Raw genomic sequence first — 59,277 nt, forward strand, 5'->3', positions numbered from 1 at the left:
GGGCCCGTTTGGGAGTGCGATTTCAATAAGTGCGATTTTAAAAATTACGTTTTTAAAAATTACGTTTTTAAAATCGCTACTTTTTAAAATAGCACAGGCGTTTGGTAAAACATACTAAAAAGTACTTTTTTTTATCAATTGAGTGTTTGGATAACATTAACATATAATTGCGGTTTCATGACCAAATTACCAATAAGGATGAAGAAAAAAAAAATAGAAAAGAAGGGTTTTAATATATTTTAGGTGGGTATTCTTGGTATTTTTTTCATTCCCGTTCTGAAAAAGGTAACTATTGCGTCAAATATCTTTTTAATAGAAATCGTGATTTTGTTTTAAATTCGCACTTTTTCAAATAAGCACCCTCTAATCAGCTTATGGAAATCGCAGATTTTTTTGCGATTTTTAAATTTGCGTTTTTAAAATCTTAATCCCAAACGCCCTAAAGTTGCGATTTGGTTTAAAATCGCAGATTATTTTTTTAAAAACGCACTCCCAAACGCACCCTTACTAATTTATATACTTGTAATTCTAATTCTATGTATGAGTATGAGATGATGATCTAAACGTGAAACATTACCAATAGTAATTAATCAGAAAATTCTAACAGAGAGTTTGAATAGATTAATATTAGAGATATATTAAGTTTATCAAATAAAGACATTAATTTTAAAAATATTGGGAAACTTGTCAAAGTGGACACCAAACTAGTAAGTGGATGAATAAATTCTCTTAATTGCGGGCAGACTGCCACTGAGGCCCAGCCCAAGGTCTCTCCTGCAATAATTACGCCCCACAACAAATTCGAAAAGCATTTAATTTTCTTGAAGAGTAAACAAAATATCAAACTCTTTACATTTTTCTTTAAATATTATTTTTTCATTCGCTTTTTGTTCTTGGTAAATGAGACAAGGAAAATAAATATATAAGCTTAAAAACTTAAATATCTTTCACTTTTTTGTTTTTGATATTTGGAAAGTTTGTTTAATAAAAGTTAAATTTGAAATATAGTAGAAAGCTTATTAAATGGCTTTTCTTCATTTATTTATTTTTATAATTTTTTTTTCTTTACATATATTTTGAGATTTTGAAGAGTTCATTAAGAACGTTCTTAATAAAGTCCTTTACTCTAATACCAATTGATAGTTCTCAATCAAAAGATATAATATACAATAAAGATAAATTGGTAATCTATATGTAGGGCGAAAATAACCACAATACAAATTGCATAAAAATATTTCACCCCTTCTACTAATCTAAAGGAGAAATAATAAAAATTATTTTACATCCTATTTTTTACCTTTCTTCGAATAGTGAATGAGTGAATCTGTCATTAAATATGTGTATAATCCATATGAGTCTATGATTTTCAAAAAAAATGACTGAGATAATGATGTGTAACATCTTCTATATATATATATATATATATATATATATATAAAACTGTTATTAATAGTTACTAATAGCCTACTAACCCATTGCTAGCAGTAACCCACTTCTACCGCTAATGCATATTTTTCGACATAAATTCCCTCCATCAGAAGTTGCCAAGAAGTTGCTCACGGGTTTGACCAATTAACTTGTATTCTTTTCATATGATGCACCATGGCAATGCATCGACTTTTCTATATATTTGAGGAGCTATTGCGGTTTTGCAATTCTCTCTCAATTTTCTCTAGTAACTACTAGCCTTGCAAACTTCGTCCATGGCCCTCCGTGGAGCTTCTTCGTCTTCTTCTTCCTTTTCCTCTTACATATCTTGGAGAGCTTACAATGTATTCTTGAGTTCTAGAGGCGAAGGTACTCGCAAAAATTTTACTACCCATCTATACACAAATTTGCGTTGAAAGGGAATCAACACCTTCATGGATGACAAGCTTAGAAGTGGAGAGGAAATTTCACCAGCACTTCTCGAGGCCATTGAAGCGTCAGAGATTTCAATTATTGTATTCTCTAAAAACTACGCATCATCCCGATGGTACTTAGATGAGCTAATAAAGATCCTCGAGTGAGGGGGCATGTTCTACCGTTGTTTTACGATGGGGAATAACTTCAGTCCGGTCGTGGCAAACAAGGGGGATTTTTTGCCCACCAATAAATGAATGCCAAATCAACTTGGAGCAAGAAAATACAATGAGAACAAAACACTTGATTTTTATCCTCCTCACAGCCCTCAGCCACCGATCTCCTGGATCCATCAGCGATTCGTCCTCCTACTCATCCCACTCCCGGTTCCAACTCAAATTGGGTCCAACCGCTTGATCCTCCACGGGTCCCAGGACGGCGGTGGCGATGGGACTTCCGGTGGCCACGTTTTTACTGGTGGCCATGGCATGAAATTTCGGGATGTTGAGGTAGAGAAGATTAAGAAAAATAGAGAAACAGAGAGGGAGTAAAAGATAAAGAGAGAAAAGAGAGAGCGTGGGAGGCAGAGAAGGTTTCAGAGAAAGGGAGAAGTAAAGAGAGAGATTTGGGAGTGAATTTAAGGGGGAGGAAGAAAAATAGTGAGTAAGGAGAGAAATATGGTGCAGGTGCTGGCGCCTGAGAGATATAGGAAATGGGGTGGTCGGCGAGGGACCCTATGGCTATTGGGGTGGCCGGCGAGCTACCCCATGGCTACGGGGGTGGCCGCGCCGACCACCCCAGTAGCAATGGGGTGGCTGCTCCTCCTCCCTTGGGCCTTCCATTTTTTTATTTTAAACAATTTATTAATATTTTTAGTCAATAATCAGGTGTAATTGTGTTTATTTTGTAAACTTAAATTTGATAAGATTGGATTAGGTGGCAACTTCTTATTGGTGGCAAAAACCCCCTGATTTCTGCCACGACCGAACAACAGCACCTCTCTTTACGATGTAGATCCACTACAAAAATCAAGGATTTTTTTTGACGTGGCAAACAGTAAATCATGTTTGCCACGTCAATAATTTTTGACGTGGCGAAAGTTACATGTCAATAAACACTTTATTGACGTGGCGGATTTCGACACGTCAATAATTATTGACGTGGCGGATTTCGACACGTCAATAATTATTGACGTGTCGAAATGCCACGTCAATAATTATTGACGTGTCGAAATGCCACGTCAATAATTATTGACATGTCATAATGCCACACCAATAATTATTGACGTGTTGAAATGCCACGTCAATAATTATTGACGTGCCATTATGACACGTCAAAAATTACTGACGTATGGAAACGCCACGTCAATAATTTATTGACGTGCGAAAAGGTATGTCAATAATTATTGACGTGCTATTACTTCACACGTCAATAATTATAATTAGTTTTAATTAATTTCAATCATATTAATTATACAATATGTAGTTAAAAAAAAAAAAATTAGGTAGTAAAAATTAATTGGTATACAATATATACGTATAATTATACATGATTCAAAATATTATCATGATTTCTTGAAAAAATATATGGTGCATTTTATCTATAAATCATTCTAATAATATTAATATAATAGCCATATTAATTTTTAAAAAATAAATTACTGAATACATTTAAGACCCGTAAACCCCACATGAACCTGGCCAACACAAAATATGTGTTTCTTGTTAATTTCAAGTGCCAAAATAAACATTTCATTTCTTTAATATTTTGGCATGCAATGTATTAATATCGTACTACCATTAATACACTACATGCTAGAATATTAAAGTAATAAAAAGACAAAGAAACAACAAGCAAGCAATTATAAGGAAGGGAGTATCAGTTTCTTATCGTGAATTTTGCAGTAGAGAAGAGGATGATCTTGAAGAAGTGCGAGGGTGTCGTAACCGCCATCGAACTTGACCTCCGGTTGTGCACCACTCTAGTTCGGCGAGTCCTTGACTTATCTCAATTGTTCATTGATCCTATAGTAGAAATGCCTGGAAGCTCGATCTGATTCTCGATGAGTGGATTATTGAGCCATCACGAAAAAATAGATTTTATTATTAACAATTTAGAATATTAATTTATTTGTTCTCTAATTAGTCTTAAGTATATTGTATTTATAAAAAATATAAGACAAAAAAAAAATTATATAAATTATATAAATTAAAAATTTAAAAATTTATCTTTCAATTATTGACGTGTCTACTTATGACACGTCAATAATTCTTGATGTGTCACATGTGACACATCAAGAATTTCTTGACGTGCCACATGTAATACGTCAAGAATTTCTTGATGTGTCTTGTGTAGACACGTCAAGAAACTTCCTCGGGAATGCACGAAGCTAGCTACCACCCTTTTTTTTTTCCTCTTCTCTTTCTTTCTTCCCCGCACGCCACAACCCTCCCCTCCGACCCATTTTTTTTCACTGCCGGCCGGTTACTCGATCGTTTCTTCATCTCTGTCAATCGACTCACACGCATTCTCTCACCCGCGTTCTCTCTCTCACTAGCTAGCTAGCTCAGTACTGGCTGGCCATTCTCTCTCTCACCCGCTCTCTCTTTCACTGGTTTTCTCTATCACCAGCCATCGCCGCTGCTCCTCCCTCTGGCCATCACGAGCTCTCCTTCCGGCGATTCTTCGGCCTCTCTTGATCAGGTATATATATATAAAATTTATAGTGTATATTATTATATATTAATTGATGTAGTTATTAGCAAATTAATTTTACATGTTAGCTAATTAATTTATTTGTTTGAGATATATGTTTTGTATTAATTTATGAATTTGTCTAATTAATTTGTATGGTGGAATTGTTATATATGAACATGCATGCATGCAAAATTACCTACGTAAATTGTTCGAAATTAGGTGTTTTTTTTTTTTTTTTTTTTTTTTTTTTGTGCAGGTTTTTGCATTTAGATTTAGACCTAAATTTTGTGTAGGTTTTGCAAATGTACGTTATCAGAACAAAAAGAAAAACCAAAAAACAAAAAAACCAAAAAAATAATAATAATAACAAATAACAAATGCATATCCATTTTGGACTTTAATTTTGTTTAGGTTTTGAAAAATTAGAATAAATATATGTGTGAATGTTAAAAAAAAAAAAAAAAAAACAAAAACAAAAGAAAACAAATAACATAGCTAGCTTGATTTATTTTATCTAGGGTCCTCATATATAACAAATGCATAAATGTTATAATAAACGAAAAAAAATAAAAATAAAACAACAACAAATAACATAGGTAGTTGGATTTATTTTATCTAGGGTCCCCATATATAATAAATGCATAAATGCTACAATAAACGAAAAAAAAACAACAAAAAATAACATAGCTAGCTGGATTTATTTTATCTAGGATCTCCATATATAACAAATGCATAAATGTTATAATAAACGAAAAAAAAAAAAATAACAACAACAAATAACCTACTAGCTAGATCTATTTTATCTAGGGTTCCCATATATAAAAAATGAATATAGGTCTTACAAATTTAGATTATGTAAATGTCATAAAAAAGGGACAAAAAAAAAAAAAAAACAACAACAACAAACAAATAACTTAGCTAGCTAGCTAGATCTATTTTATCTAGGGTCCTCATATAAAGCAAATGCATTTAAACTTGGATGTTAATTTTGTTTAGGTTTTGCAAATTTAGATTATGTAAATATTATAATTAAAACCAAATGTATGCGTTTATTTGTTAAAAATAAGGGAAAAATATAAAAAAAGCCCCCCAAACTACCAGCCATTTTCGATTTAGCCCATGATGTTCCAAAAGTCATAAAGTAGCCCCCCAAACTACCAAACTGTTTTGGCCACTCCGTTAGTCAAAACCGTCAGTCTGGACGGAAACTGCAAAACAACGTCGTTTGGTTACGGGTAAGTTACTAAAATGCCCTTATATGTATGTATTTTTTTTTTTAAAGGAGCAAAACGCCGTTTTGCTCCAAAAAGGGTTCACTTACCCTAAGCAAAACGGCGCCGTTTTGCTTAGTGGTAAGGATTAATATTCTTTGCGTAGCCGGTCCCGTCTTCCTCATCCAGCCGATCGTCTCCCTCAAACATAAGAAACCTTCTTCTTGGACCTTGTGGACAGGAAGGTACTTCACACGACAGAGTGAATTGCAGGTAGGTTGGTGATGAAGTGGGAAAAGATGTGGGGTACTCCACTTGCAAATAAAATGTAAAAAAAAAACTGTACAAGCTAATACACTTAATTCTTCTCTCCCACCTTCTCTTCTTCTCTCTTTTTCACCGAAAATTTGCAGCACTTCTCTTTCTCTCCCACTTTCTCTTCTTCTTTCTTCTCTGGGTCACGCCGGCAGACCCACGGGTCTCCTTTCTCCAGCCGGCGGCCCTCTCCGGTGGATACCTTTAGGGTGATAAAATTTCCTAACGGTTAATCTTCCCCTCTAGGTTTTAATTTTGAATCCAAAAACGATTTTGAGGAATTAGAAACGAGTTTTGAGGCTGGGTTTTGCCGGATTTTGCTGGGTTTCGCTGGGTCTTGCCGGATTTCTGACTGGGTTGTTGATGTAGCTGATTGCAAAAATTTTTTTTTGTTGATTTTGTTGGGTCTCTCATGGTTCGGGTGATTGGGATTTGGAGTTTGGGAAGAAGAGGGGATTTGGAGTTTGGGATTTGTTTTTCTGGTTTGTTGATTTTTTCTGTTTTGTTTTTTCTTGTTTTTTCACTAGCCCTTTTTTTTTTTTTTTTTTTTTTTTTTGGATGATGAGAAGTGGGTTTGGGAGAAAGAAAAGAGGGTTTGGGAAAAAGAAAGCTGGTGATTTTTTGGGGCCGGAAAGCTGGTTTTCGCTGGCCGGCGATGCTGACCGGTTGTATGCTCTCCGGCGCCGATGGGGGTGGGTTCGCTAACGCAAATTTGTTTTTTTGGTTTTGTTTTGATTTTATTTTGTCAGTACTAATCCTTACCACTAAGCAAAACGACGCCGTTTTGATTAGGGTAAGTGAACCCTTTTTGGAGCAAAACGGCATCGTTTTGCTCCTTCTTTAAAAAAAAAAAAAAAAAAAATACATACAAGGGCATTTTAGTAACTTACTCGTAACCAAACGACGTCGTTTTACAGTTTCCGTCCAGACTGACGGTTTTGACTAACAGAGTGGCCAAAATGCAATACTTTGGTAGTTTGGGGGGCTGCTTTATGACTTTTGGAGCATCAGGGGGCTAAATCGAAAACGCCCGGTAGTTTGAGGAGCTTTTTTATATTTTTCCCTAAAAATAAACAAAAAATTGAAACGATGTAATTAAAGAATTACACTAAAAAAATAACAACTAACTAACTAACCTAGATTTATTTTATTCAATTAGGGTTCTAGTAACTAAAGCTATGGACAAGAGTTGGATAACAAAGTCTAGAGGTACGAGTGAATACAGAGACATGTGTAGATTATTCGTGGACTTCGCAATTATTAACTGTACAATCCTTGATGGAAAAATTCACTGCCCTTGTAAGGCGTGTCGAAATAAGCAGTGCCATCCCCCAGGTTTTGTATTTGACCACTTGATAGGGGGTAAGAATAATGACTGCATATAGAAACCGGTATTATCATGGTAAGAAGCATGTCTGTTGCAGTCTCTAATTCGACTACCATGATCACAGATGCAGGTATAAGCAAAAAACAAGATGGAAACATGCACGCAATGTTGTGTGATCTATTCAGCATGCACGATGTCAGGGAAGACAATTGTAAACCTCAAGTGGTGGTGTAGGGGAATGAAGAAACTGTGAATGAAGAAGCCGCTGAAGGTGACGTACTAAAATATTACAAGTTTCTTAAAAAGGTAGAGAAGCCACTTCATGATGTGACCAAACATAGCAAGCTTAGTGCTACTGTACAACTTAAAATGCGTTGGCGAATTTAGTAATGCGATATTCTCGTCTTTCCTTGAATTCATCAATCAATTGCTGCCTGCAAGTGATCAAACTTTGCCAGTTAATACATTTGAGGTGAAAAAGTTTATAAGGGACATGGGACTCGGGTATGAGAAGATCCCGGAGTGTAATAATGATTGTATGTTATTCTGGAAGAGCAATAAGGATTTAGATTCATGTACTGTTTGTGGAATATCTAAGTGAAATGATGAAATTCATTTAGATGAGGATGGTCAACCCATATCGTCGAGTAAGAAACGCCTGGTTAAGGTGTTGCGGTGGTTTCTACTCATACCACGACTACAGATGCTGTTTATGTTAGAGCATACTGCCCCTTATATGAAGTGGCATGTAGAAGGCCGAACTAAGGACGGTGTATTGAGGCATCCGGCCGATGGCGAAGCATGGAGGGCATTTGACAATTTACATCCAGACTTTTCAGTGGACAGCAGGAACATAAGGCTTAGACTAACATCGGATGGGTTTAATCCATTTGGGAACATGAGCACATCCCACATCACTTGGCCTGTAATGCTTGTACTGTACAACTTGCTTTCTTAGACGTGCATGAAACAAACGTCTTTTATACTATCCCTGATTATCCTGAGCCCAAAGTCACCTGGAATGGATATAGATGTCTATCTTTAACCCTTAATTAAGGAGTTACAGGAACTATGGAATGTAGGGGTACGCACATTTGACGTCTCCAAAAAAAATAACTTTATGTTGCAAGCACACTTGATGTGGACAATTAATGACTTCTTGGCGTAAGCAGATTTGTCTGGGTGGCCTAACAGGGGTGAGAAGACATGTCCTTGCTGTATGCACTCGACTGGACAATTAATGACTTCCCGACATAACCAGATTTATCCGGGTGGCCTAACAGGGGTGAGAAGACATGTCCTTGCTATATGCACTCGACAAGGTTTAGAAAGTTAAAACACGGCAAGAAATCTTGTTATATGGGGCACAAACAATACTTGCCCATGGATCATCCATTGAGGAGGAACAAAAGAACATTTGACGGCAAGTAAGAACTAGAATGTGCCCTCGATGTGCCAAGTGGAGATGCAATCCTGAAACAATTAGAAGAGATGATATTTGGGGATGAGGATTCTGGTAAGGCAAAGACAGATACTAAGAAAAAAGACAAGAAGTGGAAGAAGAGTGGGCCTATAGAACGAGGAGGAGAGACTGCTAATGTATTGTGGAAGAAGAAAAGTGTTTTCTTTAGGTTGCCGTACTGGAAAGATAATTTATTGCGGTACAACCTTGATGTCATGCACATTGAGAAAATGCAATGGACAACATACTTAGCACAATACTGGACATTTCAAGGAAAACGAAGGACATCCTTCAAGCCAGCACAAACTTGCAAGAAATGAGGTTGAGACATGCACTTCATTTGTACACGGGCGAAGATGGTCAAACCTATATACCCCCAGCTTGCAACACGATGTCTAAGGACGAGAAAACACATTTTTGGAAAGCGTTTCGAAATGTAAGGGTGCCAGATATATATGCCTCGAACATTTCCCGATGTGTACGACTTAAGGATCGTACGATATCGACAGTCACATTATTATGAAATAACTTCTCCCTATTACATTGCATGAATCACTGCCAGGTAACGTAGTTAGACCACTTGTTGGGATGTCTGCATTCTTTAGGGGCCTATGTTCATTGTCATTGACACAAGAGGATATAGACTAACTAGATAGTGACGTTTGTATTACTTTGTGCAAGATGGAACATGTCTTTTTTCCCTAGTTTTTTTACCATCATGGTTCACTTGGTCGTGCATCTTGTCCGTGAATGCCGACTCGGTGGATCGATACAGTATAGGTGGATGTATCTGGCAGGGAGGTAAAAGAACTTTACGCTTATTCATCAATTTATTTTCCCTCAATTATAATACTGTCACTAACTGTAATGAATGAATTATGTTCATATGTAGGAGCCTTGGGAGTTCAAATCTAATGTGCGCAATAAAGCGGTTCTTGAGGGTAGCATTCCGGAGGGCTACATAGCAATTGAGTTGATGGCGTTCTACTTGAGGTATTTAGATAATGCACAACATTTCACAATAGGGCTCAAAGAAACATGGATGGTTCATCGATACATTATGTTTAACTCGGACGAGTTCCTTCAATTGAGGACGTAAGTCGTGTTAATAGTCTATGCAAGTTCAATATCACCTTGCATCATTAGTTGTGAATTATAATAGAACTAATTTCGAATTGAAGGATGCACATGAATACACTTAGGCGATCATGCGATAGGGGGCGAACGACAGAGGATTAGCTGGAAACCCAACATCATGAGCTGTTCTGCGATAGGTACCGTGATGTTTAACTATTACAATCCGATTATATTTACTTCTGGTTCATAACAACTAACAAAACTAACTTTTTTATGGTAAATTGTACGTAATATACTCGCAGGTCAATTGATTGGACGATCGACCCAGAAAGAAAATAGGTGGCAAATTGCTAATGCAATGTAAAGGGCCGAAGGAGACAGCTATCAGATATAACATATATGTGGTTAACAGGAAACTGTTTCGCACTCTTGCATTCGATACCGAAAAAAGGACGTAGAACAGTAGCGTGTGCGTGCTGATTGTTGATGGCAAAACGTATTACGGGAAGTTAACGAAAGTAATTGAGGTGGAATACTTCGACAGGGCCAAGTACATTCTGTTCAAGTGTGATTGGGCGGACAACACGAGGGACAGAGGGTACAAGGTAGACGAGTATGACATGATGCTTGTCAGCTTTAAAAACCTTGTCCATCGAGGACAGCAAATTACTGATGAGCCGTATGTGCTAACGTCACAAGTTGACCAAGTCTTTTATGTCGAAGATAAAAGGGACCTTGATTGGGCTTGCATTGTAAGGACTAAACCTAGAAACGTATACGACGTTGGTTAGGGTGAAGATCCTGATGATGAATGTGCCAACTACCACGAGTATGAGCCGCTCCTATTGACCAGCAATAATGAAGTGGATCCGTAGGATGACATTAAATACGTCCGACCATACTTAAATCCAATATAATCGTATGTGGTTCAAAAAAATAAAATTATATATATAGTTCACATTAATTGACTTGTTTTCTGTTATTTCTTTCTACATTGATTGGTAATTGTGATACATATTTTATCTATTGTATACATAATTAATTGGATGTGTGATGTGATTCACAGGTTGATATGAGTACCATGGGAAAGACTAGACGACAAAGGTCCCCACTTGTAGAGTCGATGTCTAAGCGCATGGGTCGACATCATCTGACCAAGGGTATAGACCAGTACTTTCAGAGCATGTGGAAGGGCAGACCTAGCTAGGGTATCAGTCTCAGTCGTCTCCATACGACATGGATGGAGAGTATCATACACCTAGTCCGCTGCCTACGATGAGCGAGTTAAGGATATGTTCACATGGCCATGTACAGCAGGTATTCCCCCCCGACGAGAACATAGGTTTGAACTACAATGAGCCACAGCAACCGGAGGACAGCAAGACAGGCATTGGAGGAAGTGGATGATGGGACAGGTGCCATGCATGACTCGCAGCCCGATGACCTTGCTCCACAAGTGTTGCGCAACGACTAGGTTCGGACAATAAGTAAGTATATATGCTTCAAATACCAATATGAATACGTATATAAGTTATGTAGTTAGTATTGAATTCCAAATAATTAATAAATGTAATAATTAATGTGTTAGGCATCGGTCGAGATGGGCGCACCCATATTCAAGTGGTAACCATTAAAGCATCGAACAAGACATGGGATGTCCTTAGCGGGCAAAGGGTCGTGTGCCTATACAAAAGAGTGTGACAGCCTGTAGAATTTAGCGGGTTGAAATTCTGAAGGACAACCGGCAACATTATAAGGAGCGAGAATTATGTTAGATTACGGGACGACTGGACGGAGGTACTGTCCCGTACGAAGGAGGATATATGGGACGTCTTGATGGTATGGTTAAACTATATGTTATATTTTAGTATGTGTATTTCATTATGTCAAACGCCCTTGATGCATGAATTATACATTTTATTTTTTTAACTTGTGCAGGCGGACTTCTACATCCCACCTGAGTACAATCTCGATGCGATAAAAAAGAACGCGTTGTGAGATATGGGCGTGAAGCTAAAGAGTTGGAGACACTCAATGAAAGATGTGATGAAAATTCAGTTGGGCGATACTCCTGACACCGTGAAGGTGAGAATGGGTCAAAATTTCGTTTAAAAATATGACCCCTACGACTTGGATGTGTTGTTGGAAAAATGGTGCGACTCGAAGAATTAAGTAAGTTACGAGTGTAGTTTCAATAATTGTAATTGTGTTAAGGCTGACATATTAAGAATAGTATTTGTGTAGGAGTATGCTGCGTATATGAAGGGATTGCGAGCATTAAACAACACACTTCGCTATTCCGGGTCGAGGAGCTTTGCTAGGGTGACACATAAAGAGGTATGTGTCTCATTTACCACACGCACACACGCGCGCACACACACACACACACACCGTATGTTTATGTTTTTTTTTTTTTTTTTTGTTTATATATATATAACCGTACGTTTATGTTTTTTGTTTTTTTTTTTTATGCAAACCTTATCTTTGGGTACTCTTCCTACTCGAGTGCAATCTTACATCTTGACACACAAGAAAAAGGATGGTGACTATCCAAATGATGTGATCGGGGAGATATGTGTAAGTACTCACTGATATATCTTTTGATAAATTATTTATTTGTTTATGTTTTTTTTTTTTTGTTTATATATATATAACTGTACGTTTATGTTTTTTGTTTTTTTATGCAAACCTTATCTTTGGGTACTCCTCATACTCGAGTGCAATCTTACATCTCGACACACAAGAAGAAGGATGGTGACTATCCAAATGATGTGATCGGAGAGATATGTGTAAGTACTCACCGATATATCTTTTGATAAATTATTTATGATTAACCTTCTTTATATGAGACACTAACTTTTTATTTAACATACAGGAGAGGATGAAGGAACTGATACCTACTGACCCTGCATTGACGTCGAGCGTGATTGAAGAGACAGTACGGTGGGCACCCAATGACGCGTATGCTCCGACGCACGGAAATAAGCCTAAGCACGCTGGCAGGGTTCGACAGGTGGGTCTAAATGTTTTACTTGTGCGGAGCAGCATATACTCATACTATACACCATCCCAAGCACGATCACAGAACCCTGGGAACTCCTCAATCTCACAGATGACTGGTAGGATTAGAGAACTTGAAGAGGAGATGGCACAACAATGAGTAGCGATGGATGAGATGGCCAAACATATTGAAGAACAAAAGCTCAGAGGGCAGAAAAAGATCCAATGATTGAGGCCCATTTTCGCCAGCTTGAGGCCATGCTCGTGTTAACCTTTGGATCCGCGCTCGACAGAGGTAATGCTATATTTGTGTTGTTTTTGTTATTCTTCTGTTAACATGACTATAGCCTGTATCGATCACTTTAAGGGTTAGAATTATGTCTCCACAAAAGTCTCAATTAGCAATGCATTGTTCCCGTGGTTCATTTTAGAACTAACGTATATTTACATCACTGTATATCTGTGTTTTGTATTTTTTTATTGATTATCATTGGTTCACAACTCATTTGCAGGTAATGCAGATAAGGCGTTGGGGGGTGATTATGTTGACTTGGACTGAGCAAGTGGTTTTTCATCGCTATTTGTTAAGTTTTATATATATTTTGTTACTATTTGTTGATGTATATAGTTAAATCAAACTATATGTTTGTTGATACTAATTGAAACTTATTTGTGTTGTATATTTGTAGCAGATGAAGCATAGATAATTTGATTGTATATTTGTTTTTTGTTATGTTGGAACTTATTTTCGATGTAGATATTTGTAGTAGATATACAATTGTCTATATTTGTATTGTATCGAAAATATTTCGATTTAAATATTTGTATACAATTGTACGTAATAGATGTGTTGGTTTGTGTTGAAATTTCATATGTATTAGATTAATATGCAAATTGAATTGGAATTTCATATGTGTATATGTATTGGATTGAATGTATATGTATTGGCTGGATGTATATATGTATTGGATTGCATGTATTGGATATATTGGATGTAAATGTAGATATTGGATTGAATTGAATATATTAGATTCGATTGGATGTATTGGATAATATAAATGTAGATATTGGATTGAATTGAATGTATTGGATTGGATGTATTGGATATTGGATTGAATTGATTTTCATATGTATTGGATCTATCAGGTTAACACGTAAATCTGGGTATAAACCCAAATAATTCAGAAAATATATAAATGAAAAAAAAATTAAAAATTATTAATGTGGTAGGTTTCTGACATCAATAATTACTGATGTGTTAAACCATGTGCCACGTCAAATTTTTTTTGACGTGGCAGTTTCACCACGTCAAAAATGTTTTTGACGTGGTGAAACTCACCACGTCAATAAAGTTTTTTGGTGTGGTGAAACTCATCACGTCAATAAATTTATTGACGTGGCATTTTCACCACGTCAATAAATTTTGACGTGGAAAAACTGTAACGTCAAATTTTATTTTTTGACGTTTCAGTTTCTGACACGTCAGAAATTTTTGACGTTTTAAAATTGACACGTTAAAAATTTGAATTTTTTAACACCCGCATTTTTAACCGTTGACACACGTCAGAAATCAATGGTTAAAAAAAATATTGATTTTTGTAGTGATACGTTGGTAGTATGGAATCAAACTAATAGTATTGGAGAAGCATTCGCTAAGTTTGAAGAAAGATTCAAGGATGATGAAATCAAGGTGCAGAGGTGGAAGACAGTCCTAACATAAGTGGCCAATTTGTCAAGGAGGCCTTTGGGGAACAAGTACTTCTAACCACTCTTGCGCATTACTTCTAGATTACTTTTTATTATTTTCTCCTAATTATAGTACTTATACACTTGATTTCACGCATGTGAACTATTTTGCGTTAATATTTTAAATATGCCTATATTTTTAATGTGAAAGAATGTCATTAATTAGATGTTTTGTTATATTTTTTTATTGGTAGGAATGAACCTGAATTTATTCACGAAATCATTGAATGGGTGAATTCGATAATAGTAAAAAAGACATACTTCCATGTTGCCCAATATCCTGTTGGAATAAATTCCCGTGTAGAAGATGTAGAGTTGCTTTTAGATATAGAAAAGAGTGATAGCACATGCATGGTAGGGATCTTCGGAATTGGTAGAATTTGTAAGACAACTATCGCCAAAGCCATATACAACTTGATTGGTTCTAAATTTGAAAGTACTTGTTTTCTTGAAAACATTACAAATACTTCTTGCCAAAAGGGTTTGGTCAATTTGCAAAATAAACTTCTTTATAAAATCCTAGAAAGTTCAAGTCCAATGGTTGATAATGTTGATTAAGGAATTACTTTGATAGAGAAGATGTGTTGCTTGAAAAGGGTACTTATAGTTCTTAATAATGCGAATGAGTCAGACCAATTAGAAAAATTAGCTGGAAAAGGCAATTGGTTTGGTTTAGGAAGTAGAACCATCATAAAAACAAGAGATAAACATTTACTTCATACACATGAAGTTGATTTAGCATATTGAGTGAATGAGATGAATCACAATGAAGCACGTCAACTCTTTTGTTGGAATGCCTTCAAAAAGGACATACTTAACTACGATTTTGTGGAACTCATAGAAGATGTAATATGTTATACTGGGGGTCTTCCACTGGCTTTAATAGTGCTTGGTTCGGATTTATATGGTAAAAGCTTGCATGAATGGAAAATTGCATTAGATAAGTATAAAACAATTCCTAATAAAAAAATTCAAGAAATACTTAGACTAAGTTATGATGGGTTGGAGGATTTTGAGAAGGATATTTTCCTTGACATTGCATGTATTTTTGAAGGACAAAAAGTAGGTTATATCTAAAAAGTAGTAGACAAGTGTGGTTTCTATCCAAATTTTGGTATAAATGTACTTGTGGATAAGTCTCTCATATATATTGATAAGTTTGAGAGATTAATTATGCATGACTTGCTGCAAGAAATGGGTAGAGATATTGTTCGACAAGAATCACCTAAAGAACCTGGCAAGCGCAGTAAATTATGGTTTCATACTTTCATGATGATGTTTGTCATGTCCTCGATCCAAATACAGTAAGAATTATGTTAACAATACATTTTTAATCTTACATTTATTTCATTTTTAAGAGTTAAGCTACTAGAAAAATATTGAACTTTTTTTTTTTTTTTTTTTCTGTCACATAAAAAAGGCTGAAAAGTTACAGGCAAATATATGTATGTGTGTGTATACATATATGTTGCACAAAAGAAGTGAATAAGTGGAATGAATTGAATTTCAAAACCAAATTAAATTTATACCATAATTATTAATGATAATAGAGTCTAATTGTTTAATTGGCTATATCTATGTAGAACTATTTATAAGTTTGTTCTTAGATAACATGATAGTTTATTTATCATGACCTCTCTTAGGATTATAGAATACAAATTTCCTTTAAGATTTAAAAAATAACAATTTTGATTGAAGATAGATGTTTATGGGACTTCAAGGGTTGAATATTCATGACAAATTATGCTCATAATAGAAGGAGAACATGTGAGGTTAACCTCAACTCGAAGAAAAAAGAAAACAAAAATGTAAAAATTACAATGAACTTTTTAAAAATTTTAAATATAATTTTTAGAAAATAAATGGATAAATATACTTTGGCCCCTTTACTAATAGTCATTTATGATTTAGCCTTATGAACTAATAGTTGGGACGCTTAGATACATCAAACTACCATTTGGTAGTAATTAAACCCCTATGTTAGGGTTAAACGTTTGTTTGGATGGAAAAACCATATTTGGCCAAAGTCTTCCGAAACTATCATTGTTTTGACCCTTGAAAAACCAAAACTAACCTTTATAATTATTAAGGGTTAAGTATACCTTAACACCCTTAACTAACAACCATTTCTTATAAAGCTTCACGAACTGATAGTTGCGACACTAATGTTCATTAAACTACTAATTAATTACGTTTAAGCCACTTTGTTAGAGGCTGCCGTCTATTTGGATGGATGCTATTTGTTTGGAAAAGTGGTCATGTCCCATGCATGTGAACACTTTTTCTATTAATCTGCCTATAATACCCTTAGGTTTCTTAAAACCAAAATAATATAAAAAATTTTATTTTAATTTATTTTTTTAAAAACGAAAAACCTAAAATGTAAAGGGTAGCTGAACAACCCCATGAGGTGCAATTTTTTCAGGGAAAAGATTGTTTGGATGCAATTTTATTTTATTTTTTTGTTCTGTTAGGTCAAGGGGTGTTTATTATATGTATAACAATTAAAAACAGTAAAAGTTTTTTTTTTTAAATAAAAATAAAAATTGGGTGGTTTTGTGATCGCTTGATTGCAACTCGAAGATGACCATCAAACAAATCAAGGAGCATGCGGAGGCTGTTAGAAGCATTTGGTAGCTTAGTGGTGGCCGTCGAGCTGCTTGATAAATGATAAACACCATGGTGTCTACCACAACCATTGAGCAACACTTTTTTTTTTTTTTTTTTAAATAACTTTTTTTAATTTTTATTTTATATTGTAGAAATATTTCTCAATTTTTTTTTTCTAAAACATTTCTCAAAATATTACCAAACCAATTTTTATTTGGGGACCACACATGCAACACATTTTTAAAATGTGGCCCCCACCAAATAGATTCTCATTTTTTATCTTTTCAAAATTTTACCATACATGGAGTCACTCTAAATAATTTGTTATTCATTTTACACTAACTAATAAAATATTGGTAACTATTTTTTATTTCAAAGATGTGCATAGTTTTTATGAATATCTTGCATTTTATTTTATGAACAAGTAACGGTAATTTGTAAATATATATAAAAGAAAAATTAATTTTGAGAATGTTATGATGAGCCACTTTAGGATATTCCACTAATGAAAACAAATTACTCATTTTGAATATATATATATGATATTCCACTAATGAAAACAAATTACTCATTTTGAATATATATATATATATATATATATATATATATATATATTAGTTAGTGTAAAATGAGTAATTTTATTAGTTAGTGTAAAATATATATATATATATATATATATATATCACAAACAATGGCGTATAATCTTTGTAATAAATACATACATATAAACTATATTTAAATTTTATCAAGTCAAGAATTATAATTCTAGCAAGTGTTAAAACATAGAGAACTTTATGTTATGATTTTGTTGGTACACTTAACTATACATTGTCTTGCTAGGGAACCGACAAAGTTGAAGGCATATTGATTAATTTGCGTGAACCAAACCTGATACACTTGAATCCTAAAGCCTTCAAGAAGATGAAAATGCTCAGAATATTTATAAACTGTAATGCAAATTTTTCTGAAGAGCTTAATTTTATCTCTAATGAGTTAAGATTGCTTGATTGACCTGAATATCTTGGAGAATCTTTGCCATCCAATTTTCGGGGAAAGAACCTTGTTTTGCTAAGTATGCCTAATAGCCACCTCATGATGTTTCAAGAGTCTCGGATTTAGTGAGCTTGATTCTTGATGATTGTGTAGGTTTAGTTGAGGTTTATCGTTCTGTTGGATTCCTTGATAAGCTTGTTGATTTGAGTTTTTCACAGTGCTCTAATCTTAGGATTTTTCCTAGAAGCGTCAAGTTGAGATCTCTCAAAGTTCTTGTCCTTTGTTGTTGCTCAAGGCTTAAGAATTTTCCCGAAATTGAATGTCAAATAGAACATTTAGAGTACATCAACTTTGAAGAATTTGGTATAGAGGAACTACCTACATCCATTGGGTACCTCATTGGACTTAAACATCTATGTCTAGGAGGTTGCACAAACCTTACGAATCTTCTAGATAGCATTTATCACTTGCAACATTTAGAGCTTCTCAATCTTAATGGTTGTTCTATCATAAAAGGACTGCCTTCATCCATTGGTTACCTTGTTAGGGTTGACACATTAGATCTAGGCAGTTGCACAAACCTCATTAATATCCCAAATAGCATTTTTCATTTGCAACATTTAGAGTATCTTTCTCTTGAGGGTTCAAAAGTTGTTAAGTTTCTAAAGAAAGTGGAAGATGATAGACAATCCATGCCCTTTACAAATACAAGTGATTCTAATGGTTGTTCCTCGATAGCATTTCAGAAACTTCGACAGTTGGATCTTAGTAGTTGTACCCTATCAGAATCAAATTTCATAAGGACATTTGATTGTGGCTTTGCGTTGAAAAAATTAGATCTACCACTGAGTGATATTATTACCCTTCCTCCATGCATCAAAATATTAGTTGGATTGGAAATTCTTTGTTTGGAAAATTGCAAGCAACTTCGAGAAATTATAGAACTTCCACCAAATGTAGTACAAGTATTTGCTAGGGGGTGCATGTCATTGGCGATATTTCCAAAAGAACCTAAAAGATTCCAATTATTTGATACGCCGGGCCCACCAGAGCCTGTGATGGTTGAAATAATGTTTTCGGAATTGCAATCATTGAATCTTGGAAATAGTATTGTAATGGATTCACATTTATCTTCTAGTGTGGAACATCTAGATCTATCAGGTAGCGCGATTGTTAGCCTTCCTACATGGTTCAAAAGATTTGTTGGATGGATTAACTTGTCTGATTGCCTTGGACTGTGTGAGCATATAAAGAATGATATACAAATTCATTTATCGATTGAGGTATCTCTCTCTCTCATATATATATATATACACACACACATATGTTAGTATGTGCTTTGATTTGCAAGTCGCATTACTAAGAACTTGTCATATCCATGTAACAAGGACATCTTAAGGTCCATCAATTTGGCTGCATATTTCCGAGAAATAAGATTCCAAATTGCTTCAACCATCGTAAAAAGGTTTCAAATAGTAATTTGTGTGATATAGATACCAATGTGCCTATAAATTTGCATAGAAAAAATACACGATTTTATTTCTCTGCTATTATTGGAAATGAGGATGTACATGAAGATGTTTCTTGTCGAATTCTTGTTGAAGTCATCACATATCATCAACGAGTCTATTCTCATCGGTCTTTTACTATATGTAATTCAACCTGCTCAGATCATGTATGGTTGCATTACCATAGTTCACTCCATCCTTGGATGAGGATGAATAATTTTTGAGTTAGATTTAAGTGCGAGGATATACTTTATAATCCTTCAAAGTCAGTTTTCTTTAAAAGTTGTGGATTCCATCTAGATCAAAGACAAGAAGAGAAACCGACAGCTTTAATGGATGATATTCAACTTTTTAAGAGATGTTGTGATGATGGCAAATTGGAATCCATTTGGTACCAACAACAAAAGAGGCATTCCTCAACCTTAATGCTCCAAAATAATTTGACCATGGTAGAATCTTCAGATGTAGAAGATATGGCTCTTGGTGAATCACAACAACCTCAATCAAATCATCCCCATAACTTAAACTAGCTACCTTCTTTACACTCGTTCTGAGGACCCCATAATGCTTGTTAATTTTGCTTAGGGTTAATTGTTGAATGGGGTGGATTCAGAGTGCTATTAAAAGATGCTCTAGCATCTACTTCTTGATTTTCCCGCTTAATTATGGATCAAATCTTCCTGGTTTGAAGACGATTTGTCATGTTTCGGATTTTTGGTCCAATTGAAAATGGGATTCCATACTTGAATATGTGGGACATGTTCAACATTTGATCATGAGAAAGTTTGTGCAGGGCAATCACAAATTTGGGACAGAGTCACTAGCTTGGGCTATAATATGTAAGTGGTTGACTTATATAGACTCTTATTTCATAATTCAGGTTTTTTTTTTTTTTTTTTCACCATTACAATTGAATTTTGGCTCATGAGGAAAAAGGGAGGGGGAGATTCAAGCGGATTTTGTTAGCCCTTCAAATTAATATTACTTTATTTTAGTGTCTTGTTCATATTTGTATAGATTTTTTCTTACTTGTTTTTGTGGCATAAATTCATTAGCAATGATAAATAATACTAGAGGACTTGCTAGGCATATTTATGGATTGCATTGTGCTTTGGGTTTGTGCGTTATGCAGAATTTGTGTAATGTAGGAGGCAAGTGACATGCTACAAATTTCACTTGAGATGTAATGTTAATGGTGTTACTCTCAACAATGGCCAAAGTCTGCCTATACATCATATCGATTCATGTCAATTCCTTACTTCTAATTCCAAGTTTTTTCCTGCACAATATCATGCATCTCCCTTTAATTCAAAAGCATCTCATCTCTTTTAAACAGTTTACAAGAGACAATAATATATATATATATATATTGAATTTCTCCCTTATTGCTCTTTTGTTCAGGATCTCTCATTGAGGACCATCCTAGCTCCTCAAAGGATAGAGTATAGACGAAATTTATCCCATGCCACATTTTCCTTCAACTTCTCAATCTAACGGGAGGTGGGGCTAATATCAAGCTCATCATATCCAGCTCTCCTCCCACAGATAGGCTCTCATGTTTACACATTTCCCAGCAAAATGGAGTTGTTGAGAGTTGGCATAGTATTACTATTCAAACGTCCTTGTTCACACGTGAATAGCGATGTGTGAATAGTAACACTACTCATACGTCCCTATTTTTTTGAATAGGGAGTTTGAACACTAAAACACCTCATATTAGTAATGTTTTCCAATAAACGCCCATATTCCAAACGTTACTAATTGGTTTTTTTTTTTTTTTCTTGGTAGTGAGAATTACTAGCTTAAGGTTTTTGAAACGACCCCTTTTCTCATAAATCATTTCCCACTCCACTTCTTAACTACAAGTCTCCATTTGAACTTTTATTCAAACGAAAGCCCGATTATAATTTGTTAAAGGTATTTTAGGTCTTGTTTGGTTTGCGTAATGTCTAGTCCATTGGAAAATAAATAATTACTACTAGGAATAGAAGAGTGTGGAATAAAATAACTATTCATATTCCTTAGTTTGGTAATAACATACATGCAAAAATTGGAATTGAATCAAAATTAAGAAGAACCCTATATATATATATATATATATATATATATATATATATATATATATTCAAACTCATATTAAAAAAAAAAAAAAAATTGAAATGAAACGGGTGGTTCCTGCCACCCCCAACGACCTGCGGGGTAGCCGCGACCACCCATAGGAGCTTTGTGGGTGGCCGCGGCCACCCCTGGAGCAAATCTGGGGTGGCCATAGCCACCCCAAAATGCGATGGGGTTGGAATCCCAAGGCGCCTAGGGGTGGTGCGACCACCCCCCAACCTCTTCTATGGGTGGCCAACCACCCCAATGGGTGGTCAAGCCACCTACTTTTATTTTTCATATTTTTTATTTTGTTTTAAGTTTAAAATAAAATTAGAGTTTAACTTTGGTCAGGACCATCCTTAAAACCCATGTTTTACAGCCCCCAATCCCTAGTTGACACCTAAGCAAAAACTCAAAAATTGCACCAAACTAATCTAAGCCCAAATACACTAGATTTTGTAGAAAGAAAAAAAAAAAAAAAAAAAGCTAAAGAACTTGTGGAAGGGGTCTAGCCCCTTCATGAAGCTGGCCAGACCCACACCGTGGGTATGTCGTGGGTTTCACCAGACCCACGAGGTGGGTTTGGCCACCCAAGCCGTGGCTTGTGGTTCACCTCTCTCCGGTGCCGGCTTCTGGCCTTTAGGGTGATAAAATCCCTAAAGGGTTAACCTTCCACCTCTAGGTTTTAGCTTTGAATCTTAAAAACAAGTTTTGAGCATTAGAAACGGGTTTTGAGGAATTAGAAACGAGTTTTGGGGCATTAGAATTGAGTTTTAAGGCGGATTTTGGCGGGTCACTACGGATTTTGAGACGGATCACACCGGCCAGACCCGTGGGTCACGGCCAGCAAGACCCAAGCTAGTGGGTCTCGCCCTCGCCAGACCCACACCGTGAGTCTAGCTAAGAACCACGTGGTGGGTCTCGCCATCGTTAGACCCACAGAAGGCGGCCAGACCCACGCCGGTCGTGGGTCTAGTTGTGGGATTGCTGGGTCTGGTGGCCAAGGGTCTTTTTGGTATTTTTTTTTCCTTTGATTTGCTGTGTTTGTTCTCATTTTGGTTTTTTTTTTGCAATTTTCTTAAAATGATGATGTGTCACATGTGATTGGGTGCTACAAAAGTGGTGTTTTGCAGATGGTTCGGACTACAGGGGCTCTCAAAAAATTATAGGCTATTTTTGAAAAATGTATTACATACCTTAAGGATTAGCTAAGCCACTCAATTTTGAATCAGTGACTTAGCTAATCATGTGTGTATGAGATTAGTAGTCCCATGGCAATAAACTATTCTCATGAATAATATGTTACCAAACAAATGAATAGCTATACCTAGGATTAGCTAGTTCATTCCAATGGTCTATTCCGCAAATAAAACTAAGACTCCCAAAGTATTTAACTAGTAAATAGCTTTGAAGTGTCACTAGCAACATTCCAGGCTCATTTAACAAGTATATGATTTGAAGGGTCACCACAAGCTTCTCAACATCAAATAACTAAAGAAACGGAAATATATATATATATATAACCTAAACTAAATCTCAACAAATAAGAACCATAGCAGCTACTGAACTATAATATACTTAAAATGTCATAACTTTACTTAATAACGTCAGTCTAACAGCAGCACAATAAAAGATCAAGCAAATCAATTATGTTATCAATAATAATAATAATACAGACAAAGTCTGAAAATTACTCAATGACTCCCAAAGACACCTAGAAGAGGAGTTGATAAACGTTCAAAGATTATACATGAAATATACTCAAATTGAAAATATACACCGCGCAAACAATCACCAAATATCATGAAACCAATAAAATCAATCAATACAAGAATTTGGTTACGAAGTGGAAAGATTCACTTGTGTTAATAGTTGAAGATCGAGGCAAATCTTGTGCTTCTATTAAAGTGTTACCATAATCAATTAACCAAAAGGATTGAACGAGGCTGGTATAAGAGTCTCAAGATTGAGAAGGAATTTTCGTAGTCCAACTCCAAAGATGAAGACGTGTCCTGATATTAAAGGTGAAGTCAATTTTTTTTTTTTTTTGGTTTGGGCTTGTAAAGAATAAGCTAATTTTGTTTTTAATACAGGCCCATCCAATATGGATTACTCTCGGGGCTATGCCTAAAATTGAACCGGTATTGTTTTTTTTAGGATTAAATTCATTTTACCCCTTTGGAATTTCAAGAGTTTTTTCAATTCGAATTCTAATGTTTAAAAATTGGTAATGCACCTCCCTAATGTTTCAAAAATTTTAATTCAGACCCTCCGTTACTAATTTCCACATAATTAGACAGAAATCATCCCACGTAGAATTTTGATACCCTTTATTCTAATTTTGCCCTCATTAAAACTTATGAAATTACATAATTACTCTCATTTTCATAGGTTTTAATGAGGGTAATAGGTAATTACGTAATTTCATAAGTTTTAATAAGGGCAAAATTAAAATAGAGTGCATCAAAATCTCACGTGAGACGTACGTGAGATAATTTTTGTCCAATTAGATAGAAATTAGTAACGAAGGGTTTGAATTAAAATTTTTTGAAACATTAAGGGGGTATATTGCACATTTTTAAGCATTAAGGTTTGAATTGAAAAATTCCTGCAATTTCAATGAGGTATATAAAGTGAATTTTTTACTTTTTATAAAAATAAAAATTCTGGATCTAGAGTTTTTTTTTTTTTTAAAAAAAGAAATAACTTGTTGGGGCCTGGGCCCCAGCACCCCATTTGCGCCACCGGCCTGACGCCGATTGATAGAATTATAGATGGAATTATTAAGATGAGGAAAAATGAGAAAGGCATCTCTTTTTCTTTTAGTCAAAAGGTCAAAGGGAGTACCAAAGACATCAATACCACATCATGACAAATATATAATACCTTTTTTTCTACTACATGCCCAAGTTGTATCCTTCAATATTATTTATTTCTTTCATTTTAGGGTTTTACTAATTAAACCCAACAAATTCCTGGAAATTACGTACAACCTAAACGGAGAAAGAAAAAAAAAAAAAAATGGTAATAAGCTTAACATTCTAAACCGTCCTTTTCTTGGAATCTCATTTTTCATGGCATTCAATTGGATAGCGATCGATTGAAGGGTGAAGCAATGATCTTCAATTGTCGGCAATAGCTTTCCCATAAAAGTCAGAAATCTGTATAATTACTTTCCATCGAGGGCAGTTCTAGATTCGCCTCAACACAACTTTTCTTTTTTGTCTTCTTATAAATATATTCGCAATAAAAATTATCACATTTGGGTTCCTACTCATGTCTTGTCACTCTCAAATAAAGTAGTCATTTTGATTATCCCTAAGGATGGATAGATTAACCGTTTATCGCCTACCCACCACCACCAAATCGTCACCGACCAACAACCAACTTCCGACAGTCAGTAAGCGGAATAAAAATATTGTTTCGATGTCAGTTTGGTTTAGTAGGCGGTAGGGAAAAAAATTCGTCGATATTTTTCAAATAAATTTGAATTTTATTTAGTAAATTTTCTTATTGTTTCGTCCAACTGGTTTGTGGTTATCCTTTTAGTATGTGTTTCCTGGGTTTACTTTTTCTTTTTATTTTATAAAGTATATGTTGTACTGATTTTGCAGTTACAAGGAAGTTGATAAGTTTTAATATAAAAAATTATAACTGACAGTTAACCGACTAACCGATTAACGAAAAAAGTCGAACTATTCATTGTTGGTATGAAACAGGTTAATTAATCGATTTTCAGGAATCAGTTGGCAAAAATGCTCCTACCGACACCTACCGAACTGATACCCATCCCTAATTGTCCCTCCTATAAAAAGAAAAAGAAAAAGAAAATCTATCACTTCATTTTCATGAGAATGTTGATATGCACAATCAATTAGGTTTGTGAGTTATGAGGTAGTTAGCGTTAATGGTAGTTGCCAAGTCTGATGAAGGTCGTTATACAAATAACGGTGGCATGCAGCAACCATTTAAAGCAATAATTAACTGCATGCATTAGTGGCTTAATAAGGTGCAACATGCATAGAGCAGCAAGCCACATGCATACATGGTCCCAAACTGCATGAATGGAGAGAATAGGTGAAGATGATGACACCAGATATCGGTAGCCATTACTCATATTCTACCTACCTAGCTGGCCGGTGACACATTTCTCCTACCGGTCCCTCACACAATTTTTGTCTACCAAATCTATATATATAGCTTACTTAAAAAGGCAATAATTTGTGTTTACGTGTTTAGTTCGGTTATTATAAGAGTATATATAGGTTAATTCTAATTCAACCCGGCCATTTAGTTAAACGGGTAAGACCCCTCAATTTAACATATATATATCGGTCAACCATACCTCGACCCATTTAATTAAACGGGTCATACTCATCAACTCGCTAATTTTGTGTTAAGTTTGGGTCAAGTTTGCAGATCTTGTTAAAAATTGTTAATGCTAACAATAATAGCTCATGATTAACTGGGCACGCATAATTAATGTGATATTATCTTCTAATTAGCAAAAGGCCTAAAGAGAGATGATACCCAATTGACCATGTAATTAGCAACATATATATGGATCGATCTCACTGCTAATCAAACAAAAGGTAGATGTCATTATTGGGTTAGATTCGAACTTAATTAGCATAGTAATTAATACGTACGTAGGATACCACCTTTAATTCCCTCTCTCTCTCTCTCTCTTCTTGCTTTCTGCTTTCTGAGATATTATCAACAACAGTAATCAAATCAAACCCAAAGAAAGCAAATGCATGCACCTTCTCTCTCTCTCTCTCTCTCGAAAAGTAAAGATGGGTTTGGGTTTACAGTACCATTGGCGTTACGTAGCAGTTATGCCATCTTTACCCAGTTTGATAATCTGAACACTTCATTTTGTCGTCTGCTTTGGTCATGAGTCATGGTGGCTAGAAAAGAATAAGGTGATTTTCTCATTACTTATCCAACCATTTGATGTAGACCTTAAACTACTCCATTTAAAACGGGTAAGCCAAGCTATGCCCAGCAGAAACAATAACGTACGCATGAGATATTTGGCCCTTCTTTTGGAATTTACTTGGACTCCCGGCCACTATGTCTATGTGCACGTAATATACTTGTCCTTATTTTATATTTCTGTATTTCTTTATGTCTTCAGGGACACCTATTTATTAGTATTATAATTATCCTAAACTTAATTATAATATCAACGATAGGGAACGTGAAAAATTATTTCCCCAAAGTTTAAAACAAGAGTAAACAAAGTAGAGCTTGGACTCGGACAGATATCACTAATTAACATGCATGCACATGTGATCTATCAATCAATTTCTCTCACACATATGAATACTATTATTTGAAAAAATAAATTTTTAATCACATAATATTGGAACTCTTTGATGTCTGGACAATTTTCAGACAGCTGAACCGGAGATGGAGCTCCTACAAAATAGAGAAAAAAGTTACCGGTCTCTCAAGGAATCGGAGAAATTCCGATGATTAAATTAGTCTTCTACTAAGAGAAAGACAAATTGAATGGAGAGTTTATGAGAGAAAGGATTACTTGCCCTTACCTTTTGGAGAGAGTGTTTCTTTTTATGTCGGATGGTGATCCAAATCTTTTTAATTATTGTCGTATAGTAAATATGTTTTAAACTTAGATTCTATGTCGAGGGAATTTGGATTCTCGTCCTTTAAAACAAGAAGGTAAAATTGTTCAAAAAAATATAAAATAACATTTTTGTTTTTTTTTTTTTAAATTATTTTAAAGGACCAACTTTTTTTCAATTCATTTAAACTAAAAATGATCTGATTCTATAATAAGAAGATTGAATATTCGGGTTGCTCAACCCGAGCAACAAGCCCAACACAACATAAAATCCCTTTTATGGCACATATAATGGGTAATTACATTGATCAATCCCTTAAATGAAAATAATCATGAGATTAACACAAGTTTAATACTATTTACTTATATATATATATATATATATATATATATATATATATATATAAAAGGAAAGAAAGACACCACATGACACGTTCACACACAACAAGAACATGCGAGTCACAAGCTAGTTGTTGTTCAGATGGTGGAGAGCATTAGGTAACTCTCAAGAAATTCATGGATACGTGGCGTGCTGATATTATATGATCTGAAAAAGGCAGTAAAGCAAGCGAGAAAGAAAGACTACTAAAACCGAAGCCCATAAAAGCTTACGCTGGTATTGCATCATCATCACCAGCGCGAATGGTGGAGATCAGGTGCTGCACAGTGCCCAAAACGGTGCGCTCCTTTTAATGCAAAAAATACATGACCACCGCCGATCCGTGTCCAATCAGCGTAGGTACTAGCCGGGCCCCGCATGTCCCCAATCACTCCCAACATTTTCCACTCTCCCGCGGCTTTCCCTAACTAAATTTTACTTTCCATTTTCTACTCTACTTGCCATCTACGGAACACACGCATATTATATCCAACAGGAACCCTCTGATCACATCATCATGCCCACCAAACGAAAAAGGACCTCGAGCTTAACATGTTACTGCGGTGCACATATACACTGTAGTTTTTTTATTTAATTTTTTTTTAATTTCCTCATAAATATTGTTTGTGTCTAAAAGTATAATTAGATAAGGTGGCGATCATAAAGCAGATCAAATAAAACAGCTTGCCGATTTGGCTTGTTTGAAACCCCATTACTTTCTCATATTTTGTTTCGGTCAAATCATTTTATTCATTTTTCACATTAAAAATTAATAATTTATTACTCACTTTACCTTTATATCACATTTTCAACTATAACATAAAAAAATTCCTCTTAAAAATGTTTACCAAACGCTAAGGATAACAACTCTTGTTTGTGTGTCGAGTTCCGTTCGGATCTTTTTAAGATATTTATATAGAATTATATATATCAATTATAATTCGATTAATTCATTTAAATGGGTCAATTTTCTTTTTAAATTTTAATCTGTTTATGTCATATCTTAACACAACCCAAACACAAAACGTGAGCAGACCCTTCAACAACTTGGTTACTTATCTCATTGCCGACTCATTCACCACTAATGCCAAATGCTCAATGCTCGCCACGCGTTTTCCCGCAAAAGAAAAGCAATGAGAGAAAGGTGTAAAAAAATAAAGGTAGGAAAACTTGGTTAAGCAAAGCCAAATAAGTAACACGTGTCTGCATTAACTGTGCTTTTGCTTAATTGCTCCAAAAAGCAAAAAGAATAAATAAAAGAAAAAAGAAAAGTGTGCTTTACTTAATTCAGTCATTCATCAACAGTGAAAGGAAGAAAAGAAAGAAGAAGGCGATTAGCGGAAGCAAAACTTAATTAGTTAATTAAATTAATAACACCCGCCCTTTTCGTATCCACTCCCTAATCACCGTCACTGAAACCCCACCATGTGAGTCGCTCTTTTTCTCTGTTTTAGCTCCGAATCTGTGTACTATAAATCTCTCGGTGCCTTCCCATCAAAAACAAAACAGAAATGCCGATCACACTCTGATTCTTTTCAACGGATTTTGACGCACCGGATCTTGAAAATGGTCTCGGTTCGTCTTCGGAGGTGGCTACTGTGACTCTGGGTGCGATTGCCGAATGACATGAAGCCATTCTTGATTGCTGGGCTCTCTTCCTTCTTCTTTCTTTTGGTCTCTCTGAGCTCGATTTCGGCTCTGCCTCGCAATGGACACCACCCTGATTCTCTCAGGTTCATTATAGGTCCGTCCTCTCAAGTCCCTGTACTTGATTTTCTGAATGCGGTTGTTTTCTTCTTGGTTTTTGTCTGCTGAATCGGAGTAATGGGTTCGATCTTCTAAGCGTCGTTTCGTTTTCTTGTTTGGTTTCTGAGAAAACTGCGGAAAACGGAAGGAGGATGAGATTGCAAATGTTGAGTTCGCTTCAATTTTTTTTTTTTTTGCTTTTTTCTTGAAATCCGTTTGATGGGAAATCTTTATTTTTCTCATTTTTCTCAGCTGCCAAACGAGATAAAAGTTTTATCTGTTATGAAGTATTAAACTTTACCGTTTGGACATTAATTTCTGGCGGTGTACCTTGTACGCTTTAATACAAAGACGCCTTCTTTTTCTGTTTCTGAGTTCGAATAATTTAGTTTTGTGAATTTGGGTTCGTATTTGTTATTGTTATATATGCAGGAGAACAGAATTTGGGGCCGTGGAAGAATGCAATCTCGCAGGATGCACTAGCTCCAGGGCCGGCAACCGATAATGCCCCTCAGAGCACGCTCGTTTTGGCGGCTAACCGGACGAATAGAGTGGACATTCTTCGTCGGTTTCGGCGCTACCGAGGTGGTTGGGACATTGCCAATCGCCATTACTGGGCTGTAAGTCCTGTTTCAGATTATGATAGCTGCTATTAGATTGATTCGTTTAAATTCAATTTCCCAGCAAGATTGGTAACATTAATGGATTACTGTCCTGCTTGTGTGCTTGAGAAATTAAGATCTGCTTGATAATTTGGAGAAGTTTGTGGAACTATTGTCCTGGAAAGTATGTTCTTTATGTTTACTGGTTCGTGAGAGAAACCAAAAGCTCTTTTGATGAAAAATACGAGAATCTTCAGGAATTAAAGAGTGATAGAACTATTCGCACTGTGCCCAATTTTTCTAGTATTCTTCTGACATCAATCAGCACATTCTTTGAACTAAAATTTCAGAATGAATCAGTGTTCTGGAAGCTCAACTCGATTGTGGGTCATATGAAACTAACTTGGATCAATTTAAAAGAAAAGGAAAAAAAGACAAATAAGTCTTACTAAATTAATGCATCAGATAGATTTGATACGTCTATGGCCATAAGTTTATTTTTATTCTGAAGTGCTGCCATGGTGAACTGCTTGAAAGCAGGGGATGCATACAAGATATTTAAATGATCAAAATAGAGTTATAAATATGCATAATATACTTGTCCAAAAATTCTGCCACCAGTGTATAAAATATATGTTTCAGTGAAAGAGTTGAGCAGATCACAATTCACAAGTCCCATAAGAGGGGCCAATGGCCTTTGGGTCAAATAACACTTCCACTCCCTATTAAATATGGGGTGGTCGATTAGGTCTCGGGTTCAAGTCCCATATATGAGTTACTTACCAATTAAAAATGAAAAAGAGTAAAGAGGGTTTTTTTGGTATAACAATGGGAAACTATGCTCTTGGGTGTCTTGGTATTTGTACAATATTTGTATTCAATAAGTAGCTGTAGGTTCAGGATGTGAATTTTTTGGGTAATAATATGGCAAATCCTGCCTCATAGGGCTTGATTGTTGTGCAAAACTCAATGTGTAGTAGTACCTTCGAGGGTTTGCTTTAGATTACATTCTTAAACTGGTAATAAATACAAGCAGTGCATTCTATCTGTTGCTCCTCTTCCACTTTCAGTTGGCATTTTCTATATGCTTCCATACTGTTCTGAGATGAAAAATAATAATAAGAATAATAATTATCATTATCATTATTGTCGTTGTTAACATGTATTCATCATATCTGCAGTCTGTAGGATTTACTGGTGCCCCTGGTTTCATTCTTGCTATCCTGTGGTTTTTTTCTTTTGGATTGTCTCTCGTGGTTCATTATTGCTGTGGATGGAGGATAAACATAAAAGGCAAAGGATCACCCAGTTCACAAAGAATTTGTCTTATACTGCTTATTTCATTCACATGCGCTGCAGCGTAATGTTCTGAACTTCAATCATTTTGAACTATTACTAGTATCTTTGTAACTGGAGGTTTTATTTTTTTGTGTTTTATTTTATTTTGTCATTTTTCCTTCATTTTTTGCCCTTAATACTTTATTAAATTTATTCTTTAACTTGTCTATATAAGTCTGAACATTGACACCCAGTGTTGTGCTTTTATGTCTCTCATGAAAAATTATTAAGTGAACTTGATTCTATGTTTGAAGTTGAACATGATAACATTTTTTATGCGTGTTTCTGTTGGACAGAAACTGGTTTAGTTTCACTAGTACACATGCACACGTCAATATACTGTTGTCAGAGAAAGGAACTTTATCATTCTGTATTTTAACCTTTAAATTTCTGTGCCTTGTGGCAAAAGCCAAACCTTCACTTTTGTTATATAACATTAGATCTTTTGATCATGCAGAGAGTGTAAAGAAAAACTCCCATTCTTTCTCCTGGCACTATCCTGTTTATATTCCCTTCAAGTTATTAAGTAGAAGGCCTCCATTTAATTCTTCAGAAATTTCTTTTATGTTCTAGGACTTGAAGCATATCATAATTGCTGGAACACTAAAACTCACTTAGGAACCAATTATACTTGACATTGCTTCTTGTCTTGACACTGTAGCGTTTTGATTTTTAAGGAAAATAATTTTTTTTTTTGTTTAAATTTTCATGATTTTCTTGATGATGAATTATGTCTTTACTAATTCCTCAATTGGCAAATTCATATTTCTTCTGTATCTCTTGCTAATGCCTCCTGGTCCTTTTCTCACACAGTACTGGGTGTATCCTCCTCTCCGTTGGGCAAGATGAATTTCATGGTGAAGTTTTGCGAACTTTGAATTATGTTGTAAACCAGTCGGACTATACTGTAGACATCCTCAGAAATGTCACAGGATATCTATCCCTAGCAAAAACTATTAGTGTGGCCCAGGTGTTCCTCCCTTCTGATGTCATGGATGATATTGACAAGTTGAATGTGGATCTCAAGGCTGCAGCAGATACACTGACAGAGAAGACAAATGAAAATTCTGTCAAAATAAAGAAAGTCTTCAATGCTGTGTATGTATATGCTAACCTTTTTTTTTATCTATATCTAGAATTCCTTTTCAACACCATGATGTTAGTTGGTTAATTTGAGTTCGTTGTTGCAGTCGTTCTGCTTTAATAACTGTGGCAGCAGTAATGCTTCTTCTGGCTCTGATTGGTCTTAGTAAGTATTGCTGAAAAATCCAAATAAAATGATTTCTTTTATCTATTTTTTCTCATCCACTAGACTCTTGCCTCTTTGTAACCTACTGATTTATATTGTGGCAGTACTCTCTATCCTTGGGCACAAACATGCAATCCATATGTAAGTTTTTTTTTTGTGTTTGGTGGACATGACATCCAGTAATATTCCTACTTCACTATGCTAGATGCTATTCACATTTGTGTTTGATGCTAAGAACATATTGTTGCAGATTCGTAATAAGTGGATGGCTGCTTGTTGTGATTACATTTGTGCTTTGTGGAGTTTTTGTAATTCTCAACAAGTAAGAAATTGGATTTCATTTTTTTAATGATTGTTCACTTCTGCACTTTTATTGCACTTACAACTAAATGCAAAACATGCTTTAATGCAATTACTAAAAGAAGTACTTTGGAATTTCAGTACAGTTTCTGACACCTGTATGGCCATGGAGGAATGGGTAGAATATCCACATGCAGAAACCGCTCTTAGTAATATCCTTCCATGCGTGGACCAAAGAACCACAAACCAGACACTTGTGCAGAGTAAAAAAATTATCAATCAAATTGTAAACGTCGTCAACGAATTTATTTATACATATGCCAATACATATCCCTCTCAGGAAAGCTCTTATTATTACAATCAGTCTGGTCCTCTGATGCCACCACTCTGTTATCCATATGACTCTCAGCTGCAAGATCGCCAGTGTGGGCCTCAAGAGGTGTCTGTGGCAAATGCTTCTGCGGTACGTTTAATCAATTCTAATTATTTGGTATGGAAATCTGCATTTATTGAATATGTTTCTGAAACTACTTGATTATTGAGACAAAACAGCTAGAACTCTAGTTAATAGAATCCACTTAACGCCATGATGTGTCCATTTATATAATGTAATTGAAGGCCATTGATACATTCAAGAGTGCAGGAAACATCTGGAAGTTTGTACATAAATATTAATTTGTAGCTTCATGTTGAGATGAAAATTATAAGAGACAGTAAATCTAATATGCAATGCGTAATCACTGTCATTGCTTGTGGCTTCCCATCCATGGCATGTGTCATGTACATATTTAGATGAACAATTAAATGTCTTCTGTTTGGCTCACCTTTTCGGGTTTTAACTATATATATATATCTCATTATCAGCTTTGGTCTAGGTTGAAATTGAAATGAGATTATAATGTTTTTTCCTCCTTTTCTTCTTTTCAAAAGGTTTTTATAATACAAAGGTTTTTTTTATGGTAATCCATAAGTGCTAATTTAGTCCTGAACTTCAAAAGATATTAGAGTTTGTTTAGGAGGAAAGAGAATGTGATAGTTGAGGAATTAATAGAAGTGAGTTTCAAATACCCATTCTCGTAATAGTTTGTGGGTATGGATATGTCGTATGTAATTTCTGCTTGAAATGAAGTTTTCATGTTGCACATATACCCAAAAATGTAGTAAAGAAACGAAAGAGACAAAGACATTCTCTTCCTCTGGAAGATGAATACTCCCCCAATCTGCTATATTGCTTGACTGCTTCAAAGTGGTGAAGGTTTTGTATAGATTTACGCCCGCCATGTTAATGAAGACTTAATTCTCAAATTAAACCTTGCCTATGTGCTTATTGCAAGATGAACAGAAGGTCATAACAGTGTAAACCACTTAATACAAAACTGTTCCGGCTTTCCATATGAACATTAGTCTATGTAAGTAGGAATAAAAGATAACAGAGGAAGGACTGTGATGTTTGCCTCAGTATTTTTTTAGCCATTCTGAATAATTGTTCATGGAAGATTCTTTATTATCTCTTTTGTTAGTTTGTAACATGCAATCAAGATTTGATTTGGCCCTCTTATTTGGTTGTGTAAATTCAGGTATGGCAGAACTATACGTGCATCATGTCGGCATCTGGGGTGTGCACCACCGTTGGGAGGGTGACCCCAAACATCTACACACAGTTGGTGGCTGCAGTTAACGAGAGCTATGCACTTGAGCACTACACTCCGCCTTTACTTAGTCTCCAGGATTGCAATTTTGTGAGGGATACATTCAAAATGATCACCACAAGTTATTGTCCACCGTTGGGCCATTATCTGAAGATAGTGAATGCAGGATTGGTCATGATTTCAGTTGGAGTCTTGCTCTGTCTTGTTCTGTGGATTCTCTATGCAAACCGCCCCCAAAGGGAGGAAGTGTTTGTGAACTTATCCTTACCAATACAAGGCAGGAGTTTCAAGAACTGTTTTAATGGAAAAATCAACCATGGCGTACCAATATCAAATGATTCAAATCCACCAAGTGGAGTCTAGTCCGTATGGTAGAAAATTAGTATTATAGTTAGGCTCATATTTTGAGTTTTACTGTAACCCCAGCTGGGGGAAGGAACCAAAGTGGGGCGAAGCTCCATTTTGAGTTGAGGGATAATATTATAGTGTATTTTGTTACATCTATAGTGAAAAGTGAATGAATTGGTCCATTTTTCTTACTGTCTTGCCCTACATAAATGTCCTTTGTTTTAGTGATCCTTCAAAGATTGTTTTCCCAGGCAAGCCATCAATATATACATACTTTATCGTTGAAATGCAGAATACGAAATAGATTTGGCTAATAATCTTGAGTCTTTCTAATAATCTTCGCTTGTCTCAACCTGAACATGGGACAGAAGCGGTGGAATGGCTGCTATTATTCTAGAAATCTTTAGGGCCTTTAGAATCCACAAAGAAACTTTATATTTGTTACATTTGTTACAATTTTAATCATGTGTATATAAATTATTTGGCACCCTTCCTCCCCTTGTAAGTTGGTTTTTAAGGGCCAATTTTACTTAAGGTTTGTATCATTTGGTATCAAAGTTAGCCATCACGTCAAATATGGAATCTGACGTAATTCATCGAGTATGAGATCAAATGGGTTGCGGCTTTATATTCCAGTCGTGGAGAAGGCAACCCTTAGGTTGGATAAAACTGTCTATGCTACGATGTATGAGCATAGTATTAAGCCATTGAATATTGATATATGAGTATAATCACTAAAAGAGAAATACAACTATTGGATCAATGCTGATAGAGTGGGCTACCGTAGATATTAGTTGCAGAGCGTTGTGCCATGTTACAATCTTAAGTGCCTTACATAACTTAAGTCTAATTTTAACCATTTGTATATAAAACTCTTGGACGCCTTTTCCTTATAAGCCGGTTTTCAAGGATAAGTTCTACCTAAGATTTGTATTAATATCCACAAGGTGAAGAGGAAAATTCTGAAATTTTGAGGTGATTTGCAATCAAAATCATATGTATATAAACTCAATGCATGCGTTCAATGAGAAACACTTTTAGGTAATTCGGTAAGAAGATAAAATCTTCCTATGCGATTTTGTTAAAAAAAGAAGAAAAAAAAAAAAAAAAAAAAAAGATAGAAATTTCCTCCAAACTAGTTTGAAGAAAATATCTTACAATCCATTTAAAATCATGCCAAGTGTCTATAAACATTTAAAACGCACATTAAATTTAATCTAAATTAATAATCTGCTATTAATGATGTTAATAATTTAATACACTTTTTAAATATTCATAAATACTTGGCACGATTTTAAATGGGTTAGAGAATATTTGAAGGAAATTTCTCTCAAAAAAAAAATTGCCTAACTAATGTGTATAGATTTTGATAATTGATATATGTCTTCTTTCCTTTAAAGCAAATCTTGAATGTAGACTCTAATTAGGCTAGGTTCTTGAGATAAGGTGTAAAGAGTTTGATTTCTATTCCAGTTGTCTTTCCCTTTTGAAATAGATTTGAAATTTAAAAAAGAAAAATCAAAGAGAGATTTTAATAGAGGGGACGGATAGGGTTTTATTTGAAATTGTTTCCTTAAAAGATCATTTAATAAAAGCACTACAAAATTAGGAACTTTTGACCCTATGAAAATTGGAAACCATGCACAAACTGTTGTCCCATTTAAACCATTTATTTCAATTAAATATTATGTGTTAGGCCTCATTTATTAAAATGGAGTCTGAGGTAGCTCAATCGGCTAGGATCACACCTAATGAAGTGGAAGTCATTAGTTCGAATCTCATTTTCCTCTCTTGTGCGAACATGTCAAAAAAAAAAAAAATGGAGTCCGAGGTCACACATGGAAGGGAGTGTTGATTAAGGGTGCGTTTGGGAGTGTGTTTTTTAAAAAATAATCTGCGATTTTAAACCAAATCGCAACTTTAGGGTGTTTGGGATTGCGATTTTAAAAACACAAATTTTAAAATCGCAGAAAAATCTGCGATTTCCATAAGCTGATTAGAGGGTGCTTATTTGAAAAAGTGCGAATTTAAAACAAAATCACGATTTCTATTAAAAATAAATTTGGCGTAATAGTTACCTTTTTAGAACGGGAATGAAAAAAATACCAAGAATACCCACCTAAAATATATTAAAACCCTTCTTTTCTCTCTTTTTTTTTTTCTTCATCCTCCTTGTCTTGTTCATCCTTATTGGTAATTTGGTCATGAAACCGCAATTATATGCTAATGTTATCCAAACACTCAATTGATAAAAAAAATATTTTTTAGTATGTTTTACCAAACGCCTATGCGGTTTTAAAAAGTAACGATTTTAAAAACACAATTTTTAAAATCCCACTTACTGAAATCGCACTCCCAAACGGGCCCTAAATAATCCAATTTACCCATTCCTATTAACTTAAGATTTTTGGTTAGCCATGCATCTACGACAGAGACATTTTGCTGCTAAAACTCTTGTATCCATGGACGGAGGAAGGGGTGGCCATTAGGCCCCCAATTCATAAGAAAAAAAAAATGAAAATAATTATATTTTCATTTTTTTAATTATTTTTTTGTTATCTGTCCTTAGCAACACAATTTATTGGCCCTTCCATTGCCTATACTAAACTCTGCCTCCGTCACAGCCTGCATCTGATAAGGATTCTGTTCATATTTCTTTCCTACCACTAACAACAAACTATGGCTGTATATCACTGCCATATATTAGTTTGGACCAAAGAACTACAATTCCAGTGGAGGAAAAAAGAAATATGGGGATCAGATTTCTCATCAAATTATCAAGTTGCTATCCTGTATTTGTAGGTAGAACCGTGAAGAAGTTCAATTGTTGCATATCCTTCTCCAAGACAAGCATATTTGGTAACAGAGGATTCAAGGAAACAGAGACAGAAGCATGGAATGATTCCACTTCTGAATCAATAATAATGATATAGAATAATCAAAGGCTATGTATGGTATCCTATCATACATCCTATGATTTCTTAAATCACAAGTCAATATTGAAAGAAGCACTTCATACTGAAAGATATTGACTATCATCGAATTCAAAGGGTTCAAGGGGAGCTCTTGAAACAGAATTTACAAAATCAAACATCACATGCCACCCAATTGAAGAAATTCCAAATTCAACAAGTCATGGTAACAGTGATAGAAAAACCCCCCCATCAAGAAACATCAGCGCCTTAGAACTCACAGTTTTCCGGCGAATTCTCCTCGGATGTAACTCCTGCAACTTCTTTTGGCCTCTCCGGCAGCGAAAGAACCTCGCGAAGGCCGTGAACCACGAGCCAGTCACTGATATACATGTTCGGATACAAAACCGGCACGCCATTGAGCATCAATTCTTCGCCGCACCTCGTGGAATTTATCGTAAACCCCTCCAAATATGTCACCATCGCCGTCCCGTCATCGAATTTCACCAAATCATTCCACAAGAGCCTGCAGGGAACAACATGCCGGAGAAAGATCGACGAGTGCTCGCTGAAATTACCGATCCTTGTCAGCATGGCTTTATCCAACGGAGCAAAAACAGTCATCATCTTCCGCTCCTTATTCTCCGGCACCTGTACATCAAGAAAGACAGCCATCGCAGAGTACCCACTGGACCTCAAAACCCCACTTGCTTGGCGGAACGAATTAGCCCCGGAAAAAACAACCGTTCCATTTTCCGTTGAAAACCCACATCCAAGATTCGACCCGGGGATCTGAACCGGCACCGAAACCTCGAAGTTCGGATCAAAGAACTGGTCGATTCCGTGGATAATCAATAGCCCATCGTCAAATATCGGCGACCCGGTAATCATGACGTGGTTTAGCGAAATTCGGTCGTCGGACGGGGACGTGGTGACGGTGAGTGAGCGAGGCGCGAACAGGGTGGGGATCTTGGCGGCATAGGGGAGGGATTTGAGGGTTTGGAGGGTCAAAGGGAGGAGAGAGAAGTGGAATTGGAGGAGCGATCGAGAGGGTTGGCCGGAGCGAACAAAGGCACCGTCGGCTGGAGCGAAGATGGTGAGATAGGAAGAGTTTGGGAGGAGGGTGTCGGAGACGGCCTCCAGAGTTAAGGACATGGAGAGGTAGCCGGAGTCGGCCAGGATATCTGCCGCGTCGGCGATGCTCTCGGAGGGGATCGAGGATGAGAGAGAGAAGACGGAGAAGAGGATGAGAGAGAGGAGGAGAAGGACTGTGGAAGCCATTGATGATGAAATGGATCTCTGTGTGGTTTTAGCAGAGTGTAGCGCGTGGAGAGGGAAGGTTATAGTTGTGGTCTTTGGCGGGGAAAGAGTTGAAACGTGGCAGCGTCGGGTTCGTTGATCTGGGCGGGAATGGAAAGTTAGTTAATATGTGAACAGGGGGTTCGTTGGGCGGTTGCGACGGAGGACACAGTCGTTCGATAATTAGGCATGGTGTTTTTGTAATGACATATACATCAAAGTTGGCGGAAAGAATTCATTTGCATAAGATTTTTTTGGGTCAACTCAATTCAAAAGATTTTTTTTTTTTTCTTTTGGCTAAATAGCTCCTCAAAAGTCAAAACTCACTTTATCTTATTTAGTTAATGAATTTTAAAGGCCTCATACGTCCGATAAGCTATATTTTTATTTATATCATTTCAATATTTTTTTTTTTACATTTTATTGATTCTATTTTTATTTCTTTTCTAAAATTTGTATTTCACTCTTTATTTTTTCAATGGTAATCGTTTAGCACAATAATTTTTTAATGATCATTATTTTTCAAATAATCATTTTTGTAACTATAATATTTTTCAAATATCGTATTTGTTAACGTTAAGTATGAACACTATATTCTCATAGTAATGTCAATCATATTTATGAAATATATTTTTAAAATGATCATAATGATCTATTAAAAAGTGGAAAAAGTTTTGGGAAAAAAAGAAAAAAAGTGAGAGAAACAATAAAAAATAAAATGGCTTTCGTGAAAAGTGCTGCTACATGTAGTATTTTTTTTTTTTTGGCTAATCAAATCAAATATCCATTTTGCTTTTTTTTTTTTTTTGGCTAATCCAATGTGGGAGGTTTTTTTACAAATTTGATTAACCATTTTAGATAAAAGTACCCTTTGCATGGCTCCTCCATTGTGAGTACTCTAATCAGTGTCAAGTGTTATATTTCACACGTTTTTTTTTTAATATTTTTAATAGTCATTTATTCCTATTCTACTAAATTAAGAATCCAAATATTAATTTTTGAGAAACCAAAAATAATTAAATGACACTTATCACTTATTAAAATAAGTTAAATAACATTTCTTCCAAATCCCGTATGTAATGCTCAGCAAACATTGGATTCATAGCTAATAATTACATTATTATCATTATTATTATTATTATTATTCATCTCCTTTGAACCGAAAGGATGCTGACTTTTGGCCTTCCGATCGGGAATTTGAGCTTAATAATTAGGTGTTTTGAATTCCCCACAAATTCAATTAATATTGTGAATTTTAAAAGTCAAGTTATTAAATAGAAGTATAGAACTATGCCTATAAAAACAGAACTCTGACAAGTCATCATTCATAGCTTTGTTACAATGCCGGGGTTCAATATTTGGGCTTGCATGAGCTTTCTCGCCATGGCTGTGTCTTTAGTTATTAACGTTGTTGAGCTGGTTTCCTTCTTTACTAAAACGTAGAAAGTGAGCTGAAGAGGGATGGAGCAGCCACAGATCGAAGAAGCACCCACATGTTTCAAGCCTATTACTATATATTTAAGTTGTATTACTACTTAACAATAACTACTGCTCCTCTTCTCGCTCTACTACTTTCTTATATATTGATGTATGCTTCTTGTCATTGATTATATAAAAAGGAATTAGCAAAATTTGAGTGCATGGTATCTACATGCCTCAGTGTTCGTTGTTTCTTTTAAAATTTATGTCATTTGAACAATAAACGACATTAACAGCGGTGATATTATTTACTGTTCAAACGACATTATTTCAAACACTATTAACTGTTTAGGACCGTTTCTGTAGCATTAAACATCATTAAAAAAGTTGCACAAAATGCGCAGGCAAACTTCATCAACTATATATGTAGTTTTTCACAGCTTTTATCTCTATTTCATAGTTATTCTGATTAAGATTGCCCACGCCAAGTCCTGATCACCCAAGTGGCGGAGTCATTGCTTGAAAGCAGAATCTAATGCTTATTCATCAAGGACCACATCAAATATATATTCTTCGCCATTTTCCATAAAGAAGATTCGTCGATCTCTAGCTTGAAACATCATCACAGGCATGGACACAATCCACCATACACGTACACCAATTAATCTTCTTGTTTTCTTCTATAAATACTGCAATATTTCTTACACGGAGATCTAGTGCTCAAATCGATCTCCTGGTTCGGCTAGAGTCTGGTTGTTTAATTTATTTCTCATTACCAAATACATAAGAAAAACAAAGATCGATGATGTCTAGCATCTTTGGTGGTCGATATGATCCTTTCTCTCTTGATGGTTGGGAATGGGACCCATTGGGGGACTTTCATTTCAAAGGGAACGAAACGACGTCATTCGTGAGCGCTAGGATGGATTGGAAGGACACCCCTGAGGCGCACGTGGTGAAGGCGGAGCTTCCGGGGCTCAAGAAAGACCAAGTGAAGGTGGAAGTGGAGGAGGGCAAGGTCCTTTCTATTAGCGGCGAGAGGAAGATAGAGAAAGAAGAGAAGACCGACAAGTGGCACGTCGTGGAGCACAGCAGCGGCAAGTTTCTTCGGCGTTTCAGGCTGCCTGAGAATGCCAGGGCTGACAAGGTCACCGCACTTTTGGAGAATGGAGTGCTTACTGTTACAATTCCTAAGTTGGAGACAAAGAAGCATAGCGCTAGAGTCATTGATATAGAGGGCGACTAAATATATATATATATATATATATATATATATATGGTGGTCAATTAAAAAAATAATTGTGGATTAATTAGTAAATAAGCACTATTAATGTTGAATCTTTTATTTATTTATTTTTAAACTTTACTTTAAACTCGTGAACTACCTTGCGTTTAAACCCACCCAGATTTTAAAAACTCTCAATTTAACTCCCTGAACTTTTAATTTGATTCAATTGACCCACTCAGTCATATTTTAAATATTAAAAGTGACAAAATGACATTTATATCCTTGAATTTTTTATAACATTTCAAATTTACCTTTAATTTCAAATTAAAAATAATTTTTTTTAAATAAAAAAAAACGAAAATCAAAGGTCTAAAGGCTAAAACTGGTCTTTTTAGGCATTTCCGTTAAAAGTTAATGGCTAAAACTAACGGAGGTAAATTAATTGAAATCGAAAGTTCATGGGTATAAATTGAGAGTTTTTGAATTTTGGGCGGTGTTCTGAAAACACGCGTGCGGTAATTCAAGGGTGTAAAGTTGAGTTTTTTTTTTTTTTTTTTAAACTTCACTTTAGACCCCTGATCTACTACGCAATTTGACATATCCCCTCCGAACTTTGAAACCTCTCAATTTGGACCCCTGAACTTTCAATTGCAATAAATTTGAACTCTTCCGTCAATTTTTGCTGTTAAAACCCCCTAAAAAAATAAAATTACCCTTCAATTTTATTTTTATTAAAAAAATGGAAATAGAAAATTTGAAAAAAGAAAAAAAAAAAAAAAAAAAAAAAAGGGTCACCTTGTGATTTTTTTTTATATTATTTTTTTTAAAAAAAAAAATTTTTGAAATTAAGGTAAATTTGGAATTTTATAATTGGACTTATACCAATCTCTTTTAATTGCAATTAAAATTAAATTCCTTAGTGGTAGTTTACTCATTAAATGCTGAAATATGACTTATTTTATATATAAAATAAGACATATTTTATATAAAATATGGCTTAAATGAGATGAACAACTTAAATTTATGAATTTAAAAATTTCAAATTTAAAAGAAATTTTAGGAGCTCTCAATTAGCGTATAAGTAACTTGAAATGAGGAATTGACTTGTACAAATTTATAATACAGACCAAACTAATAGGAATTGAGTTATAAAAATTTGGAGAAACTTTAGTTTGCCCCGTCCAAATTTCTAGCCGATTTGACAAATACTTCTTGAACTTTCAAATTTCTTACTTTGAACCCTTGAACTTTCAATTTCTATCACTTTGGACCTCTCTGTTAGTTTTCAAACGTTAAACTCAAACGGTTTGACTTTTTATGCCCATTATATCCTCACCAAAAAACTACATTGTTTTGAGCCCCAAAACTACAACACTCACCCAGCCCAAAACGACATCGTTTGGGGCATTAAAATTATTTATTAAAAAAAAAAAAAAAAGAAGAAGAAGAAAGAAGAAAATTGGAGCCACCCGCCCCAAAACTATAACACCCACCTAGCCCAAAACGACGTTGTTTTGGGCATTAAAATTATTATTATTATTATTATTATTATTTTAAAAAAAAACCATTCATAGAATGTGTTTTAGGCTTTTGAGGGTGGCCGGACCACCCCCAAGGGCCCGGGGGTGGTTTCGGCCACCTCCTACTGCCGGAATGGGGGTGGCCGAAACCACCCCTAGGTCCTTAGGGGTGGTCCGACCACCCCCAAAAGCCCAAAACCCATTCCGTAAATGGTTTTTTTTTTTTTTTTTTTTCGGCCACCCCCCCAAGGGCCTGGGGGTGGCTGGAGCCACCTCGATTTTTATTTTTTTTTTGAATATTTTTTTTTTAAAAAAAATAAATAATAATTAATTTTTTTTAATGCCCAAAACGACGTCGTTTTGGGCTGGGTGGGTGTTGTAGTTTTGAGGCCCAAAACAGTGTAGTTTCCGGGTTATGGTATAATAGGCATAAAAAGTCAAATCATTTGAGTTTAACGTTGAAAACTAACAGAGGAGTCCAAAGTGATAGAAATTGAAAATTCAGGGATTCAAAGTAAGAGATTTGAAAGTTTAAAGGGAGTTTGTAAAATTGGTTAGAAGTTCATAAGGCTAAATCAAAGTTTCCCCTAAAAATTTACTATACAGACCAAACTAACCACAAAAGGAGTACCATAAATAACTCAAAATATAGGCATTAGTGTCGATGTGTCATTATAATGTAGCATAAAAAATATAAAATTTGGATTCTCTCCTGGATAATATTCAATTAGTTATATTGAAGGTGTATTTTTGTTCCCTCAAAAAGTGAAAAGATAAAAATACCCTTACACTATAATTAACTGAAAATTATCGAGTTCAAATAAAATGGGGAGGATATATAAGTTAATAAAGAAATTAAATATACAAATAACTAATAATAAAAATATTGGGACTCTTACATTAATTGATACTACTTGGTAGTAAGAGAAGAGGTAAGAGGAAAGGACATTGTACAAATTTAGTCCGAGATGAAATTAATTAATTACATTGAAAACTTGATTTAATGTATTACACGAAGTTTAATGGATTTTCATTCCTGAACTCCTTCATTATAACTAATTGGATATTATCTAACTCATTTAAAATGCAAAGGATCTTAATTCAAGTTCATTTGATGGAGAGGATCCTAATTCCTAAATTTGTCGATTGAACCACAATTAATTTAGACCAAAAGAATATTTAATGAGGCCTTTCGGGAATTTGAGGTTAATAATTAATTATATGCATGAAATAATAATAATAATAATAATAATAATAATAATTAATTAATTATATGCATGGGTGGCATTTTGAATTTCCCACAAATTCATTGTGAATCTCAAAAGTCGATTTACATTAAATAGAACCGTGCCTATAAAAACACGCGTAGATAGCTGAAAAATTATCCATCGTTTTGTTAGAAAGAATGTTAGGGTCAATTTGGGCTTTCATCAAGTTTCTGGCAATGGTTCTGTGTCTCCTTATTGATGGATCCACATGTTTGAAGGCTATTTACTTAGCAATTGTTGGGAATAAATTCACACTACAAGCCCACCAAATTCTGGGCCCAATGGCCAATGATAGGCCCATGAATATTAATTAAATAGTAAGGACTATTTAATTAATTGATAGTCTTATATTCCAATTAGGATAATATTGGAATAAAGACGTCCTACTTATCTCTAGAAGATGACAACTTAAGATTATCTTTACATAATATATGTTGAATGTTTATCTTTACATGATAGCTGTTGAGTTTTATCTCAACTCTGGACTCTCAAACCAATTCAAATAAGAAGATCCAGTCCAAGTCTACTTCATCTCCCCGAGCCTATAAATAGGCCCTTACACAAGGTACTAAAGGAGCTTGAATCTTATATACTGAAATATTCTCACATAAATATTTTCATATATTATTGAGTTAGAAACTTTCTGACTTTGGCATCGGAGTGTCCCCGGTTCCCCGGGGACCCCTTGACAATATTATTTTTTTGTAGTGATTTGGAGTACACGACGACGTATTGAAGACCCCGAAGAAAGCACATCCACCGTGTTGAAAACTGTTCTAACAGTTTGGCGCCGTGGGAACGATTATCCGTTTCTAATAAAATAAAAAAATTCATCACGGTGTTAACAGGCATTCCGGCGACAACCCACCGGAAGTACTTGCCGATTTGCGTTGTCCATAGCAAATTTGCACAAATCCGCATTTCAGATTTACGTTCACTGCTTCAAGTGAAATCACGTCCAGTCCAACACCAAACCAGATCGCCGGTCGCACATCTCTGCAAATTGCCGGTCACGCTACTGCCGGAGACCTATCGGCAACCTCCAAACCAGACCTGCACCACTGCTGCCGAAGACTCGCAGCACCTCCAAACCAGACCTGCACCACTGCTGCCGAAGACCCGCAGCACCTCCAAATCACGACCAGACCGCCGCTGCCGGAGCCCTGACCCGCGGAGCCCAAATCCGCACCAGCCAAGCCGGCGACCCACTGCTGCCGATCCTCCAAACCGGACTGCCGGAGCCCAACCCGCAACGCCTCGTCCGTGAACACCGACCCACTGCTACCGGAGATCCGCGGCGTCGCCGATCTCTAGACTGCAGCACTGCCGGAACCTCCACCAGCGTGACCGCCGTTCGCCAATCCACCCAAGCCGGAGCTGCTTCACGGCCCAGACTGCCGGAGATCCAAGCGCCGTCCAGATCGCACCTCCGATTCCAGGGACTCCGATTTGCCACCATCGCCAGTTTTTACTGCCTTCACGACCATTGAACCCGAGTCAATATCGGGTATATCTGCTGCACGTTGGGTGAATTTGGAAAAGAGAATTGGCATTTGGCAACAGGTTTTTCTTATTCAGTTTATATTCCTGTCCTGGTTTTGGAATAGCTTATCCTGATTTAAGTTCATATTCCTATTCTGGTTTAGGAATAGCTTATCCTGATTTAAGTTTATATTCTTATTCTGGTTTAAGAATAGATTATCTTGATTTAAGCTTATATTCCTATTCTAGCTTAGGAATAGGCTATTCTGGTTTAAATTCCAAATTTGGTTTTGATTGGTTGTGAGAATAAGGTAATTCTTATTCCAAATTATTACATTTTGGGGATACTCTATCACGGATAAGAAGAAAAGGAAGAAGCAAAAAGGAAGAAAAATTCTGCCATGGTGGCTACGCGAACGGAAATGGCCAACCATGTTGGTCCATTGGTCCAGCCTAATTCGAAACCGGTCAACCACGCCGGCCAGATCAACCCTGTTGATCCCATAGTTCAGCAGAGACCGGTTCAACACAACATACCTCCCCGTCGATCGGAAATGGGAGATCCTGAACGCTTTGCGGCAATGGCAGCACAAATCGAAGCCCTGACACGGCAAAACGCAGAACTCCGTCTACGAGTATCAGAGCAGTCTCATCGCAAGGAAACCCGTGGTAGGCGGGACGAAGAAGAGCACAATAGCCGTGTTGGCACTCATAATCAACCAAGAAGAGGACACCACGAAGAGAACTTCAAGCAGCATGCAAGTCGAAACGAGGAAAATCGGGTGAATGATAGCAAAATCAGTGGTACCCAAGATAGACATGACGAACTCAACAGGAGGATGGCAGAGTTTGACAAGAGGTTCACCAACCTGGAGATGGAGCGAAAGAATAAAGGGAAGGACACCTTCGTGGAGAAGATGTTGCAGGGAACCAGTTCACCTTTTTCCCCACGTGTGGAGGAATATAGGTTGCCTGAAAAATTCAAAGCTCCTCCTATGATGAGTTACAATGGGGTCGGAGATCCAGTTGAACACTTGGAAGATTTTCGGTCACATGTGTGCCTCCTTGGCATCCCAGACGAGGTGGCTTGCAGGGTCTTCCCTCTCACTTTATCAGGAAGTGCCCGAAACTGGTTCAGGAAGCTGCCCCCGAGCTCAGTCGACAAATTTGAAGATCTAGGTCGGGTATTCTTAACTCAGTTTATGACTTCACGGATCCGGAAGAAACCACCATCCTATTTGCTGACTCTGAAGCAGCGCAATGATGAAACCTTGAAGCAATTCATAACTCGATTCAACCTAGAGAAGACAGAAATTGAAGAACCCTCAGATGACCTGATATACTCGGCAATTTATCATGGGCTCTTGACCAAAGAACCGGTGATGAGGAAAATGGCACGAAAACCACCGAGCAATCTACAAGAATTGATGAGCAAGGTACAAGAGTTCATCAATGAGGCTGATGTTCTAGAGGCAATAGATAGCACGAGACATCCGGGGCAAAAAGAAGATAAAAACAAGGAAGACTACTTCCGGGATTGGGTGTAGCAGTGACAGGAAATAGCAAGGAACGCGGAGCATTTGAAGAAGTACTATCAGTAGTACGCCCAGAGTTTGGTTTATTTGTGCTTTTATGCTTTTATTATTTGATTGTCTTTCAATAATAAATTTGATTTGAATAAAGAGTAATGCTAATTTAAGCATCGGAGTGTCCTCGGTCCTCCGAGGACCTCCTTTGACAATTACTCTTTGGTAGACAGGACAAGGAGAAAACCTTGGACAAAAACAATGAGCTACTTCGAGGTGAAAGGTGAGCAAAGGTTAATCTATTGAAAGATTCATATATCATGGTTGTAAATTATTCTGCAGGTTAAAGCTTAGTTTGTCAAGCGGGATTCAATGAAGAACCGGGTATATCACCCCCGGATATTTGAAAGAAGAAATGGGTATATCACCCCCATATATTTCAAAGAAGAACTGGATATGTCACAACCGAAGACAAGGAGAAAACCTTGGACAAAAACAAGAATAGGGAGACAACCCTCTAAAACAAGGACAAGGAGAAAACCTTGGGCAAAAACGGGGACAAGGAGAAAAGCTTGGGCAAAAACAAGAATAGGGAGACAACCCTCTAAAACAAGGACAAGGAGAAAACCTTGGGCAAAAACGAGGACAAGGAGAAAAGCTTGGGCAAAAACAAGAATAGGGAGACAACCCTCTAAAACAAGGACAAGGAGAAAACCTTGGGCAAAAACGAGGACAAGGAGAAAACCTTGGGCAAAAACAAGAATAGGGAGACAACCCTCTAAAATAAGGACAAGGAGACGACCTTGGGTAAAAACAATTAACGGGAGACAACCCGGTAAAAAACAAGGAGCTACGCCGAGGCGAACGGGGAATAAAGGCATTTGTGAGAGAATCGGGCATGATCCTCGGGTGTCTCAAGGATATAATAGGCTTAACCCCCGGGCAAAGGAAAGAGTTGAGGGGTACTCGTGGCAACAAGGAGAAAACCTTGGACAAAAACAAGAAATCACCCCAAGGCGAACGGGGAACAAAGGTATCTCGGAACTAGGATGGGTTTAACCCCGGGCAAAGGATAGAGCTGGGGGGTGCTCCCAAAAACTCAGGCGATGCCAAAAACAGAGCTGAAGAGCTCTAACTAACGAGCTCAAAGTACACTCACTAGGGAGACACGAGTCTCGGACAAGGTTAAACAACAAGCCACCAGAAGGCTTTGACTAAATTCCCATTACCCAAGTACCTTGGCTAAGGGAATTGGGGGGTAACTGTTGGGAATAAATTCACCCTACAAGCCCACCAAATTCTGGGCCCAATGGCCAAGGATAGGCCCATGAATATTAATTAAATAGTAAGGACTATTTAATTAATTGATAGTCTTATATTCCAATTAGGATAATATTGGAATAAAGACGTCCTACTTATCTCTAGAAGATGACAACTTAAGATTATCTTTACATAATATATGTTGAATGTTTATCTTTACATGATAGCTGTTGAGTTTTATCTCAACTCTGGACTCTCAAACCAATTCAAATAAGAAGATCCAGTCCAAGTCTACTTCATCTCCCCGAGCCTATAAATAGGCCCTTACACAAGGTACTAAAGGAGCTTGAATCTTATATACTGAAATATTCTCACATAAATATTCTCACATATTATTGAGTGAGAAACTTTCTAACTTTGGTATCGGAGTGTCCCCGGTTCTCCGGGGACCCCCTTGACAATATTATTTTTTTGTAGTTATTTGGAGTGCACGACGACGTATTGAAGACCCCGAAGAAAGCGCATCCACCGTGTTGAAAACTGTTCTAACAGCAATAATGTTTCTTATTGTACTAAGTAAGACCATAAGTATCTCTCATTGATATGTGCTTCTTGTGATTGATAATATACCAAGTAATGACCAAAATTTGAGTGGTATATATGTACATATGCCTCACTTTTTTCTTTTAAATTATTTTAACGTATGGTCGTGATATCAAATGTTGGCACTTATTAGATGCTATGAGTGTATGTGTAAGTGTTGTGTTTTACATTAATAAAATTAAAAAATAAATAAATAAATAAAAATAAAAATGAATAAGTTAATAGTTAATATACTTAAACATGAATTTAAACTCATTAGCTCCACCTTTTGGGTTAGAGTGGTGTTAAATATGTATATTAGTTTAGTCTTGGTGGAGTTATTACGTGATTCTTTCCCTAACAATTGATATCAAAGTTATAGTTAGCTTCCGCTTAAACGAGTGTCTTGGGCTTTGATGCGTTTGGTGATGGCTCTGGGAGCAAAGTTGTGTTTCGTGGGTCACAATTAGTGTAATTCGTGTATGCGTGACACTATTGGAATTGTAAAGGGATTAATGAGTAATTTGGTAAATGTGAAAGAGACTTACACGTAAAGAGGGAGATTTTATTGTTAGTGCAAGTGTGAGTATTGTATCTCACAACGAGAAAATAAATAAAAAATAAAAATAAAAATAAAAACTATATATGTATATATATTATAGTAGTGGACTTCCTAACTATTAGCAATTGGACTTTAATATACCCATAGTGAAGCTAGTTCATATAATACCAAGAGTTGTATCTCTTGGATATGTAACTTCCATAACCAAGAGTTGTGTCTCTTGGTTGGTTATCAATAACCCATGGGATGAAAGTTAAAATCAGATTATTCATTCAATTATTTCAGAATTCGAAATTGTGAATCTCTCTTAATTCTCTCTTCTGTTCTCCATCAAATAGCATTTAGGTTGTGTGGATATGTGTTTTGTTCTTATAATAAAATATCACCGTTGAGTTCTTTCAAATCTGTACGTGAAAAGCATCACTATACGTTATAGCACACTAACCAAATATCCTTATTAATTTGTGAGTTCTAGATGAACTTTCTTACCTAGAACTCTATGTTTTTATGTTTATGTTTTTCCAACACTAACCCTAAGTGAATCTCTCTCTCTCTCTAAGACTTAAATAATATCTTGCATGGGAAATCCCTATATAGGTAACGTGTCTCCAAATACCCATCACTCAAAATAAAATACTTGGGAAATCAAATTTAATCGTACAAAACACGTTAGGCAGAACTAATACTCCACTTTTAGCTAATGATGGGTCATCAACTCACCTACTCAATACGGATGATGATCATGTACCATAATGCGTCTATCATGTATGATGTATGATGTATGATGTATGTGTATCCTTTTAATTACAAATTTCTTATAACATCATGATTTATTACATTAATTAATTAGCAGTTTATTATAATTTGATGCATGGAAACTTATAAAGTGGTTGTTGATCAACCACACCTTATCTCCTTAAGTATTTGCTTCAGTCTCCCTAAAAAGCAGATTGAATGATGCAAACACTTAGGACTCATAATTTATGATCATATATATATATATATATATATATATATGCGACTGCCTACGTACCCAAACAAATTAAACCCAACAAATTGGATGACCAATAAAAGATCTTGTCATATGATTCTTGCTACGGTTGCCAACCAAACCCACTTTATAAATTACAATTTATGGAAATTAAATGAAGAAATGTTTGTCAAACGACAACGTACGTCGTCGACCAAACACTACTTGGCAAACATATCAACTTCGGAGAAGTCGTAAAAGTCAGCAGTCAATGGTCCAATTTGGCCAAAACCTTCAAGCAAATTGTTGTCTTTTTTGGACTCCCTCTTCTTCCCGTACGTACAAACTTGTGGACTTGGATAAATATTATGATAATTGATTAATTAATACCCCTTTAAGTGATATGCATAATTACAGATATATAAAAGCTTCTTCCTTAAAGGAAAATGCTTTAAACGTTTTAATTATCACAAAAGCTTTACGTAGTAATTGATTGAGTTACACGATTATATATATATATATATATATATATTCAGTCCAAAAAAGAACCTATATAATATAATAAAATATAACCAAACATTAGCACGTTGAATTGTGTGATTAGTAATTATATACTAAACTTAATTGGGGTTGATGACCCAATTAAGCAACATTATGATGACCTGATCAACTCAAGTAATTAGCGAATTGTGAAAGACAATATTTATATATGGCTGAAAATATTCTTATAGAATGTAACCACCTTTTCACGTTATAAAAAATTTGACTTGCAATTTATTTCCGATCGAGAACACAATGCTAACATAACAGTTTCAAATTTAAGTGTTGATTAAAATTGTCACATCAATATTATAAAATAATTATAAAATAAAAATATAATTTTTAACCATTCGCTTTCAAATAAAAAAAAGATGAGTACATGATAAAAAAATAAAATAAAATAAAATAATTGGGGCCCATCCATCAACATGGAAGCCTAAATCACTACCCAAAAAAGAAAAAATTATTGTACCCTGGCCCAGTAACAGCTCCACTTACATGTAAGTCATAAGTGCATAAATAAAATAAAAAGAAAGAGATATTGTATACAACTGAGAAAACAAAGACAACTTCTCATTTTCTACTTATAATAAAAAATAAAAAATCTTCTCATTTGCTGAAGGAGAAGGTAGCAATCAAGTACTCCCTTCACTGGATAATACTTTTTTCAAGTAGACTTACATTTTAAGAGTTTTCTTTTGTTGCTTTTCATGCACTACATGGATACATCAAGTGAAGAGCATGCATATATGACAAATATGAATTTTATATATATATATGAATTTTATATATATATATATATATATATATATATATATATCAATTAGATTTAAGGGTTAAATACCTCAAACCTTCCTAGGGTTTACCAACTTTATTTTTTTTTTTTTTGGGTTTCATTTTTATCATAGGACCTCCCTAGGGTTTTGATAAAGGACCAATTTAGTCCATCCGTTAGTTGACCGTTAAGATTGACACGTGGCACCTATTTAATTTTTAAAATTTTTTTAAATAAAAAAAATGTATTTATTTTTTTTTAGAAAAAGAAAAAGAAAAAGAAAAAACTGGGAGTGGCCAAGCCATCCCCTTGGGCTCAAGGGGGTGGCCGAGCCACCCCCAGTGGGTACTGGGGGTGGTTTCGACCACCCCCTTGAGCCCAAGGGGTGGCCGAGCCACCCCCATCCGGCCATATGGGGGTGGCCTGGCCACCCCCCATGGCCAAAGGGGGTGGCCGAGCCACCCCAAATGGCCAAGAGCCACCCCCAATTTTTTTTTTTTAAAAAAAAAAATTAAATATGTGCCACGTGTCAGCATCTGATTGGTCCACGTGTCAGTCCTAACAATCAACTAACAGATGGACTAACTTGGTCCTTTATCAAAACCCTAGGAAGGTCCTGTGATAAAAATGAAACCCCAAGGATAAAAATAAAGTTACTAAACCCCATGGAATATTTGGTATTTAACCCTAGATTTAAATTATAAAATATTATTGAAAATATAAAAGAAAAATGACCTCTGAAGAGTGCAGACCAATGAAGTAACAAGACGAAAGACAAACACTGAAACAGGGAAAAACATTGCGCAGAAGTGAAACAAAAGCCAAAGTAAATTTAATAAATAAAAGTGAAACAAAAGCATGAGAAACTGTGAAAGACTCCGTGGCAATCTAAACGGAAATAACGGTGTTTAGTGAAAAGGGACGATCCTGGCACCCGCGAACTTCCCGTTGAAACTTGGAATCTCTCTCTCTCTCTCTCTCTCTGTGTTACAGGACATAAAATAGGGAACACCCACGTTTGCATTTTGCGCGCACAGAGCCAGAGCCAGAGACACAGAGATTAAAGAGAGATTAAAGAGAGATTAATAGTTATCCGTAAATGTAAAAATTTGGGCTTATAAATTGGGTTGCGACAAGGGCATCACTCAATCTCTTGCTTCATTCCAAAACAGAGATTTCCTACAAAACATATAGATAAAGATTAAAAAAGAAAAGAAAAGAGAGAGCTTTCTTTGCTTCAAGAATATACGATTCCCATCTTGTAAGTCTCTTCTTTCTTCATTTCCTTTGTATCTTTTAAGTTAAAATTCCTTTCCTTGTGCTGATGCCTCTGCCTTTAAGCTCTTGGTTTGAGAAAGGCTGCTCTCTTTTTCTATGCAATTGGGTGATCATTTTCCCTCTCTTTTTCTATTTTTTCTCTGTTCCCTTTTCTGGGTACTTTCTCCTCCTTGTTTTTCATGCCTTGGAATGTTTTTGGAGATGCTTTCTTTATTGGGTTTCTTTTATTTTCTGTGTTTTGGTAGCCTGTTTCGTTTAAGACATCTGTTGTTCCTAAACATACTTCACTTTGGCAAATTTTTTCCCTTTCTTCCCTCCTTCAATTTTTGTTTTCATGGTCACCATTTGTTCAATCTTCTCATGAACCTGAATCATTTGCTTCTCGGCAGCCTCTCCTTTTGTACAAACGATTTGAGGGGTCTAGTTTTTCTGAATGAAAAAAAAAAAAAAAAAAAAAAAAAAAAAAAGTCTTCTTTTTCTTTTTTTTTTTTTCAAATTTCTTCTTCTAATTGCTTGCTCTGTTTTTAACTATAAAGGTCTCAATTTTCAGGAGTTCTGCTAAAGGAAAAGAGCTTGTTCAAGGAGTTTTTAAATATAAGTTCATAGTTTCCTTGGAACTTTTTTGAATTTAATTTGGTGGATGTTGAGAAATTGAAGATGGGGGATCACTTTGTGTTGCTGGTGGATCGTTTGCTCACAGAGTCCACGTTAGAAGCTGCAATTGAGAGCAGAAACCGGTCCATGCAAGCTACATCCTCAGCAGTTGATGAGAAGAAAATCGATAACCCTTCCAAGAAGGTGGATTATGGAAATATATCATCTCCCGGGAAATTGGTGGAATGCAGGATATGCCAGGATGAAGATGAGGATTCAAATATGGAGACGCCCTGCTCTTGCTGTGGCAGCTTGAAGGTCGGTTGGATTCTCCTCTAATCTTAACCTTTTTATTGGTTTTTTAATCTCGCTTTTTCATTGCAATGGATTTGGTAGGTAGATAGAAGTTTTGAATTTTTTTGTATGGAAAAGTGAAAATATTTTGTTTTGAAGTAAATTTTTTATTTGAATAGTAATAAATAAAAGTTATTGAAAATGTTAGGAACTTGAAAAAAATGAAATTTTGACGTGTCCATTGCCAAACAAGGCTTTAAGTCTTTTTAACTGTGAGACGAAAGACAAAAAGAAAAAAAGAACTTATATTAACCTTTTGATGAATCTAAGGAACCATTGCTTCAATACACTAAAATTGTATTACTTGATCATCTTAAAAGAATCTAGATGCATTACCCCTTTAAATAAGCAACAATGCAAAGTCAATAATGCAGTCTGCTACAAAAAACCAGAATAATTCTAGTGGAAAATACAAGGTCATTAGAAAGGAAGTCAAATTATTTGAAAATGATGCCACCATTTTTGAAATGTTCGAAGCTCATCATTTTTTGTCATAATTTTCTCTATTGGAAACAAACTTGGTGGTGTTTGATAACCCTTTTTAAGAAAGTTTTTTTTTTTTTTTTTGGTGTGTTTTGGTTGAGAAAGTGTTTTACCCTTCATTGTATACTGGCATCCTACTCATTCCTTTTATGTTCTTCATATTGGTGTGTACATTACTAGAATTCTTATAATGTATCTGCTGACTTATAAATTCCCATTACCTTTCTGCATCTGAACGCAATATCTGAGTGTCAAATCCGAAACTTTATGTAATGAGAATTCTTATCATATATCTGGCATTTAGTGCGAAATATCGTCGTCATATTCATTGAATTTCCCCTTCAGGAGTTATGTTTTGTGAGATCCTTGGTCATATATATTTGTTTCCTAATTTTGCAGTATGCCCACCGCAAGTGTGTACAGAGGTGGTGTGATGAGAAGGGTGACACCACATGTGAGATATGCCACCAGGTGCTGCTTTATGATCTTTCTAGTTATGCTTCTGTGTAGTGTAAATTCACTTTAACATCACTCTTAGTTTGGATCATTGCATCACAGATCTTGATATTATGCATGAATCACTACAAAACTTAGCTATTTATTAAGATAATTCTTGAATTTCAGCAATTTAACCCTGGTTATACTGCTCCTCCACCGCTGTTTCAACTCGGGCGTGTTCCAATGAACTTCAGGTGAGCTTTCTATAAACTTCCTGATCTATTTTTCACTGCCTCTTTATCTAGAATGTAGATTTTTATTTTTATTTTTTTCTACTTCAACTTCACCAATGTGCTCCTATGCTGGCTTTACCAGGGGAAATTGGGAGATATCTAGAAGGAACTTGAATAGTAGTCCCCGCATTATAGCAATGGTTTCAACTAACCCTAATTTCCTGAATCCTGACTATGATGAGTACTCAGCTACTACTACAAGAAGTTTGATATGTTGCCGTTCAGTTGCTTTCATCGTAATCTCTCTCTCTCTCTCTCTCTCTCTCTCGTTCTCATATCCAAAAGTTTAAGCCGATAGGAATGAGTGAATTTAATCGCTTTGTCCAATCTCATTTGCTTCCTATGTTGCAGTTTATGGTTCTTCTGACTTTACGGCATACGCTTCCCCTCATAATAAATGGAAACAATGAGTACTCTTTCCCACTGTCTATTGTAAGATAATTGGCTTGCTAATTCTTTTCATGGGGACAAAGATAAACCTCTCTGCAGAATGATGAAAGCTTTTCTTCTTTGCAGTTGCTACTTCTACGAACTGCTGGGATTGTTCTTCCAATCTATGTCATAGTGAGAGCAGTAACTTCTCTTCAGCGACGCCGACATCCACCAGTAAGTTCATTTTTCTGGTGTTAAAAGTTCACTGAAATCATGAACCATCTATAACTCAAATGCTCATTGAAGTTAACTCATCAATTAGGAGCCTTCCATTTCATCATTAACTTCATCAGATGATGATGAAACTGAGCATTCAACACAGCAGCCCCAGCCTCATATGATTCATGTACAGGTTTAGCCGGTGCAAATGGAAGCGATGGCGTCGACTTGTTTAGCCATATCTACCAATCTTTATATAGTTCTTGTTTCAAGGAGAATACTAGAAATCAGTTCAAGAAATGAAAAGAAAAATGGAAATTGGGATCTTGGACAAGTGTGGAGGAATTCTAGTCCCTTGTTTCACATTGTTTGAATACCTTATACAGCCAGAAAAGTATCCCAGTGTATAAACCAAAAAATATACCAGAAAAGAAAAAGGAAAAAACAAGCCAAGCTATTAAAGGTGAAGTACTTGTATATGTCTAACTGTAAATACCAAGTTTGCATTTATGGCCAATACTGTATTGATTATTGAATAGATGCATGTTAATGGAGCAAGAGAAGATGGGTTATTGGTTTGCTTCAATATCTTTTTTTATCATTTTACTTGCATTGTTTCTTTATCAATGGCACAACATGGCTAAAGATTTATCTTAGTGTCTCCTATGGAATCCTCATCATAGGAGACTCTAAGATGACCTTTCCTCCTTCCCACCACCTCTGCCTTCTCTATCCCTCTTCCTCTTCGCTTCTCCCCCTACCCTCTAGCCTCTGTCTTTTTCTCTTTTACTTAATGTAACTGTCTATCTTGCTTGTAAAAATAAAAAGGGTAATAAATCTTAAGTAAAAGCTCTTTATGTGATCACTCCCTCAATTTTTAAAAATTGATTTTCACTGCTTAGATTTGTCGCAAATTTGAAATGGGTCATTCTGTGTGTTTCTGTTTCAATAAAATAATGTCGGTTAGTACCATCTCAAAACCCCCTGGGGTAGCCACTTGCCACTATTGGGGTGGCAAGGGGGTGTCCCCCACCCCTCCATCTCTGGGGATGAGGGGGTAGCCACAACCATTTGTTTTGGTGTGGTCAAAGCAGCCACCCTTTTGCTTGGGGAGTTGGTGCACATGCCACTCCCAGGAGGCAATCCAAGAGTTGGCCACCTGCGGTAGAAGTGGGGAATCTCTTTTTAAAAGTTGTTTTTTTCACCAAAAATTATATATTCTATTTTCTAAGAAAATAAAATATATATTATTTCTATTTGACATGACAAAATAATGACATTAACGGACGTCGCTCAATTGTATGGATACCACACGAAATGACCTATTTTAAATAGGTGACAAATTTATGCAGTGAAAATTAATTTTGAAAAACCGAGGGAGTAATCACAAAATGCACATTTAGGCAGTGCTTTGTTATGCATTTACCCAAATAAAAAAATCTCTATTCTTGTGACTTGAAATTATACCCACTCACGTGACATGATTTTTGAAAAAAAAAAAAAAAAATTATTTTGCAATGCGTCCACCAACATGATATCGTCCAGTGGATCCAAATATCATCTCAACAATTCTTTGTGCTTGTGCAGTACTACATTTGTTGGGTGCAATACTTGAGGTATTATCTGAGCGTTCATTTTAAAATCAAATTGTAACAGCAAATAAAATAAAATAAATGGTAGTTGTTAGAAAGGGTGGTTTTCTTGGCCACGAGAATAGTTCGGCTACTCCTAATACTCTTTTGACCAAGGCAATGGTTCAGCCACTTGTAACAGCTAGTTTGAAAGTAGCTGAATTACCCTCTTGACCAAGGGTAACAACTAGTTTGAAAGTAGCTGAATAGCCTGAATTACCCCCTTAACCAAGGGAGTGGTTCAACCATCCTGATGGTTAATTTGAGGTGATTAAACCACTCCTTTGACCACAATAATAGTTTGGCCACCCCCAATACTGTTGGCCAAGAGGTGGTTTGGCCACCCCTAATGACCGGTTTGGAGGTGACCAAACCACTCCTTTGGACACGAGGGTAGTTCGGCCACTTCTAATGCCCAATTGGAAAATGGTGATTCTACCAACCTGATAGCCAATTTGAGGTGGCCAAACAACTCCCTTGACCACAAGAGTGATTCAACCACCCTTAATGACCGATTTGGAGGCGGCCAAATCACCCTATTGGACACGGGGGTGGTTCAACAACTCCCAATGGCCAATTTGAAAATGGTGGTTCTACCTCCCTTTATAGCGGTTTAGGAGTGGTCGAACCACCTCCAATGACCAATTTGAGGGTGACCAAACCACTCCCTTGTCAAAGGAAATGGTTTGACCACTCCTATTAACCAGATTTAGGGTGGTCGAACTACCACTTTGGCCAAAAGATTCCCTCAGTCACAGGAGGTGGTTTAACCACCCAACAGTCACTCAAATCATCCCTTCTTATGTACCGTTCATTTAAAATTAGTCTAGATAAAAATGAAGCGATTTAGGAGTGGTCGAACCACCTCCAATGACCAATTTGAAGGTGGCCAAACCACTCTCCTGTCAAAAGAAATGGTTTGACCACTCCTATTAATCAAATTTACTGATTTGGTGTGATCAAACTACCACTTTGGCCAAAAGATTCTCTCAGTCACAGAAGGTAGTTTAACCACCCCAGCCGTCACTCGAATCATCCCTTCTTATGCACCGTTCATTTAAAATTAATCTAGATAAAAATGTATTGCACCTGGTGGCGGATCTCAATCCTAAATAAACGGCTGTGTTATATGCCACTTCTACTCATCTATGCATATCCTCAATCTACTTTAAACTAGACTGTG

The 59,277-nt window shown here is 35.9% G+C and overlaps 4 protein-coding genes and 1 pseudogene across 7 annotated transcripts; 4 read left to right on the forward strand and 1 right to left on the reverse strand.

Annotated features, from left to right (window-relative positions):
• The first annotated feature begins 1,703 nt into the window (after positions 1-1,703).
• LOC148586432 (TMV resistance protein N-like) lies at positions 1,704-20,012 on the forward strand (annotated as a pseudogene).
• A 9,241-nt stretch (positions 20,013-29,253) lies between these two features.
• Positions 29,254-35,280, forward strand: LOC132179305 (uncharacterized). Its single transcript, XM_059592010.2, has 9 exons — positions 29,254-29,601; positions 30,036-30,223; positions 31,387-31,565; positions 32,357-32,641; positions 32,734-32,792; positions 32,897-32,933; positions 33,043-33,114; positions 33,234-33,555; positions 34,670-35,280. The coding sequence occupies exons 1-9, from the start codon at positions 29,484-29,486 to the stop codon at positions 35,102-35,104; spliced, it is 1,695 nt and encodes a 564-aa protein (XP_059447993.2). The 5' UTR covers positions 29,254-29,483; the 3' UTR covers positions 35,105-35,280.
• Positions 35,281-38,271: 2,991 nt separating this feature from the next.
• Positions 38,272-39,282, reverse strand: LOC132178205 (putative fasciclin-like arabinogalactan protein 20). Its single transcript, XM_059590652.2, has one exon. It carries the CDS (start codon positions 39,280-39,282, stop codon positions 38,272-38,274), a length of 1,011 nt encoding a protein of 336 aa, XP_059446635.2.
• A 2,209-nt stretch (positions 39,283-41,491) lies between these two features.
• LOC132178206 (17.8 kDa class I heat shock protein-like) lies at positions 41,492-41,965 on the forward strand. The gene has a single exon (XM_059590653.2). The coding sequence runs from the start codon at positions 41,522-41,524 to the stop codon at positions 41,963-41,965; it is 444 nt and encodes a 147-aa protein (XP_059446636.1). The 5' UTR covers positions 41,492-41,521.
• An 11,600-nt stretch (positions 41,966-53,565) lies between these two features.
• LOC132177356 (RING/FYVE/PHD zinc finger superfamily protein) lies at positions 53,566-57,026 on the forward strand. 4 transcript variants are annotated; one of them, XM_059589632.2, is made up of 8 exons: positions 53,566-53,693; positions 54,247-54,622; positions 55,541-55,612; positions 55,766-55,833; positions 55,955-56,108; positions 56,224-56,304; positions 56,389-56,478; positions 56,567-57,026. In XM_059589632.2, the coding sequence occupies exons 2-8, from the start codon at positions 54,368-54,370 to the stop codon at positions 56,660-56,662; spliced, it is 816 nt and encodes a 271-aa protein (XP_059445615.1). In that variant the 5' UTR covers positions 53,566-53,693; positions 54,247-54,367; the 3' UTR covers positions 56,663-57,026. The 4 variants fall into 4 exon arrangements, with proteins under 4 accessions (XP_059445615.1, XP_059445613.1, XP_088371471.1 ...); XM_059589630.2 differs by having other exon boundaries at positions 54,261-54,622; XM_088515345.1 differs by having other exon boundaries at positions 54,261-54,622; positions 56,657-57,026.
• The last annotated feature ends 2,251 nt before the right edge of the window (positions 57,027-59,277 follow it).

Source organism: Corylus avellana, chromosome 4, assembly GCF_965113065.1.
Source record: "Corylus avellana chromosome 4, dhCorAvel1.hap1.2, whole genome shotgun sequence".
In the NCBI taxonomy this organism is placed as follows: Eukaryota; Viridiplantae; Streptophyta; class Magnoliopsida; order Fagales; family Betulaceae; genus Corylus; species Corylus avellana.

Excerpts from the sequence above, each read along its gene's own strand:
- LOC132178205 (XM_059590652.2), bottom strand. The coding sequence starts at position 39,282 with ATGGCTTCCACAGTCCTTCTCCTCCTCTCTCTCATCCTCTTCTCCGTC.
- LOC132179305 (XM_059592010.2), top strand. The coding sequence starts at position 29,484 with ATGAAGCCATTCTTGATTGCTGGGCTCTCTTCCTTCTTCTTTCTTTTG. Across the intron at positions 31,566-32,356 it reads TCATTCACATGCGCTGCAGC|TACTGGGTGTATCCTCCTCT; the intron begins GTAATGTTCTGA and ends TTTCTCACACAG. Across the intron at positions 32,934-33,042 it reads CACAAACATGCAATCCATAT|ATTCGTAATAAGTGGATGGC; the intron begins GTAAGTTTTTTT and ends ATATTGTTGCAG.
- LOC132177356 (XM_059589632.2), top strand. The coding sequence starts at position 54,368 with ATGGGGGATCACTTTGTGTTGCTGGTGGATCGTTTGCTCACAGAGTCC. Across the intron at positions 55,613-55,765 it reads CATGTGAGATATGCCACCAG|CAATTTAACCCTGGTTATAC; the intron begins GTGCTGCTTTAT and ends CTTGAATTTCAG. Across the intron at positions 56,305-56,388 it reads ACTCTTTCCCACTGTCTATT|TTGCTACTTCTACGAACTGC; the intron begins GTAAGATAATTG and ends TCTTCTTTGCAG.
- LOC132178206 (XM_059590653.2), top strand. The coding sequence starts at position 41,522 with ATGATGTCTAGCATCTTTGGTGGTCGATATGATCCTTTCTCTCTTGAT.